Source organism: Ammospiza caudacuta, chromosome 1 (assembly GCF_027887145.1).
Source record: "Ammospiza caudacuta isolate bAmmCau1 chromosome 1, bAmmCau1.pri, whole genome shotgun sequence".
Lineage (NCBI taxonomy): Eukaryota > Metazoa > Chordata > Aves > Passeriformes > Passerellidae > Ammospiza > Ammospiza caudacuta.
The window spans coordinates 28,209,003-28,269,950 of NC_080593.1; the positions used below are offsets into that span (position 1 = coordinate 28,209,003).

The 60,948-nt window shown below is 39.4% G+C and overlaps 2 protein-coding genes across 3 annotated transcripts; both read left to right on the forward strand.

Annotated features, from left to right (window-relative positions):
- Positions 1 to 4,840: 4,840 nt before the first annotated feature.
- TMEM106B (transmembrane protein 106B) lies at positions 4,841 to 21,673 on the forward strand. 2 transcript variants are annotated; one of them, XM_058820803.1, is made up of 8 exons: positions 4,841 to 4,933; positions 8,035 to 8,256; positions 10,972 to 11,035; positions 12,363 to 12,522; positions 13,316 to 13,456; positions 13,567 to 13,616; positions 15,146 to 15,199; positions 15,942 to 21,673. In XM_058820803.1, exons 2-8 carry the CDS (start codon positions 8,037 to 8,039, stop codon positions 16,078 to 16,080), a joined length of 828 nt encoding a protein of 275 aa, XP_058676786.1. In that variant the 5' UTR covers positions 4,841 to 4,933; positions 8,035 to 8,036; the 3' UTR covers positions 16,081 to 21,673. The 2 variants fall into 2 exon arrangements, with proteins under 2 accessions (XP_058676786.1, XP_058676789.1); XM_058820806.1 differs by lacking the exon at positions 4,841 to 4,933 and adding an exon at positions 5,350 to 5,578.
- Positions 21,674 to 52,632: 30,959 nt separating this feature from the next.
- LOC131572245 (von Willebrand factor D and EGF domain-containing protein-like) lies at positions 52,633 to 60,654 on the forward strand. Its single transcript, XM_058825374.1, has 6 exons — positions 52,633 to 52,754; positions 53,312 to 53,451; positions 55,842 to 55,937; positions 58,115 to 58,219; positions 58,617 to 58,712; positions 60,269 to 60,654. Exons 1-6 carry the CDS (start codon positions 52,633 to 52,635, stop codon positions 60,376 to 60,378), a joined length of 669 nt encoding a protein of 222 aa, XP_058681357.1. The 3' UTR covers positions 60,379 to 60,654.
- Positions 60,655 to 60,948: the final 294 nt, after the last annotated feature.

Sequence of the window (60,948 nt, forward strand, 5' to 3'; positions counted from 1 at the left end):
CATTGAAAGTATCTGTGACAAATTGCACCCAAAGTATCGTGTCTAAAATATTTACCATCGAATACCATTAAAAACAGCAATTCACAAGTACAGCTTATACTTTAGGAGGGGAAAAAAAGGTGTTTCAAAACTGAACTTTTAGAAGTCTAAAATAAGACAGTGGAATATGTTTTTAAGATAGGATATCTTAGTTAGTATAAGATTTAATAGACATTAATATTAGAGGTTTTTTTTGTTTTGACCTGCCTGTGACTTTATCTGCCTTTCAATGACGGAACTTAGCATATTTTGCAAAACTGAAATTAAGTCACTGTTGCAAACCCTTATAAATCAGTCCAGTGCATCTTGGGACTAGGGTAACTTGCAAAAAAAAAAAAAAAAAAAACAACCAGGAATAAAGGGTAAATTCACTAAAAATTAGGTTTCTTATTTGTGTCTGGTTAACTTGTATCTCTTTTCCAAAATTTTTTACTAAGAAAACTGTAATATAGGGAACGAACATTTTCTTTCAGGTGTCCTCATTAACTAGAGAGAAATTTAGGAAAAAACATGATCTTTACCACATGGCAGGATAAGCATTCCCTGGATTACTTAAGGTGGAGGAGGAACCCAATCCACACAAACAACTGTAACAGTTCTGCAAAGCCTGCTTTTCCTTATGTACAAAACTCCCAGTGAAGTAATAATGGACCTAAAGTAATTACAGGAGCTCATAAGAATCTTCTCTACCACTATCAACAGACAAACAGACACAATCCCCCATTCTTTATACATTATATGAGATGAGGATTACAGTTTTCATAGTCTTTTATTTGTTTTGTTGTTTGTTTGTTTGTATTTCTGGACTTGGAAATTGCTTGCAGATAAAAAAGGGTTCTGTTCCCTTCAGCATTCAGACAGGATGCCATCCAATTCTAGCCTGCTAGGCTACAGGAAAACAAGGTTTATGCAATCTCTGTCTCTCTCTGTCCCAAGTTCCAACCTTGAAAGCATCATAACCTTGAAAGCATCATCCAACTTCAGTGGAGTTTGAGAGATAATATGGTTCACAGAAATTTCATAGAAATAGATAACCAAACAGGAGAAACAAGGAACAGAACATTTAGGACCCAACATTAAATGACTTCCTATCCAGCCAGCAAATTTCCACAAATTTCCACTTCTGAGCATGGCAACCTGCTCTTTGCTGTCAAAATGTTCTGCAGTAGAAGATGTTAAGCATATGCAGCCATAACAGAAAATATAATTTAGTAGGTAAATAATAGCCAACCAGGAAGAAACTCTGCAGAAAAACAGGCTTAATCACCTTCAATATTCACAGAATTAGTAGCTTATATTCCTAAAGGATGAAATAAATGTGGACAGCTTGAAGTTTTTTCAGATAACCAATGTTAGTCAATTGCTATTCATCTTAGGAGAAAATTAGAAGTAAATATAATTCTTCACTGGTATTTCAAGGGTCTAAGTCTCTTGCTCACAGGACCTGGGAGGCTGCACACTGGTGCAATCAGCTCCTTTATGGATTGCTAACTCCAGACCTTTCAAGGCCTTGACTCACTTATCATATCCCAGCCACAAAACTCAACTTGAAAGCAGATTCATTGCTTGGATTTCTTTACTGATGTACTATCAGAAGTATAAATTGCACTCCTTTTGTGATGTATGAGAGCTAAGAGCTCATATTACTTGCAGCTGTCCCATAACTCAGTCCAAAGGTGATGATTCCAGCTTCTCTCCTTCTGCCATCTGGGTATTTCTGTTTATACCCTTCCTACTAGCACCAGTACTGCATGCCACCCCTCTACTATGTATTTTGAACTGATTAATTGCTGTGTTTCTGTTTAAGTATGCAATCCTCATCTAGATTTAATTTATTCAGTTCATGCAATATTGGATGTTATATATTCTGTATCTCTTTACTGCAAAATACTCTTTCATAATCACAGGAACCCTGGCTTGATTATCCCGACCTCGGTCTCATTTCAGTAACATTTTAAGTTAAATAATATATTTAAGCTTAAATATGTTATTGACATTTAAATAGCATATTGAAGCCCTGCTTCTAAGTTTTATATCTTCTTACCACATATTTTTCTTTTTTTTTCCCAAGACTATTCATTCAGTGTGATACTTTGTATTATTGTTTATTATGTTTTCCTTTAATGATTTTAACTTATACCAAATAAATTATATTCAAGGTGACCTTGAGGATTTATGGCTGAGCTTGATCCTTACAGTGTTTCCATTTCTCTTTCTACAATGCTATCTTTAACATGTACTTTCAAAGTGAAAATAACACAAAGCAAACAGATAGTCAGAGATACGTTCCCTTTCATCATGACAGCTGTAAAGAGACAAAAACCCCAAACCATTCTGTTTTTGTCAAAACTATGGAGGAAGGGCTCTACCAAGTAGTAAGTGTTTAACCAGAAACATGTCTGTTTCCTACAGAATGGAGAACTATCTCTAAAGCCCGTACTGATTTCAACTATTGCTTCTATCGTGGCAGGGGAAAAAACTCTGTCCAGCAGTCTTATAATATTCTTGCCTGCATGGGACCTTATAAGTAAGTTTGAGAGCTGGAAGCATTGGATAAAAAATACTGCAGTTTAATGTGCAAAATTCAAATTTGATAAAGAATCTCCATGCTGATTACAATTTACCAGTAATATTTCTCTTGAAAAATTTACCAGTAATATTTCACTTGAAAATTTAGTTGCCAGATCTCAGTGGGACCTCTCAAAGCTACTCAAAAACCTTTTTTCTCGACCTTTTCTGGCACATCCCCTGTTGTGTGATGATTCAGGTCAATGTGATTGGCCGCCACTACTATTTAAAACAACGTGAAAGGCAAAGATTTGGTGCTTACTTTCTGTGTGTACTGTTGAAATCTATGAGTATTTTTCACAGTGCATTTTGTGCTCCCTGGATCAATGCACAGTTGAGGCAGATCCAAAAGCTAATAGCCAGCAAAATTACTAGCTAGACCTGAGCATTCCAAATTTGGGATTTGCTGATGTTTTAAAGTGAGATACAAGCCCCATATTGATCCTGAGCACGCCAGGCACCTGTTCAAGGTATCTGACATGTACTGTTTTGTAGTTAAGAACTCACAAAATACCATGGTCAATATTGCTGTACAATGGGTATCTCAGGAACCTTGAACAGTGATGGGCCAAAGATTCAGGTGGAGATCTACCAGAAGGACGTGGAACATGCCAGCTTTTGCCAATATTGCCAGGAGCTTGACCATGCCTGGCTAGATAAGTAGAGCCAAGCCAGCTGTGATGCAGGACTCACCATTACTTGAACTGGATAAATGAAAGCTAGAGACTGCTGCAAGCCAAGACTTCTAAAACTCCCAGAAAACAACAAGTTCCAAGGATAATGAGAATAAATGGGCTGGCGTTAGCCTGGTTAAAAATAAAGGAAGATTTTTCTTTTTCTCTAACCACATGCTTGGCTGGGAAAAAGTTCTTTTCTGTGCTGATCATATGCTGGTCCCACTACCAGATGCTGTGCACACCACAGGCAGATGGCCTCAGAGCTGCACCTGCTCTGGGTGGCTGCTGGAGGCAGCCTGTCTCCTCCCAGCCTCTGGAGCAGCCTGGCACCCTGCCCCAGCCTCATGATCACCCCAAGAGTCATAAGAACCTCTCTTCCTCATTCTCTCCCTCGAACCCTGACCCTGTGCTTGTCCTTGCACTGCAATACATGGTGTGAATCACAGAATTATCCCCAGCCTGATTCATTCCTGCGGCTGGGTCAAGATTCCCAAACCAGGCAGAGCTTCTGCCTGCTTTCCTTCTGAGTTGTGTGCCCTGTGCACAGATCTCATCCCTTTGGTGCTCACACATCCCCACGAAGTTGTCTGGAGCATTTCCAAGGACAGCAGGTAATGGTTTTCATGAACAAGAGGCAGACCCATGAAGTGAAGCCATCACAACTTATTTCCAACGCACTTCATCTTGGTCTGGCAAATCTTTGGGAGACTATGTCATGATGTCATGTCCATGCCCTGATAAACATCCTCTGTACGAGCAACTTTGTATAATGTACAACATTGTATAATGTACAAACTGCACTTGCTTCGGGCACCTCTTCGTGCTGTCTTGCCACCGCTTTACTCCCATGAGCATCTCCTTTCTCCCGGAGCACAAGGGGGCGAGGAGCTTCCACCAGAGCTACCGAGGGGGACACAGAAAATGGCGATGGTGCCTCACAAGGCACCACGAAGCTGAGGACAGAAGGAGGGGGCGCTCATAGCTGCGGGCAGCACGGCAAACTAGTAACAGGACGAGAGAACATGGGTTTAACCTGACCGGGGGTTAGGCTGTACATTAGGAAGAATTTCTTCACAGAACGGGTGATTAGGTACTGGAATGGACTGTCCTGGAAGGCACTGGAGTTACTGTCTCTGGAGGTGTTTAGGGAAAGACTGGACATGACCCTTGGGGCCGTGGTCTAATTCACACCGTGGTTCGGTCGTAGGTTAGACTTGACAACCTTAGAGGGTTTTTCCAGTCTAGATGATTCTATTTATAGGATTCTGAACGCCGGGAACCAAGGAAATTCCGGATGGGATCCCTCTGCCCCCTTTAGACTCTCTGCGGCAAAGCGGGAATGTGCGATGTTCCTATTCCCATTTCCCCGACCCTTGGTACCACTCCCGGATACGGGATCGCCCCGCACCCCTCGGGAGGGCGGTGTAAGAGCCATTCCCGAGCCTTGGGCCACCTGTTCCTTGGCACGGCCAGGAGCGCAGCCCCAGCCGGCTCCGCCCGCGGCCGGGCGGGACGGGACGGGCCCGGCTCCGCCCCGCGGCTGCGCACACGCCCGATCCGGGGCTCGGCGCCGGCAGCTGCGTCGCTCCCGGAGCCTCCGGTTCTGCCGCTGTGCCGTGCCCGGCCCGGCCCGCGGAGCCGCGCCGCAGGTGGGGACGGGAGCGCGCTCCGCGCCGGGCGGGGGCTGCGGGGCTGTGCGCCGGGCGGGAGGCGCTGCGGCCGCCCCTGGGCCTCGGCGGGGCCTGGGCAGGCCCGCGGCGGGCGGGGGAAGGGGCCGGGGGCCTGAGCTGGGCCGGCCTTGCCTTGCCTTGCCTTGCCTTGCCTTGCCTTGTCCCTTGCCCTGCCGTGCCCTGCCCTGCCCCTGCCCCGGGACGGCTCCTGCGCCAAGACCACCCCAGGCCGAGCGGGGACCGGGGGCTGGCCGGACAGCTCAGCAGCAGCCGAGCTCGCCGGGCCTTGGTCCAAGCCTGCCGGCTGTAAACTTCGCCATGTTTGTGAGAGCAGCTGGCGCTGACGGACGAGAAAATCCCTAAACCCCAGGATTTTTGAGTCCTGTATTTTGGCTGCGCCCGCCTTACCGCTCAGGCGGTGTCCGAGGCGCGGCTCTGTAGCGGGGTCGGGGGAGGCAGCGCTGGTCGTGCCCAGCCGAGCTGGCCAAGCCTGTGCTGCCCAGTCACTGCCTTGCCCTGCCGCGGCCTCTGCCTCGCAGGAGCTGCCGATGCTCGCGGTTAACGCGCAGCTGATGGGGCAGACGGTGGTTGCGATTCGAAATCTTTCGCTGTATTGAAAAAGAAGTAGGTTTGTAATCTCAAGTTTATACGTGTGCATATAAAGGTTAAGAACATCAGCCTAACTTGCTGGAGAAGTATAACAATTGAATTTGACTCTGTGAAGTTCCACTGAGTTTATAAACAAAGTAGTTTCCTGTACGCTTGCATGCAGCTCAGGATGTGGCGGTTCAGTCTGTCTTGTGACGCTGTTTGGGTTTTTTGTCCACCTACTATTGTGCTGCAGTGCATGGCAAATTGAAGGGTGCGGTCGTAAACAAAAGCCACTTGTCACATTTTTAATTTACCGAAGCCGTTTTAACAAACTGTGAATTCACGGAAATCCCGGCTAAGTTCGAGGGGATTGTACCATCAGTTGCAAGGGAGACTGTACCAAAGCAGAGCTGACAGCATGGAAGCTGTGACATACGGAGATGTTATATTGTCGGAGTTACTACTGTTTAGCCTCTAAGTGCTGGATAAAAGATCAAGGTGTTTTTGATTTGTGGTCAACTGTAACAAGGTTCAGGCTTGGCTAGGGGATAAAGCATGTTGGTGAATCTAATTTTGCTTGAAGATGCTTCTGTGTTTTCCTGTTTGTGAACTGAGATGTTTCTCCCTGATCTCTGGCGCCATTAAATTCAATTATTGAAGCGCAGGTACAGTTGGCATTGAAGGATGCACCTGCTTTAGTACTTTAATTCAAATAAAGGATGCGCTCTTGAAAAAAGATCCCAGTCAGCCTTGCCTGCTTCACTTTGGTTCATGTCACAGTGTGATCAGGGAGTGTGTGAACTTTTCCTTCTGGAAGGAACTAAAACTAGAAGGTGCATTTCAGTTGTCAGTGGGTGTTGGATGAAGTGGTGGCAGAACAGCACGATCCCTGAGCTTCCAGATCTGTAATTGTGACAACTATTGCCTAAGCTTCAGGACTCAGGTTCCGTAGCTTGAGGGCTGTAGGTCAGCTGCAAGGAGAAAAGTAAACAAAAACCCCATGTGAAATAATTGTCAACAGTGTCAACAGCTTTTTCAGGATTTTTTTTTTCAATAGCTCAGTAGTTTTAATTTTCAGTTCAACAATTTCCATTATTGAATGGCTCCTAAACTTGGAGTATTTAAAAAGTGCTGTAGCAGCAGAAGGGTAAATAGCTTTCCTGCTTGTAAGAGTTTAATGACATAAGTGGAAAAAATAATCCCGCATATTTGCTAGGGCAGTAACTGGGACTGGTTGGCATTTATTGACTTACTTTCCTTCTCCCACATTCACCTAGGCTTTGTGGCAATGTAATGAGTTAATGTTGTGTTTGCATTGTCAATCAGTATTGAGGTATTTCTGTTCTGTCTTGAGTAGTTGGTTTAAAATCTTCTGACTTATCTTCCTCTTTTCATCTTCCTTCTAGGGCCTTCCTTTTAGTGAATGAGCATGATAATTCCTAGCTGCCACTCTAAAAATACCTCTTAATGGACAAAAAAAAAACCAAACAGTGAAGTTTTGCATATTCTTTTTTAATTAATTGATTGATCAATTGATTAGTTAGTCAGTTTTGATCAAAAAACTGATTGAGTGATTGCTGTCTCTGTGTGTTAAGTAACCAAAATGGGTTATGTGGATAAGCTGAACAACTAAGTGCCATTGCTGTAGAGGTTTATTTTTTATTTTCTCGGAGGTTTTTTCCCACATGTTCCAAACTGGAGTGTTTCTGCTTACTGCACTTTTTCACAGACTTTAGCTTCAAATGTTCTGTGTTTCAAGATATTTTCAGTGTCATGGCTGAAAAGGTACAGTAATGAAAAATTAAAATACACACAGGTAACAAAAATGTTTTTGTGAGTGATACTCTTTTTTAAACAGGTCTTTTTAAATGCTGTATATTGGCAGCTGCTATGTTTAAGTAACTCCCATTTTTCGCTTGACCTCCCTGGGAACTAGTCCTCTTTTGAATTAAAGGGAAGCATCAGTTTAAATACCAGGTGATCTATATTTGTAGCTTGGAAACTAACAGCCAATCCTATGTTCTCAAAACAAGTCCAGGCTGAAAAATTTACTAAAATTGGGTCTGGCGTGTGTAGAATTTACTCAAAATTGCTTTCTATGGCCCAGCGTTGATTTTGGTTTTTTTTTTAATACAAAGATTAGTGTGTTGTGTTAAGGCCTGTACAGTAACAATCCTTTGAGAAGCTGTTGTAGCTTTTGCCTGCAGTTGTACTGTTCTAACTTTAAAGCCTGTCACTGACCCCCTTTCATCCTGTGCATATTGGGGAATCTGAACAAAGCTCCCAGTTAATTCAGGTTCTTTACAGTTTGGGATTGACTCCAGCTTGACCAGGCCTTAGTGCTTTGTGGATCCTAAAGAGTCTGAACAAAGGAGAACTGAGCCTTGTCAGACTGTGGCCACACACTAACAGTTACTTGGTGCAGAGGAATAAATGCAAGCCATGTTTGAATCATTGTCCCTGAAAACATCCTTCTGCCTCTGTTTTAGACATGGGAAAATCGCTTTCTCACCTGCCTATGCATACGTGCAAGGAAGATGGCTATGATGGAAGCTCAGTGTCTGATAACGTGAGGAATGGTTTAGTTCACTCGGAAGTGCACAATGAGGACAGCAGATGTGGAGATGTGTCGCAGTTTCCCTATGTGGAATTTACAGGAAGGGACAGTGTCACCTGCCCAACCTGCCAGGGAACAGGGAGAATTCCACGAGGTAAGTTTCTTTGTTTATTATTTTATTTTTTTTAACCTATAAATTTACATCATAACCATATGCAGTTGTAATAATGCATAACAAATAGCTTTTCAAGTCAAGATGAAGTTTTGTAGTCTTTTTGACCTTTTTTTCAGCACTAAGCATTTTGTTACACTAGATGAATGTAACAAATTGGGTCAACTGTTACACCTTGGCTGTTACAACTTGGATCTCCTATTGTCTGCACAATGCAACTGTTTCTTCCTCCTCAGCTTTGAATCCACCCATAACCCTAGGTCTTGCAAGTTAAATTAGCAAACCTTTAGTTTCATGACATTTTATTGCATTTTTTGCTTTTGACTACCTATTCTAAACTATTTGAATCAATATATAACTGCAAAAATGGCTGCAAATTCAGAGATGGAAAAGTAGACCTGAGCTGCAGCACCTCTTCCTGATTTATAGTGAGTTCTTTTGCCCTCACTGCTGCCAGTGTCTCTTGTTTTCCTTTACCCTGCTTTTGTCCCACTGGTGCTTGCTAGGTGGATAATTCCAGCTTGGAGTTGAAAATATATAGGTTCTTTGGCTGCCTTGGAAAGGAGTAGGCTACACAGCATTAGTCTCCATACCTAACTGTTTTGTTTGCTTTGCCCTCATCCTTTACTTTTCCTCTTGGTAAAACATGTTGCTTTGTTATGCTTCTGTCCTAAATGAAAAGCTCCCTCAATATTTATGACGAGACTAGTGGAAGGAGAACATGGGATATCTGAAACCTGGCAGAATGAGAGCCAAGTGGGCCAAGGCACAGCATTTTGCTTCAGCTGTGAGATTTTCCTTTTGACTGGGGAAGAGCTGATGACATGTTTTCATGTTAGAGTTTCCTTTGCCAGACCTCTTATCCAAACTAGATTATTGGCTGTAAAAGCTCTTGGAACTGATTTTGAGCAGCTGCTCAGGAAACTTGAGTGATGTCTGTGCCATGTTGTCCTTCTACGTGTGCTTCAGTGGGATTAGGTTATGGCACAGCTCACACACACTTGTGTCTCACCTTTGTAGAAGGACCAGGGAGCACAGAATATTTCAGTGGTTGCAAATACCACAGGAGATTTGTGTTTTAGCTGTTAAACTTTCTACTACAATGTATTCTTGGAGTACCTCTGAATTAATCAAATTTCACACCTTGAAAAACTATGAAATTAAAAATTGCCTTAGCCAGAAAGGGTAAAAAAGTTTGTTCTGTTAACTCGTTGACTTGAAATACTTGTTAATATCAATAGCACGTTTTACTCAAAGTGCAGAAATAGCCAAATTTCCATGTTCAAAAGCTTCTTATTTTCACTGTAGAATCCTTGGATGCAGTACTTAAATAAATGTTAGTTAATTATTTTATTAAAGATTTTGCAGTAACTATAAAAACATGCACGTTGTGTATACATTCTAATGAAATAATGTGGTTGAACTTAAAATGAGTTATTAGAGCTAAGAGGATTGTGTTTGTAATCATTCCTTAGTATTTTAGAGAAGAAAAAATGTTATGTTTTGGGTTCATTTGAGGAGAGAGGGGAAAAATTAAGAATGACAGCATGACTAGTAGGACTACAATTAACATCATTAGGTGATATGATGGCTATACTATAATAAATCCATGAAATTACATTTTGTTACTTGAACAGCTTTAGTTTTTAGTATAATGTATGAAAGGATTACTGTGATATTTTCTTAAAGGTTGAAGACGCTTCACTGAAGTAGAGATGAAAATGTGTTTTAAATCGGTAGAGGCTGTTTAGAATGTTGATGTTTTGTGTGCTACTGTATGCTTGATTAGCATGTTTTGCTTAGCTTAGTGATTCAGCATGGACTCATTGCCAAGTGCTTGGTTAGCTAAGTGATGATTTGATCAAATTCTGCACTTGGCTTAAAAATTGCAAATTTGGCCTTGAGGCCTCTGTTCTCATACAGATCCACAACAAACAGCAAAAGCTCTACTGGCAGATGTAGTACACATATTTTTAACTACTCATCTGTGCATGTGCTCTTTACTTCTGCTGTTAAAAAATAAACCCTATAAAAATGCTGTCCAGTGACATAAGTTTCATGGAGAAATTCCAGTAGATATTTATTTTGACTCCCAGGGTGCTCAGCAGCACCATGATAAGTATGGTTTTATATACTTCTGATTTCCAGAATGCAGTGTGTGCATAGCTTGTGTTGCCCAGATCACCTGTATTGTTAGCTTTGATTGTTTCAGTTTGGGCTTGTTGTTTGTTGGGCTTTTTTAACCAAAACTAACTTCTGCTTTTTCAGAAGAGTACATGCAGAATGCCTTCTGTATCAGTTCTTACTGCCCAAGCTTCTGAACGTTTTGTCCCATGAGTTCATATGGTCTGGCATAAATAGCTCAGAGCTGTTCTGCATCTCTTTTTCTCCAGGAAGTGGTGCCAGAGGAAATACTGCCTCTGGTCATGTGTGCAGCACAGAGGCAGAATTTATTGCTGTTTTGGTCCTTGTGGACTTGGTGTTTTTTCATCTTGATGTTGTGTAAGCCATGCTCTATTTCAGAAAGTGACATCAGCTACAGTAGCATTCGACCTGGGTCCTTATCTGGAATTTAAATGTTTGTCTTTAGTGTTTATTCTTTGGTGCCACTAAGTTGTAACGGTTATTCTTTGTTTAAAAGAGCTTCAACAACACTTATTCTTTGTTTAAATTCTGAAAGGGTGTTTTTGTTTCCAGGGCAGGAAAATCAGCTGGTAGCCTTAATTCCATACAGTGATCAGAGACTGAGGCCAAGAAGAACGTAAGTCAATAGCTGTTTGTGATACCTGAATCTACAGTTAATTATTCTCTTCTAGTTAAAATTCAACAATTCAAAGGGAATAGCAATAAGAAGAATCAAGCAAAAAATCACTGGAATGCTTTCTTGCATTCATTATTGGAAGAAGAGGGCTTGTGAGTAATATCAGCCTTAACCTCTAACTCTTGGTGAGTTATTTATTAACAGGTGTGCATACTTCCATCACAATACATCTTGGCTAAGTCCAAAGCTAAGGAGTACTGTATGACCTGTCCATGTTTACAGTAATGATGTGAGTAGTTCTTAATCTCTGTAACATCCTAATTGATCTAAGCAGATCTTCACTGTTAGAGTCTGAGTTAATCAGTAGCATCTTTGAGCCACTACTACAAAATAGGTCACCTTCAATTAATAAGCAACATTCTGGTTTTTGCACTAGAACAATCAACAATTTATGATACATAATTATATTTAATTTTACCATAGCATAACAGCCTATTTAATTTTTTTTTTCTAGGATCTGCTTAGGGGGGTTCACTACAATCCTCAGGGCTTCTTGTTCTGACATGTTTTGGTTTTTACTTCTTTTTTTCTTTTTAATGTTTTGATATTTTTGTAGTAAACAGAAATGAGTGCCAGGTAAAAGAAATATATTAGCTTCACGTGATACTATTCTGGATAATGTATCTGATGTAATGGTAGTACAAATATGGGACATATTACTTTACTGTTCAAATCTTGACAAAATTGGAGCTGAAGTAGATCCTTTTATTTGTGGAGGGTTTTTTATTATCTCTCACACCACTACCAGCACCCCACCCTCCTATGCACACACACACAGCCACACCCACACAAACACACCCTTTTCTATTAGCTTAATTGTGAATTTCCTGCTCCTTAGCTGCAGTCCTGACACTTTCCCTGGAAGTCAGGATTCTCTGTCATAAGAGCTTTATTTTGTGTTCTGGGTGGTTTTTGTGAGACTTCCACAAAATGATGGAAGTTGTGCTATAAATAAATGTTAAGAGGAAGTGAATTTGTTTCAAAGCACATAAATATTTACTTCTTCCGTTTTCCTTTGCAAGTTACAATTGTTGGGGTAACCACATGATTTGAAATGTGGTTTCTGATATTTATGCAAGAGTAACAACTGTTTAAAACATAGCTGTGAAGTGCAACATAGGTTTTTTTTCCTTTTTTGAAGCTAATGGAAGCTAGAAGTAGACTGAATTAATTGTATTCACTAGTCCTGCTCCTTATCACTTAAAATAGCATGTTATTGTTTTTTAATGTGTTTTTGACTCTGAATTGTCCTTTTTTTCTCCTCCAGAAAACTCTATGTGACTGCTTCTGTAACTGTGTGTTTGCTGCTCTCTGGGCTGGCTGTATTTTTCTTGTTTCCTCGCTCGATTGATGTTCAGTACATTGGTGTGAAGTCAGTTTATGTCACTTACGAACAGGAAAGGCGGATAATCTATCTCAATATTACGGTAAGTCTGACTTTTTGGGTGTTTGGAATGCATGAATGCAACAGGAGATACTGCTTTGAAAGTTTAATTTGGAAACTGTGGTCTGGCTGAAAAGCTTAGTTGGTGCCTTAAGAGCTGGAGTCGGTGACCAGTTTGAAAAATGTAACTGAGCCTGCTGGGGCTGGTTCCTGTAGCTGTAACTAATAGAGATGTAGTTGCAAGCTGACACTGGGTATTTTGTTTTCAAGGGAACAGTAACTTTGGAGTTCTCAGTGTTACTTCTGGAATATGTCTGAATTGTAGTGTGTGTATGTAGGAATGCTGTTTGCTACTGCCCTGGTATTTTGCCTCTCTCAGAGTTGGTGTCGAGGAAAAATACTTTTTTATCCACCTTAAAACTTAAGAGGAGCTCTTCCCACATAGTTCTTGATTTCTTCGTAATGACCTTCATACAGGTTTGCCTAAAGACTTTTGGTGGAGTTCTTAATTTTAAATAAAGCAAAGCTGCCATGGGAGAAAGAGGTCCTTTGATAGCTAAATTTCCTGGAAGGAATAATTGAGGATAGGAAGAAATGCAGTATCTTAAGTGGAGGGTTGTTACCATGAAAGTTGTGCAGAATTTTGTGTTATTCAATATTTTCACTAAACAAACTCAGAAGTGATGGTGACCCTGCTCCTGTCTGCAGTCCTCACAGGCAGGAAAATCTGCTTGCAGAATGTCTGATATTACTGTCCCATGCACAAGATTCAAAATGCTTGCTCCTGGAGATACACAGAATGGATAAGTGTTACTGTTTTGTGTTTGTTTTTTCAGAACACACTTAATATAACGAATAACAACTACTACTCTGTTGAAGTGGCAAATATCACAGCCCAAGTTCAGTTTTCAAAAACAGTTATTGGCAAAGCACGGTTAAACAACATCACCAACATTGGTCCACTGGATATGAAACAGGTAAGTAGCTTAGGCTTTCACAGTTAAACACGTGTTAATCTTCATATATAAACCTACTTAGTGGTGTTTTCATTGATTTTTTTATTGTGTTGTTGTTTTTTTTTTTTTAGATTGATTATATGGTGCCCACAGTCATACAAGATGAAATGAGCTACATGTAGTAAGTGTACTCACTTTTAAATATCACATGGATCTTATTAAAAGTTGCAGTGCTGTTAAAAACAACTTTTTCCAAAGTTAGCAGGAATCTGTTTGAAGAGATGCTGGGGCATTTTCTTTAAGTTTAGTAGTACTGAAAGATAGGCAAACCACAATTGCTTGATTAGTTTCATATAGTGGCTTGCTGTACCTGGCTATATACCCTTTAAATGGTATCTCTGTTATGGTATTTTAGGGATTGGCGCTAGTTAGGACTGCTGCTTTAGGGGTGGAAGTGCAGGTGTGTTCCCCTAACAAGTTCTCTAGTAACTTTCCCACAATTTTCTCTGCAGTAGAAGGAAATTTGTATTTAGTGGTATACAAATTAGAGGCTTCTCTTCACATGTTGTGTATATAGTAAGCAGTGTTTACAGCCTGCCCTTTGAGTGGCTTTATTCATAGCTTCTGAAAGTTCATTTGTCCAACAGACAAATTATCTCTTGGTCACAAACCCCAGTTTTAGTTCTCTTGCACTGAAATTCAGACTGAACAGAAAGAGTTAACTATTGAGGCTTGAGGTCTGTGTGCAGTTCTAGTGGATGCCAGCCTCTTTGGGATGGGAGAAAACCTTGTTGTTTTCAATTGTTGAAATAAAGTGAAATAGATGTGAAATGCTGAAAGGCACAGACTTCAACAGAAAACATTGAACCTCTGTCACCTTTTAAAATTCTGTAAGTTAGCTTTATGTAAACAAAGAATCATGAATCTGCTCACACTTTGGATGCATGAGGAATAAATAAACTTCATAAATAGCCTTCATAGAGCTCATGATAATGCTGTATTTTCTTACAATTTGGATAAGTTGAGTTCACTGACTCTTTATATTTTATTTTTGTTGGTTCAGGAGGAAAGAATGACTAAGGCATGTAAATATTGGTAGGCTGGCTGCGAAGCAGTCTTGCTGCAGTGATCACGTACTTTTCATTCTAGAGCTGATAAATTTGTGACCAAGAGCAATGATTTACGAAGCAGGGATTAAAAATATGCACTTACATGGTGCTCTTTATGGCTGGTATGTAGGCATGTGTCAGAAAATGAAAGTCTGAAAAGGGTATCTTGCAAGAGAACAATAACCTTGACTTTGGAATATCTGTATGTTGCTTAAAGGTTATTTTGCGTAATATAGAAGTGGATGAGTTCAAAAAATAGGTGACAAAGTGATCCTGACTGGCTTTAAATGTGGTGGCTCAGATTAACCTTGGGTAGCTTCTGGAAGATGGAATGAACGCTTTCTGAGGACGCTTCTGTTGTGTCCTCAGCATTACATGTAAGCAAACACTTGTGAAGACAGTACCTGTGTATGTAGCAGTGGTCCAGGTACAGTCACTGTGATACAGTCACTGGCAAATTATTCTGTTGCCATTGCCAGCAACTCTGTAGTCTCTATATATAGACAGCAGAATTTCCAGTTGAAGCCAGAAGTCTTGCTTTTCAGATAATTACCCTAGAAAAGTTTGATATCAGTCTAACAATTGTTCTTCTTTTTTGCAGTGACTTCTGTACTTTACCATCTATCAAAGTACATAACATAGTAGTGATGATGCAGTAAGTATGGTAGTCTTCTTATGTGTGAGAAACAACTTCAGAAGCCATGTAATTCTCATTAAAATAATACTCACATATTTAATCCAAAAGGTTTTGCATCATAAAAATAATGAAGTCAACTTGCTTTTTTAGTGTAGTAGCTTTATAGTTACAAAAAGTGAACTGTGTCTTTTGACAGGTTCTGGTGGTGTAAGGATTGGATTGACAATCATTGTTACTGTATCTGCTATGCAGCTGGGCTGTAGCCATGGAGCTACTCATGTCTCAAAAAATTTAAAATTACTTTGTGTATCAGCCATGGTTCAAAACTTGCTGAGAACTTTAGTCTTGAAGGAGTTTATGGTTTTAGTACTCTGTCAGAGATTGCTTTGTGACAGTGCTTTTTTGTGACTTAGCATAAATTTCAGAATGGTGGGGTCCTTTGTTGGTGAGGGAATGGGGCATGTCTTTACAGTAGATGTAGCATGGCTTGTAGTTTGTTTAATCATTTGCTTTCTTATCAGAAACAAGAAATATTATTTGTAATGGTAGATTTTACAAGTAAACCTCAGCTTTAGCATCTTTAGGAAAAGGAACCAGATGTCTGTCATGGAGAAAATCTATAGTGGTAAATCAGTAATGTTCTTAAATGTATTTAAAACATGTTTTGTTCCAAAACCTTTTCCTTAATAACCCTAGTAATATAAACACAGTGATTTTTAGAATAGGAAACTCAAAATCTCTTCTCTTCTGTCTTTTTAAGAGTGACAGTGACAACCTCATACTTAGGCCACCCTGAGCAAATATCCCAGGAGAGATACCAGTATGTGGACTGTGGAGGAAACACGACCTACCAGCTGGGCCAGTCAGAATATTTAAATGTCCTTCAGCCTCCACAGTAAAAGCACCTGTTGGTTGGTGTGGAATGACTGCAGTTGGTGCTTGCAGAGATCCTTTGGACAGAACTGGAGTTCCATGGAGCAGAGAGTACATGTGATGTACAGCATAGCAAACGTGGAGATCTGTACACTTTAGATGCAAGGAGGGAAAGGTGCAAATTGTAAATAGGTGCACTTGTTAAATGTTGTGTTTTCCCCTTCTGTTTGCTTTCTGTTACTGTAAGCATTTCTGTCAAGTTGTGTGGTGGGGGGGAGAGGGGGAATATCAGATTCTTGAACAGAACTGGGACTTTTCCTTACGGTGTGGTACATCAACTTAGAGTAATTGTGTGTATGTCTGTGTTTAGGTGAAATGTGTCACTAATGAGCATTTTTAAAAAGTAATACTCATAAATTTTCAGTTTATGCTTCAGTTCTTGATATTTGACTATTGAAAACAGAATGTTACTACTTAAATAACAAGATTACTTTGAGGTGTCTGGGTATGAAATTTCTAGTAGTGACCCAGTGGTAGTAGCTCTTTATTTTGGGATTCTACACTTTATTTGCTATCCATGATTAGAGGTGACATGCAGTCTATGAAAGCCAGGAAAGCTCTCTTGGATGACACTATAGTTGAATGTCCAGTTTCTAGAATCTGGCATCTTTTCATTCATATTCCCTCTTGGTACCAATGGGATGTTATGAGGAGAATATATATTGTTAGATTTAAAGCTGGGTTTAAAAACTAAACAAGAAACAACCCCCACAACAATTACTGACAAAAGAAAAATACAAGACTCTAGAAAACAAACAAGACTTTACCAGTCTGTTTTTTAGTAAGCTTTTTAGAACAGGAATTAAAATCAAGATTGCGCAGCTGGAACTAGGTGGGAAACTTTGAGCATGGGTTTGGAGAGCTTGGTGTAAATTTTTGTGATTTTTACTGTTTTAATATATTCTGTACCTAAGCAACTTTTAAGTGTTACTACGTTGGGTTGTGTTCATTTCTGGCACAGGCTCAGCAAGCAAATTCTGTAGTTACCTGTACCTCCAGAGCACTCAACGGTCACATCCAAGTTCTGTAAGGGAAGATGAAGCAATTCTTTCTGTAGGAGTACAGGCTGATGGAATTGTGAGATGACTGACTGACAGCACAAAGTAGTTTCTGTAGCACAGTTTGCACATGCCAATTTCTGGGGTAATTGTCAATCATGATGATCATAAACTTTGGGTCCAAAGTTGTTTGACTCCTAAAGGCTGACTGTTCTGAGGGTTAACTTTTTAATTAGCCTCAATCAGGATTGTTTTATTTCTGAATTAGGTGAGATGCAGCTGTAAGAAGGTACTATTGAAACTATTGCATTGTAATGAAAAATGTATTTTTTAAAATAGGTATTACTGATTTTGTGCTGCCTGTCTCCTGGAAATAAGCTACACAAAATGAATTGGCAATAAACACAATAGAAAAAGGCTTCTGAGTAACTTGCCACTAACAATCTCTGATGCTCCAGTACTTCAGTGAAGATACATGTCTACATTATTCTCTTCTTTGCTGGCCTCTCTTAGATGGACCTAAGGGGGTAGGTGGGGAAAAAATGTGGGTGATATAAGACTGATTTAAGAGACATTAAGTAACCATAATAAACCCCTCCCCCATCCTCTATGTCAATTGCTCTGAGCCCTTACTCTAGAGTCTATGAAAACCTTTGGAACCTCAACTGTCATATAGTTGTTGTCATATATCAGTTTCGTGTAGTTGTTGATAAGATGAAGACTTCATCTTTTGCCTTTAGAGAACTTCTGTAACTGGAGTAGTCAGTTGAGATGACTTATTGTAGTTAGATTCTGAAGGTTATTCTTGATTTTGGGCCCTTAAAAGTAAACATTATTACAGCTCACAGTCATGAGGGAAACTCGTCCACAACTGACTCACCTTTCTAGAGTTTAGGTGAGGTTCAGTCCTGTAGCTGCTAAAATGCATTTATAAGCTTGTCTGATAGCCTGCAAAGAGACAGGTGATAACTAAAGACCAAGAGAGTGGAGAGCTGGCTGGAAGCAGAGAGGTGAACTCATGATAGCTGGTGTAGAAAGATATGCTGTAAGAGCAAGTAGGGAGAGAATTCTGGTTTAAATATATCAGAACTGAAGTCTGCCAGCCAGTGATACAGGCTCTTTTCCTCTAGGCTTAAATATCTACACACTGGAGTGTTATTTTTGTCTGGGGGTTGTTTGTGGATTTTGAAATAGAAAAAGAAGAAAACAGCTGTAGGCAGATAGTAATATTGATTTAAAACAAATTTTTCTTCCAAGGATGAAAAGTAATCTAAAATAACTGGAATAGCACAATGATCAAATTATTTGGTGACAATAGTGAATGCTGCTTTTGCACAAGCATGGCAGGGGGAAGTTACACTTTATGCAGTGTTGAGACTCAAACTGGCTTTTGAAATTTTGGTGTACATGTTGAGCTAAATCAATACTTAAATCTGTGATTGTTAACCTTGCATGAAGTGCTTGGAATTCTCTGATTTAAATTAAATAATTGAGTGGAGTTATTCTTTCCATGTATGTGTCAGAAGAGGATAAAACTCAGTTTATTTCATCTAGAATATCTAAACATCAATTTGTGATAGACTTACTGAATGATGAAGAGTTCTCATCTTAAGAAACAAACTGTGGATTAAAAATCCCACTGAATTCACAAATTAAGTCAGTAATGGGAGAATAAAAGGCTGAAGGTTCTAAGTGCTAGAATTGCCTTGCACAGATGTCAGCATATTACTAACCAAATAAGGCAAGTATTTCAATTTATCTACTGATTTTAATATAGCATTTCATCAGATAAACAGGTAAACATCTGTGTGAATATTTAACTTGTACTTGCTTTATATGACCAAGCTTGGAAACATGCTAAGGGAGCAAGGGAACTCACTATTAACTTTTATAACTTTGTAAACAAGGTATCAGTATAGATCCAAGTGCCAGACCTTTTGTTTTTCACATTCATTTTATCTTGATCTTAAAATAAAAAAGGCAAATCTTTCAGTTCAGTTGTAAATCAATAAATACAATTCTCTCTAGAAAGTCGAATTGAAAAAGTAAAACTTTTTCCTGTTTTTTCTTTTGTGTGTCTTCTGAAGTGATTCATATTTCACTTGTAACTTCCTCTGGTCTTCAAACACTATCAAATACCTTTATGCTGATATTGCAGTGTGTTTATTTCTAGTAGAATTCTTTTCACTTGAATACTTTGTAGCAATTCCCGTGCCAATTCCTGTTGCACTTTAAAATGGAAGCTCTGATAGTTATTTCTTAAAACAATAAGAAATATAGTCCGGATGTTGCACTGTAATGGCACTATTGAAAATCAGCTTAATGTATTCTGTTTAAAATAACTATAAAATTTCAAAAATATAACTGAAGTATGGAACACTTAAATGCATTAAAATGTTGACTATTTGACCATTGGAGAACAAAATTATTGTACACTTCAAATATACTGCTTTAAAAATATAAGAATTAATAAATAATCATCCAAGATCCAAACCATCAAAGATCTAATCATCAAATATCTATTTGGAGAGTTGTAAAGGGAAGCACTCTTATTGAAAGATGAAATACCTGACATTCCTGAATTCCTGGTGTGGGAAAAAGCCTGTAGAAGTTCATTCATAATTTCTTTACTCATCTCAATGTCATAGAGATGGTTGCTTAATTCCTAATATTTTGTGAAGACAAACCATAAGTATCTTTTTCTTCTGTGGTGTAACTTTGAAGTTCTTTATGCACTTCTGATGTGTGCATGACCTTGATATTAACATTGTAGTGTTTATATTTTGCGGCCTGGTGTTGGCAGATTTGAGTACATGTTTTAGTTGACTTTGCTTCAAGTTGTCCTTGCAGTTCTGCAAGTGAATATATTTTTTCATAGTAGTGCATTGCAAACATGCCTGGGCTTTTCAGCATGTGGTTTATAAAGGGAACCATTTAAGTACCAAACCTCTGAGTGCTTGGATTGAACCATGAGGGTCTTTAACCTGACTGAAGAGCTGTGCCCTCATGATGGAAAGGATAGTGCTTGGAGTGGTATGAGAGAAATTTCTATATTCAGGGAGTGTCAAAAGAGAAATAGTGTTATTTCTTATTCAGCATTTAAGGTTTCCCTTTTTTTTTCTCCTTTTTTTTGAGGGGTGGTAGTTGTGGTTTTGTTTTTCTTCCCAACCCCCTAATCTGTAGCAAGATATCTGTCTGTTCCCTTCTGAAATGGGTAACTTGTTCCAGAGTTGGGCAGCTGCAGGAAGCTTCACGTCAGCTGAAGTGCGCTTGTAGAGTTAAGAGATGAGAAAGACCAGTAATGGCACCTCTAAAAACTAAATTTTTTACTTGCCTGTTTAACAAAATGCCACAACCCTAGTAATGTTTCCAGGCTTTTCACTACTGAAAGGGAAGGATAAATAAAGCAAGTGCAACCAATATACTTTAGCAATGGACTACTTGCAACCAGCAAAATATTTGTTAGTGATGGCCCTGGTCACATCAAAAAGTCTCATTTTTTTCCTTTTGGCCCAGGGAAGGAGGAGGAATAGATCTCAGCCAAAAGATGTGAGAACAATTATGTGGCAGTGGCAAACACCCAGGGTTTGTTCCACTTAAAAGTCACCTTCGTATTTTGTTTAGCTCTGGAATTGTGATCATTACCAGAGGGGTGTTTTGGGGTAGTTCTACTACTTACAGCTTTTGCCATGTAAATCTGCTTTTCCATGGGTAGGCAGGCCAGGAAAACCAGTCTGGCATGGGATCTGCACACTTGGTGTGGAGAGCCCTCCGGTCTAGTGGGAGTAACATCCTGATCCTCATACTCTCCTCCAGCCATCACAAGGGTCCTACAACTTGGATGCGTTTCCTGGGGACTGGAACTGCTTTTGCTTTGCATGGGCAGGGATGTTTAGTACCACACATGTAAGTGTATTCTGGTGCCTGAATATTTTGGGTCTGACTGACTGTGATTTAGTTCTTTTGTTTGTTTTAAGGAAGCAAATTTAACTGCTGTTAACATCCAATGTACAGAGTGTGCATATAATAGCTTGAGATATGTATAGAAATACTAATGAGTGATAACTATTTTTGTAACTTAAGATGTTCTTGTAAGTGTGTAGCAAACAATCTATCCAGTAAAGCATGATAAAAACTCTAGAAGTCAAAGAGTATTTTGCAATGACATGTAGGACACAGAAGCTATGTTAATGTAAGCTAACTGGGGCACAAGGGATCTTGTTATTCAGAGGTTCAAAATGTGGACCTAACTTCATTATGAATATGTTTCTAGGCAGGATTGTTTGACTCAAAGAATGATATTAAATTTTCTATTTAAAAAGCTTGGATCACGTATATTTTTTTTAACTGACTTAGTATTTTTCTCCCCTTCTTTCCTGTCTCCCACAGGTTTTCTCTCTATCTCACCATCTTTTTCCACTAGCTTTTATGTATTTTCAAGGATATGACTTCAATTTTTGTAACTTGGCATTCCATGATGCAAAGACTTTGCAATCTACTTTTTTTATACTATGTTTTATTGTGTTAAGTCTGTAATAAACTTGAGTATCTGAAAGCTGAACACCATATGTGAATGAATTAGTGTTGTCTCACTAAGCTACTGAAGTAACTGAGTCCAGACTTGGGCTGTTGTGATGGTTTGGCACCTGCCACCAGGTGAGCCCCATGCCATTGCTCATATGCTCTTCCCTCTCAGTAGAATGGTAGAAAGAACTGGGATAAGCAAGAAAAACTGGGAAAAGCAAGAAAACTTGGCTCAGGATGAAGACATTTTAATACAAGAAGCAAAGCTGTCTTCACAAGCAAAACAAGCAATTTATTTCTTTGCACCAGGCAGATGTTTACAACATGTAGATAAACCCCATAACCCTGGTTAGCCTCCCTTTCTGTTCTTCCTGAGCTTTTATTGCAGGGCATGATCCCATATGGAATAGCCCTTTGTCAGCTGGGAGCATCTGTCCTGCTGTGTCCCCTCCAGCTTCTTGACTACTCACAGCCAAACCCTGCAGGTTTGGGCAGACACAAAGGGGGAAGATGCAATGAAAAAGGAAACCTCTGGTGCTGTGTGAACTTGCTCTAGCCAAAACATTGCTGTGTTATCAGCACTGTTTTATTCACAAACCCAAAGCACAGAGCTGTATGACTGGGATGCTGTAAGGAAAATTAACTCCATCCCAGACAGACACAGTTAAACCTATCTGCAAAGCTACTTTAGGGAACCATTGTTGCTGAAAAACCTGAATCTTTAAAAACTGGACAACAAAGAACATGACTTTGGAACATTCAGAACATTCATAATACTCAAATGTTACAAATAGCTTTACACAGATGTTTTGGAACAACTTAGTGGGATATTTTTAATGTTTGTCTTGGAGAAAACTTGTATATTCACAAGTGCTACACCAGTTTTCTGGTTTGGATAACAAATGGGGATCTTTTTAGGTAGAGGGTTTTTGTTACAGCTTGTGAATCTCTTTAGAAAGGCTGACTTTTTTTAAACTAAGTTTAGGTGGGAAAGTAACTGCAGTCATTTTCTTTCTTTCTGTTTTCTTTTTCATAGAGTCATTTTCCATCCCAGAGTTGTCATAATCATTATTACAATTGTCCAAGCCCTGTATGGAACACTGTAAATAGGAGAACAACCTTTAAGCATTACTTTCCTTTGTTTAGATAAGAGCTTGAAGAGATGGAAAGATCAGGTTCTGTCTTGTTCTACTGATCTGGAGATGGATTGACAGAAATGTGTCTTTAATGGTGAACAGTTTTATTTGATCCAAAAACATCAAACTACATTATTTGGATTCCTCTCCTGTGTTGTTTTTTTTTCCATTCAAAGCATGGAGGGGACTACAAAGGTGAAATTCTACCAGGTGAATTTCAAATGCCACTTTGCCTGTCTGGGGAGTATAAAGAGCATTAAAAGTGAATAAATGCACTAACAGATGAGAATATATAATCAAATATGAATTTGGACAAATTGAAAGACCTAGAAATTCTTATTCTGGAACACCCAAAATAGAGTATTTTGAGATCTAACTCCTGAAAGGTCTGACATCTTGAAATAGACCTATTTCAAAGACCTAACTGACAGAAACTTCTGAAAGATTTTCAAGTTTCCCTGGCTGTCTGTACATTGCTTTACTTTTAGTTCTCAAGATTTCATGGAAATCTCAGTATAACTGTGTAACTGAGTGCATACTTGGGATGTGGTTTTGGGACATATCCACCTGAGAGTGCTCTGGGTACACTGATTATGAATGACACTAATTGCCTTCCAGTGTATAGGTGATGTCTATTGGGCAACTTAAGGAATACCAAATCACACATTTAATTTTGCTAGAAGTCTCTTGATGTCAGATGAGGTAACAATCCTGCTACATTTCTGTTGTGATTTTTTTTTTTTCTTTTTGTTTTTCTTCAGGAATCTTTGCTTCTTAAGCCTCAGAGCTGAGGTGTTTTTCCTGTGGATGGGTAGCAGGTGCCACACAGTTTAATGAGCTGTCATGGGCACTGTGGAGCTGACCTTGCTCCATAATGGAGCTGCTTTTTCATGAACCAGTGAATCACCTAATGCAGGAAAAGTAGAACTTGATTAAGGAGCTTTGGCATCACTGTAATGTAACATTCCACTGACTGCAGTTATGGATACCTGGAAGGTAATGATGTATGTCATACCTGAGAGGTTTTTAGGAAGTAATGCTTCTAGTGGTCCTAGCATTATAGTTGATGTTGAGAAATGAATATAATTTGCCTCAGTCTGTCTTTTCTCATGACAATTATACCACAGGACTTTTGTTCTGGTACAGTCAGAGGAGTGATATAAGGATTACCTATATAGATGGTAATAGCTAAAAAAACAGGTAAAGCCCTACTATGTTTTTTATGAGTTTTGGAGGCTTATATCCTACACATTATATATATATATGTGTGTGTGTGTGTGTGTGTGTGTGTGTGTGTGTGTAGGATATCCTATATATCATTCCTTAATTATGAAGTGTGTCTCAAACAATTTATGTGTGTGGAATGTTAGTGGCTGTCTGCATTGAGATCCATGCCTACAATAAGCCTGTGACCAAAAGTTTACATTCAGTGTGTTTAAACATGTTGAGACAATCAATGCAACTATTTCACTTTCCACACTGACACTAAATTTGTGAACTTTTCATCAAATATGCAACAAAATGTTAAAATAAAACTTAAAAGCCCAAAATGTTGCTGCAGAATGTAGATTCTAAAACTCATACTGTCTACAACCACTTTTGCTTGCTGCCAATCCAGAGATGGGGCAGAGTTGCTATTTTCATGTCCTTTCTAACATACTATGTGACCTGGCATGTCCCCTGAACAATATATGATCAGGAGAGGATCCTGGCTTCTTTAACATTTGTAACATCCTCTGTGGCATTCTGGGATCCAGCTCTTCAGTACTGGTAAATATTTTCGAGGGTCAGGGCTGAAATGTTGTTGTCTTGTAGACATCCTGAGGGCCAGCAGTGTTCATGGATGAAAGCTTTGTGTCCTGAAAGCAAATGAAGCTGTTGTGTAAATATACCTGGTGTCTTGCTCCTGCAGATGGCTACCAAGCTTGCCTTTGGTTTGCTCTCAGTAAAAATGCAAAATAGCAGGACAGAAGGAAGCTAAGACTTAGAAAAAATAAAATGTGCTAATCTTATGTTGCATGCTGTCAACTATACTGTTTGATATGCTAATGCTTGAAAAATCCTATTTAAACTGAAAGTTGGGCTTTTCAAACATGGGAGGGATTCAATTTCCTTGTCAAAAGAGCAGTAGAAAAGCTAAATACAACTCAAGGTTACTTAGTAACCTCGATGAGGCCAGCTAAACCCGGGGGAATATGTGTGCTGGGTCTTTGATTTAAAAAACAGAGAGAAGCCCCTATCTAAGACACCCCCTAAAAAACCTTAACAAACAAACAACGTCCCACCACTATTATTAACAATTTATTTGTATATATAATAATATATACAAATATTATATGTCATTTATAGTGCAGTCTGAGGCATCCTAGTTTTTATTGTGGGGGGAGGGATGGGTTGTAGGTTTTTTTCAATATGGAGAACTGATGTGCCAAGGTGATCCAGTGCTGCTGCCTTCCTCCACCAGTGATGCCAGTAGCCTGCAGCATGTGCCAGTGGCAGCAGCCTCCCTAGTGAGATGGGGGTAGTTTGGGTGATGCTTGAGGAGCTGAAAAGTGCTCTCTGAAGAAGAAAAGAGGGTTAAAGTGTGTTTCTGCTTCCCAGCCCTTCACTGCCCACCTCACTCCAGTATTTAACTGCAGCCAGAAGGAAAAATAACCTCTCAGGAAAGAAAAGGGCTGTCCTGGTTGAACTGTTCAGATGAAATGGACTTTCAATCTCATAAATCCAGTATATGACTTTCATTCTGAATGTGTGAAATACTCCCACTCAGAGGTCTATTTCAGATTTTAAAATGGAAGAGGTCTGAATATGTGTTAAGTGAGCAGTGGAGAGAATCATGTTGATGCTGAGACATTTAATTTACTGGAAGTTCTTGAGTATCCCTGTTTGTGTCTGTGTAGCTGATTTCTACAGACTCAGAAATGGCAGATTGACCTTGCAAGGGCATCAGCTGCTTCTCCCTGTACCCCTTGATGCAGAATTGCAGGGGGTGAGTCCACAACTCTGGAATGTCAGCAAGGGGCCCAGCACCTGAAGAATGAAGCAGTGAATTTAAGACCCCAGGGCGAAGGAAAGTTTTTGGAGAAGATTTTCTACTGCTGAGAAACATGTTTTAGTTATACAGTTATAAATTTCAAGATTACTCTAAAAGAGAGTAATATTCTAATTTCCTGTAAATCAACATTAGTTCATATCCTACAGTTTTACCATGACCCTTGGCTGCCTCTGCTTTCAGTCAGTTTGAATTGTTCCTAAATCTTGACCTTTGCAAGGTCACAATAAACCTGTGGGAGAGGATGGTACTGGCACAGCCACTGACACCATTATACCAACAGGAATGTAGGTTATTGTATTTGTGGGGTGCCCTGTGGCAGGAAGGAATGATGAATCTGGCTCCATGTTCTTGAAGGCTAAATTATTATTTTAAGATACTACATTATATTAAAGAATGCTATAGTAAACTACACTAAAGAATATAGAAAGGATACCTACAGAAGGCTAAAAAGATAATAATGAAATAATAATAAACTCTCCTTCCAGAGTCCTGACACAGCGTGACCGTGATTGGTCATTAAGTCAAAACAATTCACATGAATCCAATTAAACAATCACCTGTTGGTAAACAATGTCCAAACACATTCCAAAGCAGCAAAATACAGGAGAAGCAAATGAGATAATATTGTTTTCCTTTTTCTCTGAGGCTTCTTGGCTTCCCAGGAGAAGACTCCTGGGCGAAGGGATTTTTCCAGAAAATATGACAGTGACAGTAGGTAGAACTGAATAAATGTGTGTTAGACACAGAGGAACTCTATGAGATACTCTGCTCATCCTCTGGACTAGGAAAACACCATTAAGAGATGATCTTGGTTAAAAACTATAGCTGTAGACTCTGTTCCAGGGGCACATATGCTATTATTGAGACAGCTCCATGACCTTACCCCTCTGCATGCTTCCCTCCACAGTATCTGAGAGATGGCTTGAAATACATGCTATGTAAGAGAGTACTAATATGTAAATAATCTCTTTTTCATTGTGCAAATGTGCTTTCTTGGTATAAATGTCTGATCCTGTTCTTCATGAGATGTCTTCATCAGTTATTTAAAGTACATAAAATCAGTATTTAACATCAAAATGTAATTTTTGCTGCTGCCTAGGTAAGGAGATACAATTGTACATGCTCAGACTGTTAGGAGTTTTACCACATGACCATGCTTAAATAGTGAGTTTTTAACAATACATTGAAAAACCTATCCCAAATTCAGTCTCTAACATATACCTGGGAAAATCTTATTTCTCAGACATGCATCCCTGTGTAATTTTTAGCACACTCACATAGTAGACTTGAATTATGCATGTAGTCATTTATTTAAAGTCAATCATATCATATTGCTTAATGGCTTGGACCCAGCTGTCAAAACTAAGAAATTCCTGAATTCATTCCCACGCTCCTGAATTGTGACCTTTAAAAAGCAAATTGCCTTATTGTGAAAATTTGGATAGTCTTACTCCTTCATTACAGAAACACTGATTAGGATGCAATACTTTTGAGAGCTGCATGTTAATCATCATTATTAATGCAAATTAGAATATGAAAAGCAATTTTCCTATTGTATGAACAAGACTGTATTTAAGAGCTGCATGTACCAGTGTATGTGGAGTGGCATCTATTTCCTGCAGACATTCAATTATATTTAAAAAAATGGATATCTGCTCCAAAAAATAGCCTGGGGTGAACGAGTTATCTCTTCATAGTTGAGGGAGGGAAAATTCACTGGTAGGCTGTAAAAGCGTAGTGTAACAACAAATGCAGTAATCAGGTTTGTTAGTGTGCCAGATGTTCTTCCATAGTTTTTACATCTCTAAGGCGCTGCAGAACATCTCTGCTGCAGCAGAATATGCAGTGACCACACAACAGACAAACTGGTCTGGGTTTTTAGGTTGATGAGAATAGCATTTTGTTTAATTTTATTTTTTTTCTTAGTCTCCTGAATTATTTGAATAATAAATATTAGCAGTATTACCTTACAGGCTAATCAGTGGAGCGTTCATCTGGCAATGTAACACATTTAAGATTAGCTTCACTAAATACATTCCTGGCATTCCTGTTTTATTTTGGGAAAGTCTTCTGGAGAGCCTTTCTGTGCTACTGATGATGTGATACTGAAACAGAAACAGGGTGGAATCTCATGCATTACTGCTTCTGGATAATTGTTCAACACCAATAGTCCATGTATGTATGATTAACTATATCCAGCAATCCAGACTCCAATTCTTTGCCGTTATATCTTCAGAAAAGCTTGGATCTGGGTTGGCAGCTTCTGTTGTGAGGCTGATGTGCTCACATTGCCAGGCACTGTGGCCATGACCTCTGGTGAATGGCTGTAGTGCAGCACTGCAGGGGTTTTTCATGGTTTCGTTACTCAAGCCTGCCCATTTGAACTAACTGCTGTAGAGATTTGTGAATTCTACGCTGAAAACTCATGGTAATAAATTTTATCATTAGCGTAAGGCTGTTCACAAAAGGAGGTTTTCAGGTCTGTAATTTGAAGGATAATCAATACTTTGTGTTTTCTTTGTGATTATCCTTTAACTCAAGTAAACAAATTCTGGTCTGAAAAACATTCATATTTAACAAATGCTAAATAGTGATGTCATCAGGGTAGTTTGGAGCTGATTTTATAGTTGATGATGTCAAAGAAGATCTGTATTTCTGTTTATTATCAATAGTCATGTAGTGGTGCAACTTTAGCTTGACATTAGTGAGCACTTTCCCTGAATAACATCGAGGGTCCCTGTGAAAAAAAGCACAAAAATGACAAATATTGAATCCTTGTGTAACCACTAAAGCATAGTTGTCATAGACATCTTTTTATGAAAAGCCTTTCCTTAGGATTTTTTCCTCCTGAGAAGCTGAGAAGCCTCAGGAACAAATGTAAACAATGATTATCTGCTGCTGTGGAATGCAACAGGTGCATCTGGGATTGGTCTCATGTGCTTGTTTGTAATTAATGGCCAATGACAGCACAGCTGGCTCGGACAGAGAATCTGGGACAGCTGCCTTTGTTATCATTCTTTCTATTTTTAGCTTAGCTAGCCTTCTGAGAGGAAACCTTTTCTTCTATTCTTTTAGTATAGTTTTAATGTAATATATATCATAAAATAATAAATCAAGCCTTCTGAAACATGGAGTCAAATCCCTGTCTCTTCCCTCAACCTGAGACCCCTGTGAACACCGTCACACATAGTCATGATTAGGAAAGATCTGGACATATAAGTAGGTGTAAAGTTATAGAAATGTTAAATTTTTATAGACAAAATCCTTTTAAATGGAAAATTAACTTTGGAGTTTATGCAATACATCATGCAATGAGTGTGTTGGTGAATCCCATTGGAAAACAAAAAAGCTAAAAAAGTAAATTATATATATACTGAATATACCATACAATGTGTAATATAGAGCATATAAATAATGTTCACATACTTTATATAATATATACTTTAGGTAATACATGTAATATATACACACTCACCAAAAAACCCTATATATATGTGTGTGTACATGTATATATGTATGTGTATATCCCAATAGAAATTACCAGGCCAGAAGTACAAATGCATTACTTTTGACAGTACTTTACCCTGAAATGCTGAATCTATATTTGATACATTGATAAAGTGGATGGGTTTTTAAATATCCCCTGGACAGCTAATGAGATTTGCATTGGTGTTGCACCTTCAAAAATGAAACCATTCATTTCAAAGATGAATGAATACCCATCTCAGTAGGCTTCTGGACTTCGATCTTGGACAGGAATATTACTTCTCATTTATTATATTAAGATTCTGTAGTTCTCCATTTGGCAGACAGTGACAGGAAACAGGAGAATCTGGAGAAATTAAATTGTTCAAAGAATCACTGTCAATGAACTAACTAGAAAAAATCCTTAAAAGGAAAATGAGCTCCCTCATAACAAAGCTATCTGTATGTAGGTATCAGAGGGAGGAATGCTAAAGTAGATACAAAAATTAACTTTATAGCATTGTTTAGTTGTTGTTTTCTCAGATTGAATAGTATAATTCTGATTTTTTTTTCTTTTTTTTAAAATAGAAATAAGTGTCAGGTAGTAGAGTTTTTTTGTCATTGCCTGTTACAAATACACTGGTGTTTTCCTCATCAATTTAATCATTAAACTAAAAATATAAAGAAAATAATTTTAAATCATTTTAAAATTAAATGTCCTTCTAATGAAATATTAAACGTGCCATGTATAAGGAAAGCAATCATTCAAATGCAGCAAGAAGTGTAATTAAATAATGTTAGTAGAGTTCCAAGGAGTTGGATAGAAAGATACATGGCTCTTTCCTAGTGGGTTTAAAATATGATTTATCCCTTGCACACTTAATTCTATTAAAAAGTAATATAAAACAAACAGGAAGGGCTGTTTTATTTATGTTGTACTACTATTATTGTAGTACAACACTCAAAGTCCAAAGTAATTTTCTAGAAACACATTTGTCTTTTGTAATTTTAATATCTTGATCTTTCTTTTTATAGACTGTATAATCTATAGATGTTTGCAAATTAGTACTCAAATGCCTAAGTCTTACCATTAAACTACCAGTGCTGACTAAAATTTGGTATCCATGGAAAAAAATTCATTTTATTATGAATCAGAAGAAAAATCATGAGTTTTCCAGGAAGCCTGGACAATGCTGATTAAAATATATTTTGGAAACTCAGACTACAAGGATGTAATCAAGAAATGTATTTTACTCATGGCACATCTTGCATTGCAATCTAAGACAGGGACATTTGAATTTGGTAAAGACTTCAATATGAGACCAGTGATTAGTGAATGGTTTGTCTACTAGAAAACAAATAGAAACTATGAACTAGACATTAGCACTACCAAGGACCAATGCTGTTCTGACAGCCTTCCCCCATCAGGTTTGCTTCTCTTCTGTGCATAAAAGTGCACCGTATTTTCACCTCCAGCACACGAGAGGTGTGTATATGTGTATGTGTACACATACGTGAGGAAACATTTTAGTTAATAAGCTCTGAAGGCCCATGATAGAAGACATAGACATTGATGAGGTCATTGAGTCTAAGGATTGTTCTGGATTTTTGCTGATGAATAGGCTATTAGGGTTTAATATCATACTGTTTAAACTACATTTTTGTGGAAGAGTTATTTTATAATGACTATCTCTGCCATCTTTGTAATATACTGATGCTCTTGACAGATTTTCAGGATCCATTTGTTACCAGTCCCGGGAGGGGTGTCATGATGAAAAATAATGACTGTATCATCCAGTCCTGTCTCTAGAGAGATGTTCCCCCAGAACAGGGTGAGTGGGGAAAAATGGCTGATGGCTCAAACTGAATTGACATACAGACTGAAGGTTTCATGTGACAGTATTTCAAGCTGAAGGCAGATTCTGTATACTGGTATACATCACCTCTCCTCTGTGTGTTGTTATACAAATCATTTCCTGACATAGTTTATTCAACAGCGTTTCCTGCTTTCCTCTGTCCTAATTTCTGCCTTCAAATGGTGCAGCATCCATTCATAACGTGTGATGGAAGCGTCTGGTTTGTAGGCTGTATCTGAAAGCATATTAAGCAAAAACACAATGGTGCCTGGAAGCCATAAGCCTGGACATGTCAGGTGGATGATGCTGGAAATACAGTTTCTAGTTTAAATGTCATTTGAGATTCATTGAAAGCGAATAGTAAAGTTAATGTTTATATAAGTAAGTCAAATGCGTTTTCCTGGGATATCCAGGACAAAACTTTCCATCTGGTCATGTATAAAATGAATCTTACAGCCTCACAGTCTTTATACTCTCCTGTCCAGGTACAATTTTGTGCCTAGCTCACAAAGCTGAATCAGCTGATAATAGACCTCCAGGCCAGCAGCTGAAGTGGAACTGTGAAGGAGGGAGGAACAAACATTAAAACCTTCCCTATTCTGTGAGTGAAATACTTGAGGTCCCCAAAACACATTCACAGACTTGAAGGAAGGAAATTAGAACACAAACCTGTTTCTCCTTACATGTTTCTAACCTCCCATTTCCCCTCTGTGCTGCAGTGTTTTCCAACAAAGCCATCTCAAGAATAATTTTCTTACATTAAATTTTTGCTCTTCCCAGCAAAAATAATTTCACCTTTTTTGCTGGCTGGAGATTAATACATTGTTTTCCATATTGTCTGTTTCTATTTATTCTCATGAATATCTATGCCTGTGCATGTATCCAGAATACATGACTTGTACATCAGAGTGTAGTGGAATCTGCAGCAAGAAACATGAACAGTATGAGGCCAATAATATTCATTAAAAAAAATTGTTAGCAGAACCTTTTTCTACAGCTCTGGCAAACCTAAAGCATTCAGTCAGAAATATCCTTTTGTGTCACATTCTGCAAATAGTAAGCAGTCAATGCAGAATGAAATGCTTTACTAGAAATTAACTACAGACTAGGTGTAAGCCCCAATACAGTCAGCAGAAGACTCACTGAACTGGAATTTTGGAACACAATTTAGCTGAATCAGGGAAATTAATTTTTTCTAAGTTTAGTTCATGTATTTAGTTACATATCTAAAAAAAAATTATTAGGTATCTGATTTTTAAAAACTTTTATTAAGAGTTTTGTGAAGTTTATGAAATTTTGTTGAGATCTTTGGTCAAATTTTATGTTAAAACGTCGCTGAAACTTTTAATATAATTTAAATAAGACAAGAAGCTGCTTTTTTCTCTTAAAGCCAAAAAGAATGTTGTAGATTAGATAATGAGCTTTAAATTTTTGGTTTGGGCAATCATCACTCTGCCAAGGACTTTAATGTAATCTGGAAAGGCTGGCACCTCCAGAGCTATGATAACATTTGCTTCCTGCACAGAAGCAGTACAGAGCTGGAACTGGGGAGAGTTAAACAAGAGAGGCTGCTTGATCCAAATAATATCCAGAGGTTGTAATGTAGTGTGAAGAACTGTCTGGACACTCTGCCCCATTCCATTTGCTCGTGCACTGGATGTGACACTGCTGTTTGACAGCTGGAAAATAGCCCTTAGCTTTGTGGTTGCTTCATGTACCTTCAGGCTGCTCATCTGGGGAACTTGTCAGTCACATTCCCCACTGGAAGTGCAGGGACAGAAGGACAGGGTGGCAGTGCCAGGGTGGCAGTGTCCTTTCTGTTCCAGGTGCAGACACAGTGCCCATGAGGAGGGAGCTCTGATACATCTCACACCACCTCATGCCTTCTGCCTGAGTCCCCACGGCTTTCCACACTCCCCTGCCTTTTCCCAGCAGGTGCTCTGCCTGTGCCTGCAGGTGCTCCATGGACATGGGGTGGCAGGAGGGATGAGCTCTCTTACACATCTTGTGTGCATCCTGCAGCAAAGTCCCTTGAGCCTTTCCTCAGGAAACCTCCGTACCCAGTGTGACAAACCCTGCTTCTCAGACCGCATCAATGTGGGAATTTCATGTCCTTAGACAGAAGCTGTTTGTTTATTTAATCTTATTTTCATGCCTGCATTCAAGGTAATGGCTTTGTGCACATGTTTCCTCCCTCAAATATTCACACTCACATTCTTGCACCCTTGGGTCATTGTACATTTAGGTGGAAAGAACACATGTATAGCTAATACACTTAATATTTAATCAAACCCTATTAAGATTTCCACCAAACTAATGTTCAGAGAACTAAACAGATTTTAAAAAAGGCAACCATCATTACTTTTTAAAGTCTCAGGTGAACTAGGTTTATATAATATTATATATGATGGATAAAATACCGTACAGAAGATAATCTTTGTTGTGTATCTACATTTTCAGAAATGACAAATGAAAGAGCTGTGGGGGCTGCATACTGCAGATATGGTTCCCATGCTGTTTAAACAACATGTGCTTGGATGAGTTAGTGTTCCATCATAAATTCAAGCCTTCAAGCAAATTCTGACAAATCCTACACAGAATTTAATTACAATTGGACGAAGAAACAAAGTTATTTTTTAGACTAAGAGTTTGCAGAAAAATATAAGTTCCATCCCTCCTTGCCTAGCTTGATGCAATGTACTGACTGCAGCCAGCTTGAACCAAGCCCTAGAATTGTCAATGGGCTTTTTATCCCAGGTCTCTTGCTGAAAAAGTTACTTTTTTGTGGTTATGATTGAACTGTGAATTAACATTACAAAAGACTGTCTATAGTCTCTGGTTCCTGACTGTACAGCTCCTGTTTGCACAAAGTCTCCTCTGAATTGTGGAAGAACAAGCTGAATGTATCCCACACTTGGACAAAAATTGATATTTTCAATTTTGTGTGAACAAACACTTTAAAGTACTTTATTACACCTCATAAAAATGAAAGATTTTCTCATGTAGACAAGTCACATCACGTGAATGACCATGTTGACAGAATTTAAGATTTCCACTTTCTTAGCCCCATTTTCAGTCTCTCAGGCTACAGATTTCTTCAGACTACCAAGCCTCAGCCATGGAGTTGGCTCAATGTCCAAGTTAATCTTCTGCATTCTCAATGCTCTGGAGAGAGATGAGTTTGTTCTGTCTCCAGCTTCCCAGGAACTGGGGTGGTTTCTCTTGGGTCCTCTTCTCAGTGCTGCTTGGCTCATGGGCTCTGCACAGAGCATCCTTTTCCTGGAAAAGGTTTAGCAGAGAGATGAGTCCATCCCTGGCACATCTTCAGGGCACCACAATGTCCCTTGAGTGTTAACAATGAGAGAGGGCTGTGCCCAAGTTCCTCCTGGTGGGAAACTGCCTAGACAAGCACGTTTATCCTTGCACAGAAAGACATTTCCCATATAGTTCCTCTGTGACCTAATGACCACACTTCCGTCATGTTCCCTGCTTCTGTGCCCCAGAATACTCTATGCTCTAATGGCTAAAACAGATCATTGCAATGCTGGTCTTAGTGTGTTTGTATTTCAGATTAAAGGATGTGGTTTTGACAAGACATCTGCTGAGCAAACCACTTTTTCCTTAATCAGCATGCTCTGCCCTATCTGCTTAATCTCTTCTAAATCTCATGACAAAAGTAATTGAGGCCACAATCTCAGGAGCATGGGCTCTTAGGGGATTATTTATGGCACTGACTAATTTGGGATCTATTTCTTAGAGGGATGCTGTGTCTGGAAATCTAGGCACCCCTAATTTTCCTTCCTTTAAAACTTTTATTACGCTTTCTCTTTTCCATTTTTTTAACAGTAATTACAGTGTCCGATAAATCAGTAAATCTTTTAGGTTAGATATTTTGCAACTGGACCATTTCTGTGTGGAGTCTTCTGTGGTCCATAAAAGGTGGATTTTCCTACAATGGAAGTACTTTTGACATCTCTCTTTTATATGACTATCAATTTTTGCAGCAATTGCAAAGGCCTGATATCTCAGTTGTCTTTGCTTCTGTGTTTGGTTGGTGGTGTTGAGCAGGTTCAAAGACAATAGGCAAGCTGGAGGCAGGCAGATACACTGTGTGCTTATTTGGGTCTCTAGAACCAAGCTAAAATCTCATAGTCTCTGTTCCATCATGACTGTACTTGTTAGCTACTTCACCCACAGATTTGATTCATGCGATTTTGATTTGGAGATGCCTTGCAAATCCTTATGTAAATGGAACTCTGCATGATGCAGGAGTCAACTGAATTTCCACTGAACATGAAAAACCTGACAACCTCTCTGCACCACACCCTGCAGGTGAGGGATGTGGTCATGAAGGGAGCATGAATAAACAAGTTTATTCATGAGATACACAGGCATCTCTCATCAGTTCATGTGACTTTGATGCACCAGATTTGGAGCTGGTTTCTGAAACTCACTTCACTGCTGAGTTCACTCTGTGTTTGCAGAGGACGGTATAAATCAGCCCCAGGTCCTCTGTCCTGCTCCACAGGTGACTGACCTCAGTGTAATTATTTGCTCTCTCAATGTTGTAATCTTCCCACATCTGAAAAAAGGAGGGGTGAAAATGAACCCACCTTTTCTGCTGCCTGGACACTAAGGAAGAGCCCTGTCTAAATGCAAGTTACGAATACATTTCCTTCCCTAATGTCCTGATCAGCCTGTCTCTTATGGGAAGTGCTGAAATTCTTTATTCTCTTGGTGATTTTTTTGGAGCAGGGGGTGTTAATGACATCACACAGGCAAGCAGATAGTCACACAGACAAACACAATTAAAGCTAACTTTCCCTGTTTGTCATTACAAGGAGAAAATATTCACATGCTGAACTAACTTTAGCTCTGAGATGAGGAGGAGGTAGCTGGTATTTGTGAATCTCTGGGAGGAGAGTGGAAGTTAGAGGGTCAAAAACCAGGAGGAATTGAAATCACTGCCCTTGATATGTGTTATCAGTTGTGGAGAGCAGAAAGAAACTGCAATGGTGCCAAGAGCATGGTTGCTGTCTTTAATGACATATTTCTTTGGGGTTTTCTGCATTCCTGGTTCATTTCAGAAAAGTGTGGCTCCCTGAGCTGCTGTGCACACCCTCTGAGTCACGGGCAGCAGCTGGGGCAGAGCACACCCAGCTCACTCACAGCTCATGGCACCAGGTGTCTCAGAAAACCCTTGTCATGATGCCTCTGCTTTTCCTGCTTTTCCTTTCTTCTTCCCAGCTGCTTCCATGAAACATATTTTACCTCTGGGCAATATCCCACTGGATGAAGCCTGCTTTTCATCTTGGCCATGCACAGGTGGAGTCATGCTGGTCCTGGCATGCTTATCTGTGCCTTGTGACTGCTCAGTTTATGGTGTGACTCTGCACACGTGAATTGGTGCTGCAGGCACCATGTCAGCATTTGGCTTTGCCTGTTTTCCTGGCTCTGAGGAGAGCCTATCACCTTCCCCAGAATGGGAAGGAAAATCATGTTCCTTGACACTTTCTTTGTTCTATAGAACTGGTTTTTGTGAAAGGGAGGAAAAAAATGTTTCTCAGCTTCTGAAGTATTCTTACATCTTAGAAATATGCTCATGAGATGCTCCAAATGAAAAGCTTTTGTCTACATATTTTATCATTTACCCAGAAGTGCCACTGTTGTGGAGAGGCTGCATTTATTACTTTGCTTAAGCGTTCAGGTTTAATCTGAAGACTATTTCAGACTTGAGCTCTTTGGAAAAGGAAATGCAAGTGGGTTCAAGAGTCATTTGTTTCTGAGCCCCTGGTTACCACTCAGGAAAATGCTTTTATGCTACAAATGGATAAAAATTACAAGGGTTCATTCAGGAATGTAACATCCATTTCATTGATCCATTCACAATCCCAAAATTAAAGACAGGATTTATTAGGCTTTGACATATGCTCCTTTTATTCTAGATGACGTTTTCCTCCTCTCAAATTTAGCTAAAAATGTAATAACCCCTCAGTTCAACAGATTCACAAACCTCCTTTGTCTCTTCTTGGTCAACCATTGACTCTTTGTAAAGCCCAACAAGGAATCACAGTCTCATGGACAGTCCCACTATGCTGTGGAGTAAAAAAACCAAAGGGACCATCATGAATTACTTATAAAGTTCACTGAGATACAGCCACTGACAAGAAGAGTAATGACTAGCTTCAAGGCTTACCTCTTCCAGGCTTTTCTTCCTTTTTCCCTCACAAAAGACTTTCATTACTGAGCCACAAAGGTGTAAATGGGCTGACATTGTTTCCTGCATTTGTGGAGTGATGGAAAATCTAACAAGTACTGTGGGACATGGATATTTTTCATGGCATCATGTCTTAATTTTAAGCTCAGAAACACCAGCTTCTTCAGATAAACATACAGTCTCCCTCAAACATGAAAAATACCTCCTGCCTTCTTCTTGACTCTGCAAGTCACAGCTGCTGGGCCTGTTTTGAGTCCACCAGGAGCAGGTTAATCAGATCCCACCACAATTTCAGTATTAAGAGGAGAAGCACAAACTAATTGCTTGGAATGTGTGTGTGAGATTGAAGGAAATGTGCTAAGGTGGGCTTAGGGCATAGCCTTGCTTTTCCAGCCTGTGCTGTGCCAGGGGCTGAAGCAGTGAGCAGCCCTGAGTGTAACTAGGTCCCTGAAATACACTGCTTAATGTCACCTCTGTCACTTGGCCCTGCTAAAGGGTCACAAGGACTCTTTCTGCAATGTCACAAGCTGCCCTGACAGCCATAAACTACATCAGCCAAACCATGCAACGCAAACAAAAACAATATTCATTTATTTATTTTAATTTCAACCAGAAACAAACAATCCCACTCTTTCACCACCTTACATATGTCGGATTTTCTTGCATGTCTTTCAAGATAGCTGAGTCCTCTCAAACTAAGCTGCTTATGTGGGTTAGGTAGAAGTCCAGACTTCTGGACTATGATGTTGATGAACCCTCTGATAAACATCCTCCCACTCTGCCAAAGAGCTCTTGGAAAGGACTTGAGGTGTTTCTCACCAGTTCTGCCCTCTCCCCACAGCAACTCCAGCTCCCCTAGCAGGTTTCCCTCGGCTCACATGAGACTGAGACTGTCACACGTAACTACACCAAAGGCTCATCAAACTACAGGGGCAAATGCTAGGGCAATATAAATCCTCTTGCAGTTAAAACTGGGAAACTCATCTCCTAACCTCACTTTCATGTTTGCATGGCCCTTCCACTGTTTTGTGCCCAAGAGCATTGATAAGTGCCTTCTGTGGACAGCATTTTGCCAATTGTGTCCTATTGCATGCTGGGCTACAAGAGGCGTCTGCTCCACAGGTGAGAAGCTGCAGCCATTTCACAGACTACATCCTGATTCCCAAAGTTACCATCTCAACTTCTGCTGGCCTCCTAGACAGCAGAGAGGTGCTTTACTCATCAGTCAGGAACAGCTCCCAGCCTCCTTCCTATTGCCTGTCCCTCTTGCCAGTGGTACTGTGTACCAAAATAGTACATTCTCTCCCTTGGACATTCTCTCCCTCACTATCTGAAAGCTGAACCCCCACTGTTTTGAGAGCTGTTTGCAACAGAGCTATGTGAGGGAGTGTCTGCTTCTTACTTTATTTAATGCCCAGCCCTAAAGGTTTTGTTTAATTATCAGTGTATCTTTTTGAAACAGGAGTAATCCTTGTGGACAGATACCCTGACTTCAAAGACTACATGTATACCACCTGGTTAATTAGGAAGGGGCTTTGCCTAGGACAGCTGAAATAGCTGTCTGTTTTCAAGAGAAAACCAGATTTTTCCATTCCTTGCAGCTTTAGCACTATTTAATTAGAAACTTCTTATGAAATAGTCAAGCTTTCCATTGTAGCTTTAAAGTTATTTAATTTCTGCTGACTTTACCAGCTGATTCTCTTAATTGAATATGGTTGCAATTAGCTTCAGCAGGCTTCATTCAGAGGAGCTTGTTCAAAATCACTTCCCAAAATCCTTGGGCACCATTACAGGAAATGCTTGAAGGTCTGCAAACCCCCCACATACAGATAAGGAGGGTGATTTTTTTTCTACAGCGTGTGCTTATTCCTTGTGCTACAAATGAAGCAAATTTTTGCTGCATTTACTTCAGTGGAGATATATAGCCTTAGCCTAGAGCAAGTAAGGTAAGTGTGATGGATGTGAGGTTTCCTTTTGATGATGGTTTGTTTAAGCTCTGTCTGAGGTGTTTGTTTAAGCTGTGTCTGAGGTGACACCAGGATTTCTTTCTTAGCACTTTGCAGGACTGAATTCAAACTGGAGTCTACAACCCTTTCTTTTCAGGTGTTGTTGGAACAAATATAAAACATTTTAAAATGTATCCATTTTCTTTACATTTTGTGTTAAATTACAGGTGCCAAGTTAAAAGTCTTGCCCTCTCTTTGTCTTCTGTGGGACTCATGTTGAGGCTTTTTGAGTTGCTGAGCAATAGAAAGCATAGCTAGAGCTTTACATTGATTTCTATGTGAATTACATATACATGGGAACCCTCAGATGTAGGCAATTTAGAGCCACATTTGCTGCCTCCAAGATGTATTCAAATTGCTTGTTTTACCCAGCTATCTTGGTTATAAACAGTTTTCAAAATGTTTGGTTTTGTTTTCTCATTTCTTTGCTTTTTAGCAATATTGAACCTGATGGAGAAACAGATTTGTTTTCTTTTTTTAATGATTATTGTCTATTCTGATGACTTTTCCCCAGTAAAATATAGGACAATTGATTAATGTTGTGAATTTGTGTTGTTTTGTAAAGCTTGCAACTATTTCTGTGTTGCTTTTGTATTAGGCTGCAGACTGTAAGCCTGATTTGAGGGGGAAATTGTAAGTGGAATGAATATGTGTTGCTGTGAGAAAAGAGTGGGAATTAAAAAGCTGTGACAGACAGTCCAATGGTGCTTTCCTCCTGCCTCTATTTTCAGGTCAGTAGCCAATATCTCTAGATGACAGATCTCTCATTCTTCCACAGGTTTCTTGTGAGTGTCTTCTTTCCAAATCATGTCAATCTGTGGAGTCCCTCTAAAAGTAGTCATAGTAATAAAGAAACTTACTCTGAACATTTTTACTACTATCTAGTCTGAAATGTAGTCCAGACAGAGGCTGAATTTTTGCTATCAAACAAAAAGTGTGAGAAGAATACTGTAGCAACTAAACAACAGTATAAATAATAACTAAACAAATATCCATTTAGATGATACACCATAAAAATCGGTCTAAACAGTTCTCTATTAATCTGTTTATATCACTTTCTCTCACACTTCTCATCCTAAACCTTTTAAATCTGATACTGTGCATAATATCAAATGAATGCTGAGCAATTCTCCCCTGACAACATAATGTGGGGTTAATACTTTACACATCTGACCCAGTATATACAAATATAATAGCATATGGCACAAAATTAAACTGCTGGCTGCTGTTCCACTGAGCTAAAAGGCTCTTTCAGTCAGAAATGGATCACAATTGTGTTTTTTCCTGTGTCCTAATCTTAACACAGTAACATATTGGATCATAGTGAATTTAGGGTAGCTACCCCTATGGTACATTAGGGGATGCTAGGGCTGTAAAGCTACCTCTAGATTGGGGCATTAAAAGTATTAAGATTTGTTTACTGCTGAAGAAACTAACAGGCATTATCTACTCTGCCCATGTAAACAGGCCATAAAACTACGTGGTGGGGCACACACCCCCTGCTGGGAATGGTCCTCAAAGAGTTCATCCCTCTAAGTGCCCTTAGGGGTGGCCTGTCAGAACAGTGGCTCATATGGCCAGGGACCAGCCTGATCATGTGAACACAGAATTTATCATTTTCCTGGAAATAGTCCCTGGCACTGTTTAATGCAAACCTACATATTTAACATGATCTTTGTGCTGGTTTCATATCTATTCTTGCTGTTCATCTATAGACTTCGTTCACCACATCCCAAATTCATCATGTCAGACCCATTTGTGGTTTAAAGGATTAGAGCTGCCACTTTGCCAAGCAGAGTATGGAGGGGAAGGATGCCTGCACAGAGGGGGATTCAAAGCTGAACACTGAGAGGCCATGGCTCACTTTGTCATGTAAACAGATCAGGAAGTACTAGAATGCTGAAGTACCACTTGTAGTATGTACAGTCAACAATCAATCATCCAATTGCACAGTCTGGAAATGCAATGTACAGAAAACAGTAAAGGGAATAATGAAGTAGACCAGAACATGGGATTATGTGTGATAGACACGCTTCTGTTGCCTCCATGCTTTGACTGCCTTTTATCCTGACTTCAGCTCTTCGTTTCTTGGGGTTTTTTTTCACTGTTTGGATTTTATTTGTTTTCAGTGCATTGTTAGGCATTTACAATCCCCCAACAGTTTCATCAGAAACTCCAGGGTAGCTGCATGTGATGCTCAGAAATGGACAAAAGACTTTTTCTGTAACCAGTTTTTAATGGAGATTGAATTTTAAAATCAACAAAATTGTTATTTTCTTCTTACAAGTGGAAATAACATAAGCAGGAATGATTTTCCATGGGCTTTATTTATGTCTGATTCTAAGAAGATTAAATTAAACACTCATTCTTCTTCACAAAACCAAACTAAAAACCTCTTCCAAGGGAGTTTGTAGCATTACTGTGCATATGTAAATATGAAACTGTATTTTGGAGTCAAAGACTACAATCCAAGGTGATCAACAAGACCAACCAAAAAATCATAATCATGAGTTCCAAGTAATTTTTCTGTGGCTGTCTTTTTTTGACCATGTCAGATAGTATATTGTATGCTGTTTTAATTTGGTATTTTGAAAATACCACTTAATTATACTCTATAAGTTTATTTGTTACTAAGTATAGTACCTGTATGCTGAATGTGAACAGAAACTAAACAGAACAGAAACTGAGGAATTTACTGACAGTGAAGAATAATTATGCTTCTCGCCAGTGAAAAATCTAGCATGTTTTGGAGGGGAAACAAAACCTCAGGGGAGAAGGAAAGGCAACTAGTTGCCATCAGCAAATAAGTGGCAGGAAGTCATACTTCACATTGAACTGGAAAAACACAAATGACACAGTGAAGCACAAGCTAATAACTGCAGCCATTTTGCTGGGGGCAAGTAATTGAGAGACATGGGAAGCAGTTTTAGGAATGCCAAAAAAGACATCATTATTGGCTATTTGATGGGACATGTCAAAAAGGCACAGTCAGCTGAATATGAAGACACATTTGAATAGACATATCTGTAGCAGCTCAGACAATATTCTACAGATGGAGAGCTAATGCTCAGGAATGACATAAGCAAGGAAGACACTAAGGTATTTGCACTCCACTTTAGCTCTGCTGTATCCATAATCTGTGCCAGTGAGACAATGTGATGCACTATGTGGGCTGTGCAGATTGCTGGGTCCTCTCCTTCTATTGCAAATTCATAATTGCCTGTAGCTAGTGTGAGTGTTCCAAGGAAGACAAAAATTCTTACAGTCTCATAATAACTCCATTCACTGCACCAGACTGCATTGTGTGTTGGCTTCCATGTCAGCTTACAGATAATAGCTGTAGAGGAGAAACAGCTATGAATATGGAATTATTCCATGTAGGTGCTCTTAGCACTGAAAATAAGAAATAAAGCTTTCTTTTTCCAGGCTACTATTTTTATTCTTGTTATGAAACAGAAATATAACACATGCTTCTATACTTCTACAATTTTAATTTTTGCATTTTCCCTTGTTTGATACTACTTTTAAATCAGTCTTGCTTGGCTTTGGCTATATACTGCTTATTTTATTTCTGTGATTAGCCTCACTGGGACACTGACAGTAACTCATGAAAACTATATCCACAAGCATGCCCAAAAATAGTGGCAGTGGCCTGCTACTGGCCAGTACCTGGGCCACAGCACAGGTTTTGCACTGGGAGACTCCAATGGGATGATTTTTGAGTAGGCAGAATGCTACATGGTTTTGATGGAGCTGCTCCAGAGGAGCTGGTATCCTCCTCTCTTTCTCACAGTCTCTGCTGGCAGGCAGCTGCTACTGGGGTATTTCTTTATGATGGGAAACATTCCCTTCTTAGGGCTATTCGACTTCTCTAATTTTTCTCTAAGATAATTCCATGCAGGTTTAAGCACATAGAGCTTTGGCAATGTCTTTCATATATTTGGGGTTTTTTTCTGAGGATCAACACAATTTTCTCAAGAGGTTAATTCCATGTTTTTGTTTGTGCAGGATGCTGGTGCTGGATTGCTCAGAGGGCTAAGAAGGGGTGAAGTGACCCAGAGTCTCGGAACCATTGGGATAGTGCAGGTTCCCATTAGCCTTATCTTCTTTTGGCAGTATAAAAAAACGCTTCTAACAGACAGTCAGACATTAGTGATGTTTCAAATTGGTTACCAAGTGTAAAGGGCAGTTTGAATTGCATCTGAAACACTTGACTGCCACCCTTGAGCTGGCTAGGGAGGGAAGTGATGGCTCCCCTTTTGTGATCGGCAGCCTGCATGCTCCTCTGAGTGCCATTACAAAGAAAGGGAATTGGAGGATGTATGATTTATGGAAAAGAGCATGCCTGTTTTGTCATTTCTTCCTTGCAAATATATATATTGATTTGCGCATTCAGGGCCATCTTAATTTATGGTGCCAGAGAAGCAGGACACCAACTTGCTCAAAGCAAGTGACCAACTCTAGAAATTCTACCAGACAGAAAAAAATAAGTTTCATCTTCACTTCATCAGTCATCTGGTTTATTTTAGCCCATAAGATAATAATGTGTGAAATATATAATGTGTGAAAATATCAGCCCAATAAAAATTAATATCAGCCCAATAAAAATTAAGTTAAACACCTTCTAACAATGGTTTGTCTTAAAACAGGGTCCTGCAACCGACACTAATTCTGCAATCCGCCTTAAAAGGCTCTTCAAATATCTTCACAGAGCAACATTTGACATCCTTTACTGTAGTATTTTTGGCAGCCTCTGTAATCACCAATATAGGGTCTTAAGACAGAGCAGCATATCTCAAAAAATGAGCAAATATGTATGAGAATGTTACACAATTTTTTAATACAGATATGCTACTTTTTGAAAGATTTTGTTGGCAAATACTATTGATGACATCTTTGTTACTAGTTTTATTTGTGGCAAAATAAAATTATAGGTACAAATTATGTTTAGAAATGAAAACTGCTGCCACTGGGCAACACTCTAAAGAGAGGATAGAGATATCATAATCTAACAGTATTAACTAAATTGTATTTGTGCTGTTTTATTCTGTTTTGATTTAGAAAAGTGCTAAGGCCCTTAATGAAAGTATGTTTAAAACCTAAAAAAGGGGAAGGTCTGTTAGATATTGTCTGGTTTTCTTGTTTAAGGCACAGAAGAGGCTAGTAATGCAGGACTGGACATTTTCATCACTGAAATCAGTAAAAATGAAAGATTTTGACAGTAATATTAATCATTGCAGAGAGGAATATGCTGCTTTAAGATCTGTTTGATTTATTGAGGCTGGTTTTCAGACTTCACATTTTCAACTTTGGTTATTTTCTCCTAAAACAAGATAGAGAGCATATGTTCAGCCTACCTATCAATCTCCAGCGAGCAACATTCAGTTTGGAACCAAAATCATCTTGCATACAAGCAGTGTGAGCTGAAAGTAAAAACTGCTAAGCAGCTGGGCTTTTATTAGTCACATCTTAATCAAGTGTACTCAGTTAAATTTGTACAGTCAGTGTTTTGGTTTAAATTGTCTGAAACATTTTTGCTGAGCTTTCTTCTACTGTATTCCAAGGCAGAGCTGTGTTTGCCACAGCTCTGCACTCTTCTGTTCAGCATCTAAGTTTTATATATGTGGTGCAATTTCCATTATACAGCTCTGGGTAGAATCAGCACAGAGATATGTGATCGTTTTGTGCACATGGGATATATTTCACCCAAGGAGTTCTAAGTCTCCCAATGAATGGCAGTTAAGTGCAAAAAGATCTCTTTTATTTACATTGAATTACCATTTGTGAGGACCAGGATCCCAGACTTTGGTATCTGCCCACTATGTCAGTGCTGCATTTGAATCACTTTAGAACAATCATAAATAAAATGGGAAGTTGTGAAATGATCAGGTGATAAAATAAGAATTGTCCTCTCTCCGCACTGGAGATTTTCATAAAACTTGCAATTGTAATTTTGTAAGAAAGAGAAGGAAGCTTCCCAGAAGAGATACAGCCTAAGAAATTGGTTTAAAGAAAAGCCAAATGTCAAAATCATTTGAGATAATGCAAGGGGTTACCTTGCTGGTGCTTGTACATGGGATGTCTAAACCAGCAAAAGGAGAATCTTACATCTCGGAAGTCTGATTTTCAGGACTTTTGGACTCGGACTGTGCTAGAATGCCAGGCCACCTCAGGCTCTGTTTCATGGACATGTGTTCCCAGCTGTGCATGTATGTACAAAGTTGCTATTTTGCACTTATAAAAAGTGAAATTAGGATTATTGTTACATATCCTAGGAGTTCAAAAGATATACACACACAGATAAATAAAGTAAACAAACTGATATCATAGTGTAAAAATTTGGTTTATTTGCTTTAGTTTTCTAGGATTACATTCTTAACTCGTTGTCACAAGTTTTAAAATTCAATCAGTGCAGACGAAAGTGTCCATCAGAGTTAGTGTCCATCTAGGGGTTGAGTGTAAGTGGAGCACAGTGGCGTATAAACGGCAGAGAGGAGAGCTGAGCAGAATAACTGGAGATCACCTATGTAATGTGATGTTTAAAGATGGACAATGACAGAGATGGAGTTTTTTCCTACAAATGTTAAAATTTTCTGGATACATTAATTTCCTCCACCTGTAACCCACACATTTATGAGTCAGAGTAGACTTGAGGCATTTTCATTGGTACTAATGATCATTTTCCCTTTTTTTGTTTGTTGGCTAACATGAATTTTAATTCATTATCAACCTGTTTGCTCTGTAGTCATTAAGGATTTATGTTTAGGAATTGTCACTTTCTAAGTTTCTAGGGATCAGATTGCAGCTCTGTTTAAGTTACAGGTGTGCTCCCTTGACATGCTCATACCTATGCAGTTAGGAAAGATGACACTTGCCAGTGGTTTTTAGATGAGTGACAGAGCTCTTTAGAAATAAATTACTGTCTGACTTCCTTCTTTTCACATATTAATTTCCTGGCCAGACAGCCCCAGATCACATGAAGACACATTTCCATTAGTCATGTTGTCATATTTCAATTGTGGCCCAAACAATACCTTAGCTCTAAATATGAGTTGCAAAAAGCACTTTTTTGTTGTCTCATCATTTGTAAAGTGGTTCTGCTGTTTAATTTACCTCAGAAGTACTGTGAAAATGAATACAAGCTGGCAACATTGATAATTAATTTTAAACATGTAAAGAAACTTTAAAAGAAAGAACTTCCAAGTACTGTTTTACTGAGCTACCACTTTCTTTGTTCAGGTGTAGATTTGAAGCACAATAGAAATAATGATGACAGGAAAACCAGAGAAATATGTCTTGAAGCAATTTTTTAACATTCAGCTGCCAAACCTAAGTCTTCTCTGCTGGCGGACAGTAAAGAACTGATTGTACTTTTTACTTTTTTTTAAATAAGGGAGCATTGAGAGTGCTGATTCTTTGAATGAATTCCAGCATGAGTAATTACATCCTACCATATTTAAATATCAATTAGATGTGGGGGTTTTTTGCTCATTTCCTGTTTCACACTGGTGGATAATGTTGGCGGGGCCCTGCTGAACAGTAGCAACATTCACCCTAAAACTGGCAGTGTTTCTGGGGCAGACAAAGTGATATCTTTATTTCTTAAGGATGATTCTCTGAATGCTTCCACTCAAACTAGTTTTACTCTGGGACAGCTTCAGTAGTGTCTGCTCTGACTTACAGCAGTGTGTGTATGGGAATTATGATACAATAACAACTATATAAATACTAAATCATCACTTGTACTTGATACTGCAGGAAGTTGATTGATACAGAGCTGAATTCTGTAAAATTCACTACTCTATATTAAAAAATCCCTATCTTAGAATTATTATTTTGTCTCTATCTTTTTTTCCTCAAGTTAAGCAAGATGAATTGTGAATATGGACTTTCCACTTCAACTAATTTACAGAACATTGGGCCCCTGGTATTTAAACTGTGTACAGTAGTGGTATCTGAGTTATACTCAATAGTTACACCAAGTATTATTCAATAACTCTTTTCACTGAATATTATACCAAATTTCTTTGAGGAAAAAATATAAGATTCTGGGACCAAAAAAACTCCATATGTATTTCTGAGGGACATGGCTGAGAGCCCATGAGTGGTGAAAACATTAATTTTCACTTACTTGCAAGCCAACTTCATGCAAATCAGAAAGAAAAGCACATGAGAAGAGGACTATTTCAGTTTGGCTTTGATGGTATTGTGAGATACTAAGCCCTCTAAACTCCAGGCTGAATAGAATTCAAGGTAACTTTGGAAGTAACCTTGCAGCATCTGCCCTTTTATTTCCCAGAATATAGGGTCTGAAACTATAGTACTGACAAAAATAAGGAGGTTTCCAGATGTCTCTAAAAGAAACTGGATATGATACCTAACTGTCTTGCAGTCTTGCTTTAGCTGGACTTTGGTCCTTAAATTATTTTTGAGTATTAATCAAAGGTTTGGGGTTCCACTGATGGATATCTGCTCAGCATGTTTCAGATGGTGCATCTATAGAATGGGGCTGATCTCAACACCTTTAGCATGAGCAGAAAATCTCTCTATTAAGGTGATACTGACCTTAGCTCAAGTTAAATTGGATGTTAAATTTGTGCAGAGATTTGGTCTCTCCTGGTTGCAGTGACTAACCCAGGTGGCCTGCAGTGGAATGTTAAGGGCTTGTTTTATAAAATTGCAATTTTGAAGTAATGCTTTATGCTTGTGAAATAAGTTAGAGTCACTGATCTACTGGCTCTGTAGAAATGGAAGGTTTCTTAGACATCACCAAACTATCCTGAAAGATAGAACCAGTTCCAACAACAAATTAGGGTTACTGCTGAAAGCTGTGCTGTTTGCCAAGCAGCAAGACAAACCTTGATCTTTTTTCTCAGTAGTCTTTAATGGGCAGAAGAAATGTTGTTTCTTTTCCTGTCAGGCAATTTACATCCAAGATTCAAAAGAGAGAGTAGTGACTGGGTGACCTTGACTTGCACAGAACAAAGCTTCAAAGAGAGTTAAACTGTTTGAGTGAGCCTGGCTGGTCTTTTGACAATACTCCTGTACTACTCTGGGTTACCCAGAGTCCACAGGCACAGATTTATTCTGCACTCTAATTGCAAATGCCTACATAAGGTGGCAATCTGAGAGATTTATAACTAATTGCAATGATTAAAGTGTTAATTCTGAAGTATCTCACTAACAAATACCTTTTTCATGTTTCTATCTAGTAAGCAAGATAAATCTGTGAACAGGCACTTCAGTGCACATCAGTCTTGCTGACTAAACCTCATGTATTGAGAGTTTGTTATGTGAAGAAAATTACTTATTAGAATAATGGTTTTGAAGTTGCATACAGGGCTGGCATAATTTGGATTAATGTATTAATTTCATATAAATTAAAATAGGGTTTCATATTATGGAACTAGGGCCAGGTGCACTAATGAGGACAATCTGTATATGCAATCCACAAAGGCCCCTAATTTTGGACACCAAGAAGAGATGTGCCTGGCAGATGTGGATGAATGTTTGTACATAGCCTGTGCATGTATAATATTTCTGCTCACTTAATTCACACATGGGCATGTTTGAAAATAAACTCATATATTATTTTCCTTCTTTTAGCAGAACTAAAGTGACTTTCATTGAAATGCCACTGAAGCCCAATTGCACTGGAAGACAGATCAGTATTCAAGCTGTCAACAAAAAGACTGATGTTGGTCATAAGTCCTATTATCTGACAGCCCTGATGTGGGCTTGAGTCAAGATACAGCTGTGATCAATGCTACTTAACTGTACCATTAACTGATGGCTCACCCACACATGGTAGAACAGAGACCAAATTATGCTGAAAAGCTCTTATAAATGGGGTTTCTACCTGTAATGTGACTCTGATAAAAAAGCATCATCTCTGGATGACACATTTTTTCAGGTGTACTTAAGCACAGCACCCAGTGCAGCTGTAACAGAGCAAGGATGACTGTGCCAGAGCTTGGAACTGCACATACTGCACAGGGCTACTGAAGAGGCGGCTCTGCAATACACCTTCTAAAATTACCTCTCATCCAAGCAATTCCAGTTGATTATTGGGATACTGACATTTTATTAGCTGGTTGTGCATCACCTCTGCACAAGCACCCTCTAAGGTTTTGTATCCCAAGTTCTAAGCTTATTGTTTTCTTAGAAGTTACTGAGAGGAGGTTGTGCTGTATTACAGCTGGCTGGCTCATAAATTCCCATGGCATATGAAGATCTGAGCTTGTACTTCCTGAATGTTTTTCACACTGAAATGAAATAAAAGTCATTGAAATAGGCAAGAGACACTTGTACATGCTCTAAGCTGGTCAGAAGTGGTGACTTCCCACAGGGTTCTTGGGGACCCCAGTTTTGTACCTGCTTTGCCTTGGATGGAGCAGAACCCCAGGCTCCAGGTGAGCATCCTTATTCCCATAATGTACCACTCCACAGAGTACCTTAACTCTGATTATAATGGAGAGCTCATTTCTTCCCTGCCTTCTTCTCTGGAGTGGCCAGCAGTGTCCCTCAAAAGGCGATTACATATTGCTATGATACAGTATACAGGAGGATGACACAAAATTGAGCCTGTGAATGTCCTACTGCTAAAACTGCCTTATTTTGGTTTTATTTTGAAAAGAAGTATTAAATATGACCATAATGACATTAGTGAATGAATCTTAATTCTCTTTGTCTAATTTTATACTTAAAAACTTCATTTTTTTTTCAAACTACCTGCTGGGTTTTGTTTTGCCTTTTTTTTTTATCAGATTGTGCTTCTAAGGCTAAAGCATGTTGGATGCCTGGAAGCATTTCTGTTTTCAGTGAGAACCTCTGTTAACATGATTCAATCATTTGTAAATGCAGACATGCACTCAGCAAATTTGATAAGCTCTGAGATTAATTTAGATGCACAAAAATGGTGAAATAGCCTAATCCTTCCTACAGAAGATAATGTTTAAACAAATTTATTTCATTCAGAGAAACACCTGGGCAAGTTTATTTAATATAGTCTTTGCATTTAATTATCCCCTCTGATGGAGCACATGCCATATTTCAAAATATGATTATTTTCTTTGGTATTAATTATTTTAAGATCCTCAAAGGAAACCAGGGGAGAAATAAAAAGGGGGTCTTAATTAACCTGAGCCACCAAAAGTCATCTTGCTGCAATAGAGAAGATGGAATATGGAACTGAAAATAAATAGTGCTTTAAAAATCATGAATAATGAAGAATAGCTCTTAAAATCTGAAAAGAATTCTATATGAAGGAGTTGTTGCTAGGCATTAATATCAGAAAGACACTTCCACATAAAACTGTCTTATAGAGGAAAGACAGTAATGGAAAAAATATTTCTGTGAAGAAATCAATATGCACAAAATTATTGCCAGAAGTCAAGGAGGTGCAAAATTATGATATACTCAGAGAACAATACAGCCCAGATTCAGTGTCTTCAGTTCTTTTCTCATTTTGCTCTTGTGGGGATGGCATAAAGGAAGCTATTCCTTTTGGGAAGAATTTATTCCACAATATATTTCTGGCAAGTAGTTTTACTAAAAATGGTGTCACTGCATAATCCTATTACTCCTGTCCTTGCAAGGAGTACTGCATGTGAGAACAGGAGACCCTGCTCTCCTCACCACAGCTGGAACTGCAACAGGGGTTTGGATGTTCTTATTCTAGACAGGAAATCAACACACTATGGCAATTTATGCATATGTAACTAAATCACCAGGGCTTTTTGCTTCATCATTACTACCTGAAAGGATATTTGCTGTGTGAATTTGCACAGGACAAGTGTATGTATCCCCTAAATGTTGCTTTGCTTGCCTAAGCACAAGCAAAAGGGAATTGTGCATGTTTTAGGCAATTATTCAGTGTTGTAGTCTCATGTTACTCTTGTTTAATCATGTAATGGTATTTTGCTACTTGAAAGTCTAATGCAAAGATAATGTTATATGTGCCTTAACCTTTGCAAGAAGCCAGACAGCACCTCATGCTATTGGCAGCAGATCTGCCTTGTATTCTACTCCTGCTCTGAGCTGTATGTCCCATGCTCTGTAGGTGTGAAAAGGGATTAAAACCAGTTTTACAACAGAAGTAGCTTTGGCTTTTATTCTGTCAATTACAAGGCAGTCACACAAATTTTAATTTCCAGTCAAAGTGAAAGCAGTTACCAAATCATACTCCTGCTTCATCTGGGAAACAAATTAAGCTGTTTTATGCCACTTGCAAAAGTAATTTAAAGTCAACTCTCACAGTAAACAACAAGACCTGGTTTTCCCTTAGTTTGTCAAAAGGCACGAGGTTTATTTCACTTTTCTGCAGATACTTTGTGTAGGTGCTTATAATCTCTCTTTTTCACTACTACTCATTCCAGTGCATCTGAAAAAGCTTTGTTGGGCTGAGTCTTGATGCTGAAAGTGTGTGTTTTCTCTGGGAAACTTTTGAAATTATAAAAAATACTTGTGAAATATTGGAAATAATGAGAGAAAAAAATGTTTTCTGATCATCTATGTTTGTTCTTTGCGACAGAAACATTTTCATGATCAAATTGAAATATATTGCTATTTTGTCACAGAATTGTACTCAAGCCATTCCCAGAGACAGCATGGAAAGGAGCAAGTTCAGAGAAGAGAAGTCAATATGCTCAGAGGGCTGGGTTACCTTTTCTATAAAGGCAGACTGAAAGCTGTGGCTATTCATCCTAAAGAAAAGAATCTTCTGGGAAGAATTTAGAGCACCTTCCAGTGCCTAAAGGGTCCACAGAAGAGCTGGAGAGGAACTTTTGACAAGGGCATGGAGTGACAGGACATGGGGCAAATGTCTTCAAACTGAAAAAGAGTAATTTTAGATCAGATAAAAAGAAGAAATTCTTTACTGTGAGGGCAGTGAGGCACTTACACAAGTTGCCCAGAAGCTGTGGATGTCACATCCCTGAAAGTGTTCAAGGCCAGGATGGAAAAGGCTTTGAAGTGGAAGGTGTGCCTGTTCATGGCAGGGGTGTTGGAACCAGATGACTTTTAAGACCCCTTCCAAACCAAGCCATTCTATGATTCTGTGAGACCCATATTCCTCTCCTCTGTCAGGTGGCAGTGAGCTCAGTCCCTCAGCCCTCTCTCTGAAACCCTCCTTTGAATGTTGTGTGATATTCACATATGGCATCTTTAAAGATGGAAATCAGAGTCTGTGGTGTCTCAAACAGGGCAGGAGTTCAGAGCTGTGCTGTGCTGGAGATGGTGGCAGGGCCAGCAGGTGTCGGGCATGCCAGCAGGCCGGGTGCTAAGGTGGGCTCCTTTTCCAACACACCTGGTGTTGGACCTGGTGGCTGTTCCTCTGCTCTTGGAGGCCTCTGGACGTGCAGATAAAATCACAGCACCAGTCAAGTTGGAAAAGGCCTATGAGAAGATTGAGTCCAATCTATGACCAAGCCACCACTAAGTCACTATGTGCCACATCCTGCCTTTCCGCGAACACCATGAGGGATGATGACTCCACCGTCTCCCTGGGCAGCCCGTTCCAATGTCTAGAAACCCTTTCTGTGAAGAAATTCCTCCTGATGTCCCATCTAAACCTTCTCTGGTGCAGCTTTAGAGTACGTCCTCTTGTCCTGTCTGTCGCTGGCTGCCTGGGAGAAGAGCCCGACCCCCCACCTGGCTCCAAACTCCTTTGAGAGAGCTGCAGAGGGTGACAAGGTGACAAGACGACCCCAGGGCCTCCTTTCTCGGCAGCCCCGGCCCTGCTGGGGTCCCGGGCTCTCGGGGGGGCTCGGGGGGCGGCGGGCGGGGAGGCCGGCGCTGAGGAGGAGGAGGAGGAGTGGGAGCGGACTGAGAGGGTAAAAGCGAGAGGAGCGTGAAGGAGCGGGGCTGGAGGGCAGCGAGCGGAGCGGAGCGGGACGAGCCGGGGCTGCCCTGCCGGGCCGGGCCATGGCGGGGCTGCGGCTGCTGCTGGGGCTGTGTCTGTGGGCGCTGTGCCCCGGCCCGGCCCCCGCCTGCAGCCCGCGCTGCCGGCACGGCGGGCTCTGCCTCGCCGACGGCTCCTGCCTCTGCTCCAAGGGCTACGAGGGCGAGCGCTGCCAGCACGGTAAGGCAAGGCGGGCCGGGCCCAGCACGGTAAGGCAAGGCGGGCCGGGACGCGGCACGGACGGGCACAAGCGCTGCGAGCGCTCTCTGTCCTGCCCGCCCTCCGGCCAGCAATCGCTGCGGGAAGGGCTGGGGAGATGGGGTTTGGATCTGGTGTGAGGCGGGTGGTGAGGTGCCGGGGAGGACCTAAAGGAGGCGAGGTGGAAGAAGAGTTAAGGCACTCTGTATCACACTCAGTGATAGCGAACTGATGGAGCGCAGCCAAAAGCCAGCATGAACACCTCACGTTAGTAAACCGACCCTGCTGTCGGGAATGGCCGTGGGTCCATAGAGAGCTTTTTGCCACTTGGGTGGTGGGTAAGAGGTCACTCGCTGGACGGGCTTTGGTGTTTTATTCCTCTTACTGCTTTAACTGCGTGCTGAAATACTTCCTGTAAGTATTAAAGGAATCACAGAATCAGACAGGTTGGAAGGGACCAGGAGGTCATCTGGTCCAGCATCCCTGCCCAAGCAGGGTCATCCTAGAGCACAATGCACAGGATTGCATCCAGATAGTTCTTGAATGCTTTTAGAGTCTTGACAGCATTCTAAGCCACAGCAACATTTAATTAGCATCTCTAGGTGCGATTAGTCAGGACTAGTCACTAACAAAAACATCAGAAGAGTGTGTAGAGAGTAGGTTATTTTCTGGATTTCATTTTATTTTGAATATGCTATGCTTTTAAAAGTACTCTTGTTTCCTTTCTGGATGTTACGTGACACACAGAGTCATTTGTACATCCCATTTCCATGTTAGGAGATGTAAAGCTAGGGTGGAGTCTCTTCCTGTTGGTTTCCATGGAGAGACATAGTATTTTTTGAAAATGCCACCTAATATGCAAAAGCAAACATTGTGAAGAAGAGTTTTAGTTTAAACCCTGTTCAATGTTCCTAGACATTTTGGGTTTTAGGGGAGAGGTGAAATATTGGTGGAGAGGCAGAGCAGTTCTTAAATTAGAGAGGTGAACTGTCTGGAATTGTTAAGGAAACCACTGGATCCTTGTGCTCCTAAGGTCATCAATGTAGAAAAAAAAATGGATAAATGAAGCTTCATCCTTTGTTCTGTCAAAAAAACCAAACTGAAAACTGTGTGAAATAACACAGAAAAAGAATTTTTCTAAAATTGGGAGCTCGTGTATGTATGGCACTTCCCAAGAAATGAGAGCATCTGGTAAAAGTTATGGAGACCTGAGCACTGGCTGTTTTTTTACATACATCTCTGTCCTTTCTTTGCCTGCTAGTACTCATTCTGTGGGTACTAATGTGAAAAGTATTCTTCATATAGAAGAATACAGTATTCATAGAGTATTCCTCTATTCACTTAGGTGTCTTGAGAGTGCAATAAGTATATGAGGACAGAATCAGGATGGTGTTACTCATTGTTCATCTTTTTTACTTTTCACCCATCCAGTCAAAGAATAAGTAGAAAAGCTCATCTCACACCAGCAGCTAACTCAGATGAGACTCCTAGAAACAGATGGGTTTCTAAAACCTTTGTGTGAATTAACAAATCCTTTCTCAGACAGCAGGGCTAATTCAGGGGTGATTATGACTTGCAAAGGGTCTACATGGTAGGTAATTCATTTGCAATCTGAATTAATTTATTCAGAATTTTACAAAATTGAGATTTTTATTCATACCTTATCAAACTTGTTCAAGCTGTCAGCAATGAAAAAGTTGCAGGATTTGTGATGATTATAGATGCTTTTCTCCCAACAGATTATTAGAGTTATGAGAAAAGATACATTTATCTTGGATGCTTGCTAAACAAACACTGTACATTTCAGAAAGGTTTCTGAAAAACCAGCTGAAGCAAAAAAAGAGTGTGGGGGAGAAAGAAATCCTGACTTACTTCTGGAGACATTTTAGAGAAGACGTATAAGGAACAGAGCATGTAGTTTTTCTGAAGAGGAATGTAGGAACCCAGTAAAGAGTAAAAAGTCTGATATTTCTTCTTAAGAATCCCATGATGCCTCTCAAGTTGCAACATCTTTTTATTGAATTGTTTTTTCTTATCACCTATTTTCTGTTATTTCTCCAGTTATCAAAAGCTTTTTTGGCAGTCCAGCTGTGTTCCTGTGTAATGTGGGTGTTTCTTCTGCCTGTTCTGTCCAGGCCCAAAACATTCCTTAGTTGTGAGTGCTTAAAAAGCTTAGTGTAGTGGAGTGCTCCCCATGCAGGGAAATGGTTTCCCCTTATCAGCAGTGTAATGACATGGCAGATATATCTTAGAAAATATTAAGACAAACTGATGAAAATATAATAATGTGCAATTTTTAAATGTATTTAAGTAGTAACTTTAGTAAGATTCACCAATATTTATCCAACCTTTCTTTGTTGTCTGTCTTACAGCTACATGTTATCCAAAATGCAAAAATGGGGGAGAGTGCCTGCGACCTGGAAAATGCAGATGTCCTCCTGGCTATGGGGGGAGATACTGTCATAAAGGTAAAACCCAAGGAAGTGATAGCTTGAAAAGACAAGGAGTTGGAAAACAGACTAAATTAATTTAGGATGCTTCAAGTCCTGGGTCTAACACACTTTGAAATAACAACCTTAATTCTGTAAATCTCTGACCTTGCTATCAAGACAGGCATGGCCTAGAGGATCTGCATGCTTGCAGGAGGATGGGATGGAGTACATGTGCTGAAATGTGTTGTGAGAATCCGAGTGAGTTTTTGCCTTGGAAAATACCCTTTTTATGTGCTATGTAAATATTCCATTTAGCTTTATAACAGATTCTTTCTAAATAATTGATTGAGATGGCTTGTGTAGATACATATTTCTGCATTAAGTGGTTGAAACTTTTATGTAGTATCTGCAAGATGGTAACATTGAGGGCCAGTCACTGAGGATATGTGTGGCAATGTATTGTTGAGAGGTAATGGGAAATGACAGAGAAGGTGTAGCAACAATCAGTTTTGATGGCTTTGTGAAGTCTGTTGAATATATGCATGGATTGGAAAAGGCTGTCCAAGAAAACACTGTTGTACATGTACAAATTTGTGGTGTGGGGCAGTGTGCTATTACAGAATCTCACAAAATCACAGACTGGGTAAGGTTGGAAGGAACCTCTGGAGGTCATGATTTCCAATCTCCCTGCTCAAGCAGGGCTACCTAGAGTCAGGTGCTGAAGGCCATGTCTTCATGGCTTTTGAATATCTCCAAGGACAGAGACTCCACGATTCCCAGGGCAATCTGTACCGGCATTTGGTCACCCTCTCTGTGAAACCTGCTGATGATCTCCTTGTCCTTAATGTGGCTGGAAATGGTTTCCAGAGTCAGTCCTGGCATTACCCCACTAAGACCTGAGGTGAGGCAAACCAGCCTGTAGTTCTCTGGGTCCTTCTTGCCCTTCTAGAAGACTGGAGTAATATTTGCTTTCATCCCCCAGTCCTCATGCACTTCTCTCTGTCACTGTGATGGATCAAATACAATCAATATTAAATACATTAACTTACATTGTGTCACAAAGTAATATGCAAGCAAACAGTGAAGAGCTTTTCCAGCTGTGCTGGGTTTGACTTGCATGTCCTTGCATGTTCAGTATTTGTGCCAAAAATCTGTTAGCTGAAATTGTGCTGAGTACTTGTGGTTGAACAAGAGATTTGGATATTTTATCTCTAAATTATCAAGCAGACATCCAAACTGTCCATCTTTACAGTGAAGGATAGTTGTTTTCCTTAAATACAGTGAAGGTGGTATAGAATATATATTACTGCTTGTGAAAGGAAGCATTTGATTGTACAGAACAGTGATTGTGCTCTCCACAGTTGATACCAATCATATGTCTGGCATATGATGTGTAGAACAATTCTGAAATGAGGAGGCTATTACAGGGACCTGATAAGGTCTCCAGGGTGAGAGAAGGACAAGAATCTTGTTTCTTGATCAGAAGGCTGGATTTATTGATATATGATATATAATACATTATAACTATACTAAATAGGAATATTGAGAGAAGTTGCAGAGGCTGCTAAGCTAAGCCAAGAATAGAAAAAATCTAAAAACAAGAGAATTCTCTGTCCCTGTGTTCCAGAGAGTTTGCCCTGTGATTGGCTCTAATATTGTACACATGGAACATGAACAAATCACAGGTGCATCCTATTGCATTTCACAGCAGCTGATAACAATTGTTTACATTTTCTTTCTGGGGCCCTTGCTTCCAGGAAAATGCAGAAATCTGAAAGAAAGGATTTCTGTGAAAAATGTCTGCGACAGGAGGCTAACTCAAGTATTTGGCCTTTGGGAAGGCACTGCTTAACTTGACTGTAGTCATAGTTTCATTTGTCAAAGTAATATCTTCTTCTCTTCCTTCCTCTTGTTATCTGTAAGTCCTGTCAGGTAAGGAAATACATGAATCCTTCACCACATGTTATTGGCTTACCAAGAGTGATTTTGCAAGTTTGATACCAATATTGGCATGTTGTTAGTTCCAGTGGTGTAGCTGATGAACAGCTACACCACTGGAGTAGAGTAGAACAGTGCCTTGCCCTGAACATTTGAAATTTTAGTTTTTGCAGATGTGATAAAACAAGTAGTCGATGCCAGACAAGCTGTTGAAAGACAATTATTTGAAGTCCCATGCTGCTTCTGAAATGCCCAATGTATGCTGTGTTCCACAGTAAGCTGTGAAGGAGGCTGTCAGAATGGTGGGGAATGCATCTCTGTCAATGGAGTTGTGAAGTGCCTCTGTGCTTCTGGCTGGACAGGCTCAAGATGCCAGGAAGGTGGGTGTCTACATTCATGCAAATATTTATATTAATTCTAAAACTGCAGTAACAAAAACATTTTAAATGTATTAATGGAAATGTCATTGCATTACTACAGAAATGACTGACCTACATTATGGATGCTTGCACAGATAAAATAATGTGAAAATGTTTTGCATTAAGGTGTACAACTGTTCACATTTAAACCAAGATTCATTACACAGTACCTATTTTTTTTTTTTGCCATTTCCATGGTCCTAGAAATGCTTTTGGAGTTATACCAATTGAATATCTGGCCTAGAAGAAAATGTGTTTTGCCATTTTGACTTGTATCATCCTGAATCTTTCATTCTGTCAGGATTCTTTTACATCAGTTTTATAAATCCTGCTGACTTACCCACTCTTTTTCTTGTAGCAATTTGTCCTCAAGGTTGTCGGAATAATGGAGCTTGTGTGGCTCCTGGGATTTGTAGCTGTCCAGCTGGATGGGTCGGTAGAGCATGTCACTTAGGTAAATGACTTCTGGCATTTTTCATTTATCCTTTCCTCTGCTTGTTTGATTTACCAATCAAAGTGTTCAAATCTTCAGGGCCTAACAAAGCTTCCAGGGAAAGTATCTTAGAATAATAACTGAGAGCTGCTTCCACATACTGGGGTTCTTGCAAGTATGTACAGGGAGTAGATGGCTGTTCAATTTGGTCAGAAACACATAACTTTTTCACTTTGAAAGAGATTCGGATTTTGGTTGTCACCAAATTAATTACTTGGTATGTTTCATTGGTATTTCTGAAATATGGTTTGTAAACTGAGACCCCAGTATAAGGAACTGAAAATTACTGAAGTACTATTGCTACTGATGTGGGTTAGAAGCTTCATTTTATAGACATTTAAAATTTAAACTTGCTTCTTACTTTGAGGATAAGTTGATAGAATCAACTCCATGTGTTCTTAGAACTCTAAAAGCTGCCTACTAATCAGGATTAGTACTGGCACTCTTGCTGAACAGCCACTTCCATTTTCACAAACTTTGATTCACAAAAGCAGGTGATTGTAAAGTCTTTAATCTTCACTTCTTCTGCCTTGTATGCTTGTAACAGCACTGCCCTGATGCTAAAGGCAACAATCCTGAGACTACAAAAGGCAAGGGTTTCTTTTTTTGCTCTCTGGGAGTCTGAAAAGACCCTTATGCAAACATTGGTTTTGAAATGGATATTGTGGGTTCAGAGTCTCTGGATTAAGTCCTCTGCATCTGATATTTTCTCATGGCTGCAGGCATGGCTGTGGCACTAAATTAGCTAGTGTTAGTTCTTCTACAATATAGATGGTCCAGCAAACATTAACAAGTAATATTTTGGTATTCCCATTGACCATCAAAATGGGTTTATATTCATCACTGTATTGAGATAGAGGGTGATATTAAAAGCCAAGTGTGAGAGTTGCAGAGAACTTAAATTAGAGAATACTTAGCTCCCTGCAGCTGCAGTAATGTCAGGTTCTTAATGTCAAAATAATCAGCTTCCAAACAAACTAGATCTGCATCAAGTTTGACTTCTTTTGTGTACATGCTCATACATAAATTGCTGCCCCTGGCTTGTCAGCTGAACTGGTGTGTAGCAGGGGACAGCTGAAGCTGTGCCCACTCAGCCCTCCTCTGCTCTTGTGGGGGAAGAGGAGGGCACTATGTGAGACACTGGTAGGATGAGGTGACTGTTTCGTCATGGGTGTGGATCCAAGCACTGGGTTGAATAAGTTTCAGCAGGAAATTTTATTGGTCTCTCGCTTTTATGGGGCATCCATCTCAAAAAAAGCCTGTGCCTTAAAGAACAGAAATTATAGTATTTTAAAAGGGAAATGGAGCATGAATAAGACTAGACTGTGCCTGTATTCCAGTGAAGGCCACAATGCCATAAATTGAGAGACACTGCTTTTCAGTTCTTCCATTATGCTTTTATTTATACTGTCCCAGTGCAGTCACCAGAGAACAATTCTGCTACTGCAGTGAGACAAAAAGAAAAATGATCCTGTGTTGTGCTGAAGATATGCTGTGTATCTGGTGTCTCATTTCAGCTGTGTGCAAACTGCCCTGCCAGCACGGAGGGAAATGCATCGCTCCAAATGTGTGTAGATGTCGACTGCCATACTCTGGGCCACAGTGTGCAAAGAAAAGGAAGGAATGAAGCAACTTCAGACAAGATAATCTGCATTTCTGCATTTTTTTTTTTATGTGACTATACAGAGGAAGTCTGCAGCAGTGGGGGACCTTAAAATAAACATGGTAACTTGATTTCAGACAAATTTTTGTCCTCACTATATAAAGTACATGCTTTTCTATATGAAAGAAGGTATTGCTGATTGTAAGAAAGTTGTTACAAATATCCAGCTGTGTGCAGTGTATGACACCTTTTCTCCGCATTTTTTCTTTATAAGCAAAAGTATTATTCTTGATTGATACAGCTGACCTTGAAATAAAATTTTTCTCAAATCAAATCAGAATAGATCTATGCTCTTCTTTTTGATTTTTCTCCCCTTTAACTAAACTTACTGTGTTATATAATTACATTTTTAAAAGCACATGAAACAAAAAGCCCTCAATTCACATCATCAGAAGTGAATGGTAGTTCAAATATAATTTGCCTTGAGATTAAACAGTTGCAAGAAGAAACTTGCAAGAGTTTGCATCTTCCTGGAACATTACCAGACTGTAAAGCATCTTATTTAAAGCATGGTTATCACTTTATGTCTGCTTG

Excerpts from the sequence above, each read along its gene's own strand:
- TMEM106B (XM_058820803.1), top strand. The coding sequence starts at position 8,037 with ATGGGAAAATCGCTTTCTCACCTGCCTATGCATACGTGCAAGGAAGAT. Across the intron at positions 8,257-10,971 it reads AACAGGGAGAATTCCACGAG|GGCAGGAAAATCAGCTGGTA; the intron begins GTAAGTTTCTTT and ends TTTTGTTTCCAG. Across the intron at positions 12,523-13,315 it reads TAATCTATCTCAATATTACG|AACACACTTAATATAACGAA; the intron begins GTAAGTCTGACT and ends TTGTTTTTTCAG.
- LOC131572245 (XM_058825374.1), top strand. The coding sequence starts at position 52,633 with ATGCCAGCAGGCCGGGTGCTAAGGTGGGCTCCTTTTCCAACACACCTG. Across the intron at positions 52,755-53,311 it reads AAAATCACAGCACCAGTCAA|GCTGCTGGGGCTGTGTCTGT; the intron begins GTTGGAAAAGGC and ends GGGGCTGCGGCT. Across the intron at positions 55,938-58,114 it reads GGGGAGATACTGTCATAAAG|TAAGCTGTGAAGGAGGCTGT; the intron begins GTAAAACCCAAG and ends TGTGTTCCACAG.